Source organism: Mytilus trossulus, chromosome 13 (genome assembly GCF_036588685.1).
Source record: "Mytilus trossulus isolate FHL-02 chromosome 13, PNRI_Mtr1.1.1.hap1, whole genome shotgun sequence".
Lineage (NCBI taxonomy): Eukaryota > Metazoa > Mollusca > Bivalvia > Mytilida > Mytilidae > Mytilus > Mytilus trossulus.
This window is the reverse complement of record NC_086385.1, coordinates 52,535,076-52,607,164: the sequence shown is the minus strand read 5'-3', so window position 1 is coordinate 52,607,164 and position 72,089 is coordinate 52,535,076. Positions and strand designations below refer to the sequence as shown.

Sequence of the window (72,089 nt, the reverse complement as noted above, 5' to 3'; positions counted from 1 at the left end):
ACAGAAAACCAAAGAATAAACAACACGAACCCCAACAAAAACTAGAGGTGATCTCATGTGCTTCAGAAGGGTAAGCAGAACTTAGAGAAAATCGATTCGGAAAGTCCAAAATCACATTGCAAAATCAAATAACAAAACACATCAAAAACAAATGGAGACGAACTGTCATATTCCTGACTTGGTACAGACATTTTCAAATGTAGAAGATGGTGGAAATAATATATAAAAAGAAGATGTGTTATGATTGCCAAATGAGACAACTATCCACAAAAAAGACCAAAATGACACAGATATTAACAACTATAGGTCACCGTACGGCCTTCAACCTGGTTTTATAGCGCTAACCCTTCTAAGCGTTAATGATATTTTAATTAAAATTTGTGTTTAAGATTTAACATGAATATATACTTTTAATTTACTTGTTTTTGCGACCATAGGATATATCTACGTCAGTATATTTACAGATGAGTTATTTTTATTTCAGTTCAGATAGGTATTTTGATTAAAGAAAATGAAAATTACACAAGGTTTTTGTTGGATATTAATCAAGAACGCACACACCTGAAAAACTTCCACATTTTATATTGAAATCACCGATAGAGGGATTTCACCTTGAAATGATATCTTTGTACATAGTATTTCATATGATAATTACACAAGCATGGATTAATTTCAATACCTTAGCTCAGTTTCCTCATGCTGTTCATTATCAACTCTTTTCTCAAGTTTTAATTTGATTTTCATCAAGGTTTTATGAAATATCAAATGTTATTAAATGGTATTAAATAACTTTATCAAAGTCCAATCGTATGGTATGCTGATATCTGAAGGTGGTGCCTTTTGAATTTATAATTGGAGAGAAAATTATATGTTTCATTTCACAATTGTGAGAATGCAATATCGTTTGATATCAAGATGGTTTTTAAATTTCAATATATTGATAAACGAGCCTTCGTTGAGTTTTTTATTACTATTTGAATTAAAAATCAAAAGTTGATACATGTAGATAATAAAGCATGTATGAAAGTGTGGTCGTTTCATTTGTTTGCAAAGATATTTTCGCTATGTACATATGCACTTCCAAATGGTGAAGTTGAAATCATCTCTTCGTAAGTTTTACGGAAGCCATCCCGAATCGGTTGACTGTTACGGTTGTCATATATGGAGCAGGATATGCTTACCCTTCCGAAGCACCTAGTTTTGGTGGGGTTCGTGTTGCTTATTCTTTAGTTTTCGATGTTGTGTCATGTGTACTTTTGTTTGTCTGTTTGTCTTTTTCATTTTTAGCCATGACGTTGTCAGTTTATTTTTGATTTATGAGTATGAATGTCCCTCTGGTTTCTTGAAATTCTTGTTAAGTCACCACTTCAACTCAGAGTACATTTTGATCGTGTTCTTATTTCTTTGCTTATTTTTTAATGTATTTGTTTTAATATTACATTTTTACAATACCTGTGTAGTATTGTTTTGGTCAAACGACTATATATTGGTATACATACTAGAATGTAATATATTCCGTTAAAACATTTGTTTTATTTTGATTACGGCATTAATGTAAGTATGATACATTAAATAATCGCATCATTATCGATTTTAACATCAGCCCGATAAATGATTGTTCTATTGAAGTAAGAACATATTAACCGTTAGTTGCACTAGTCTTTTCATTTAGATTCTTGTATTTAAGGTAGAATAAAGTAGATATATATTTTTTAGACAAAATTTTCTTATAATTTGCTAAAATAAAGATTTGTCTATGCTTTTTTCAAAAATGTAATAGAAAGTATAGGTCACCAAGCTATGAGTCATTGAACATTGACTAAATTTGATTAGTTTGTTCATAAAAAAACACATTAAAATTGAGAATGGAAATGGGGAATGTGTCAAAGAGACAACAACCCGACCAAATAAAAAAACAACAGCAGAAGGTCACCAACAGGTCTTCAATGTAGCGATAAATTCCCGCACCCGGATGCGTCCCTCAGCTGGCCCCTAAACAAATATATACTAGTTCAGTGATAATGAATGTCACCGAACTTGTTTTCTTGCTACAAGTAAAAATTAAAAAAAATCCCTATTAGCCCAGTATAAAATTTGTACTGAAAGAGGTATCTTCCCTTACATGGTTCATTTGAAAACAATGATTTTAAAAAACAAAATATTTTGAAAAATTTTGCCACTGCACATGTTTCTGTTAATTTATGGCATGGAATTATAGGTCCTGTTGAATTAAGGGTTTTGATCGACTTAGTTGATATTCGGTAATTTTTCGCTCGTTTTGTGAAGCAGCCATTACAGATGATTCTTTTAGGATCAAACATATTTTCTCATTGATTTTGAGTAGCGTTCAACATTGATTAACATATGAATATACATTGTTTAATTTATCTGTTTTACTCTTAGAACTTTCACATCCATACCATTGATTTAAAGTAATTTTATTTGACAAATATTTTCAATTCTATAGATATCTTTCATCTAAACTCTTGATAGTGAGCTGTCATTGATTTTGGAAAGGGATAACTTGGTTGGCATATGTTATGGTTTAGACCGAACTCTAAAGACAATGTGCCAATTTTGCTTACAATTTTTTTTGTATCAAGTAATTGCAGAATGTTTCCATGTAAATACCATCAAAAAATAATATATAACACCAATTTAACTATTTGAAATCAACTATAAAAATCCATCGATATGTACATAAAAATATGACTGTTCATTTTTTCTCACTGTGTATTACTACCTTAATATATACAAATGTTGTATGGTTGCCAAAGAGACAACAAACCATAAACAAAATGATGTTAGAATCCCTTAGGCATCAGACGCCTTTCAATACGTATATATTATGTATATGTTCTATCAGGTTACTCTATCAAATAGTGTTTAGTTGCTTGTCATGCAATCTAATGACATGGCTAAGAAAAGTTATTTAATTATTGTATGACTAACATTATATCTTAGTTTATTTCACAAAATAATAACACATACATGCAATAGACATACATTTAGATTTGCCATGACAATGTCAATTCCCTATACAGCTTACGAGCTTAAATATTTATGTGGTATCATTATTTAGATGGCAACAGATACTAAACGCATTTCAAACATATGAGTCGAAACAAAACTGATAACATGTGATAACGTCATAGCCTTAAAAGACAAAAAAAATTCTACACACAAAAAAACGGTAAGATGCAAAATACAAATTGTTAAAATAGAGGAAAACAAAAAAAGTTAAATAACGTACTAACCGAATTTCATGGAAAATTCTAATCGGAAAGTCCTATAGCCAATGTCAATCTCAAAGGCTCAATCACATCAAATGAATTAGTACAAACATAACATAAATACTTCATCAAAGTTACTGCCAACAGTTAGATAACATTTAATACTTATGCTTTTACCTATTTGTCATAATATTTGTTCTGTAGAAATGCATAGCAAGGAAAACATAATGTTCCATGAACCCGATACCTCATAAAAACACCACACACACTTGTGTTAATTGGAAAAATATTAACTCTATTTAAACAGTAAGACAATCGTTTTATAAGGAAGGGAATACTAACAAAAGGAAATCATATATTAAATTTGGTATGGACGTTGCCGGGTAAAATCTTATTACCAGTACTTCTATTCTTGTATTTAGAAATAGTGACTTAAAATCATAAAAATTAATTTATATATTCATATTTCAAGCTGAAAATTGGTAGTTTTCTTGAAGGTTTTTTTCTCTGTAAGTTCTCTGAATAAAGAAAGGCTAAGTTGTTAACCATTGTTCAACAGTCTTTTGGATTGGTTTTCGTCTTGAAGAAGGTGGGAAAATTGAAGTTGCGGCAAAGATCTTAAATATGAATGAGTCAACATAGGAGTTAGAGAGTAGAGGACGGAAAACAAAGAACCCTCCATCCTACCCCGCACCGCCCCTCAATTCACAAGTTACCGTAAATGACGTTAACTTTGGGCTGTAATGGTTAGTGTTACTAGAATTTCACACATACTTTCCTGAGTGTCAAACATAGTTGAGGGGGTGGACTGGATCCATTATTCACACATGCCTATTGGTAATACTCCCTTTAAGAAAACTTCATATATTAGGCTTTACATTTTTCAAGTGAAGTTTAATCGAGAAAACCGCTGCGTACGCAAACAATTATTAAGGGTGCTTTTTTATGACAGCACCGGGTCGATGGATCTGCTGGTAGATTTGTAGAAACTTAAAAAGTTGTTATCACACTTCACAGAATACCGTTACTGACGTCAGCTCTGGACTGTTATTTCACGAAGTGTTACTAGCATTTCACATCAAATCTTTTTAAAATCACGTTGTAAGTCTGAAGATAAAATCACTCACTTTGTGATTTTTCAACGTGTGAGGTGGCACTAGATTAGGTGAATATGAATACATTAATACATTAAATATTAAGATAGGTGATTCATTGGAACGGACATTTTATTATTAATTTTGGAATTTCAGATATTTTTGCTTCTTGCATTACTGTAAATACATTAAGACACACCAGAATGAGCTGGTCAATTACCAGTTATACCGTAAATTCTAAATGTATTTTATCCAGAACCACAACATCATCAATAAAAAGTTTGACTTAATGACTTCAATATTTTGTTCCAAAACAGTTAAAAAATTTAAACACTGTTTACGAATACATGATTAAAAGAGAGACAAACTAACATAACGTTACCATTCCCCACAAATTCATAGTGCTTTAATGGCTTCGGAGAATGATATTTAAATGAGGGGATAGTATGCAACATTGTTAGTCTGTATCGGCTTATTTAATAAGTATCAGAATTGCTAAATTTAAAAAAAATCAACAATCACAGGTACCATGATTAAAATTGTGTACTCCAGACGAGCATTTCGTATCAAAAAGTCAAATTCAGTACGAATTTAAAGAGCATTGAGGACAAACAATTCCGAAAGGTTTTAAATAGACATAATTGTTAAATTAATGTAGGTTTTTAATTTGTTTTTTACCCAGTCCTCTTTGAATTTTTTATATCAAAATTGAAATATGTATATTTATATATAGATATAACACAGCATTTGCTGATTTATTCTGAACTTCAATTTTGTATTTTGTCAAATGGATATATATAAATGGAATAGTTAACAACTGTTTAATATTTTTTAGTTTGATCTGATATTTATCATATATCGAACGTGAAGATGTATTGTCTCAAAGATGTATCTATGATAGTTTGGAGGTATCAATTCATTTTGTAGCTTGTTACTTCGTACCTCTGCAATTTCGTATTAGAAATGACCATTTCAACGTTTATCATTATGCTCCAACGAAAAAAAACCATGTCATAACCATATGGGCAAAATGAAGCTATCATTTCGTACTTCATGAATTATACACATGATCACTGTTTCTTAATTTTTTTATATACAAGGTCTAAAAGACATAAATGTTTTTAAGATGATATTATTTTAAACATAAATAAAATGCAACCAGTCGTTGTGCGTTTGCAGGATTTATACTTATATAATGCCAGTCTCGATACGGAAATGGTATTCACACAAATCTTCCATGAACTACGAAATTATATATATATATCTATATCAATCTTCCATGAGGTACAAAATGCCATACTTATAAATTTCCCTTGAGGTACGAAAAGGCATAAACACACATCTTGATTGAGGTACGAAATAGCATACATATAAATCTTCCATTAGGAACGAAGCGACCAAAACATAAACTTCCATAATACGAAATGTTATATATATACAGTTTCAATGAGAAACGAATCATATGACATGATAATGTTCCACAATGGAAGAAATGGAATGTGCATAAGGTACGAAATAGTCAATGCACGGAATGGTCAGGGGCAACATAGTTTTTGACAGGGTACGTAACAAGTTAGAAATATTAGATTTGCTTGTTTGAATATGTTGATATTCCAGGTTTTATACCGTCAAATCACAGAAGGCCACATCCAAATGCATATGGAAAAAAGTAAATAAAAGCCCTTGAATTTGACAGTTTTCGGTAATACATCCCACATTTCAATCCGTTTTCAATCAATATTCTATAGAATATTTTGGAAACTTGAACTTTTATGTCTACCTGTGCGAATTTCAAACGCGCATTTTTAAACCAGTAATGAAACCTTCTATCATTATGGGTAGACTTTACATAGATAAATTCAGCCGTATAAGAAAAGCAAAATGAGAATGTTAAATTAATGTATGCCTTTTTGTGCTTCTTTGTTACATTTGTTGTTTATGTAGAGATATTAAGATGATAACACAATATTGACTGTTGTACCCCTATTTTTGACATTTTTACTCTTTGAGTATGTTTGTTTTGTTCATGCATCGTTGACAATTTAATGGAATTTGATGCGACTGTCATATAAGTGAGAGGTTTAGCTAGCTATAAAACCAGGTTCAATCCACCATTTTCTACATTAGAAAATGCCTGTACCAAGTCAGGAATATGACAGTTGATACCCATTCGTTTGATGTGTTTGGACTTTTGATTTTGCCTTTTGATTTTTGATTTTCCTTTTTGAATTTTCCTCGGAGTTCGGTATTTTTGTGTTTTTACTTTTTACATAGTCACCGAAACTTGCCCACATTTTGACTTGTTATCTTCCAATAATGCTGTTTTCTCATATGCAATGAACTTTTATGTGATATAGTACAGGACAGGATACATCTTTATTCATGCCAATTATTTATTTATTTGAAATAAAGGTAAATTCTGCACATTTGTTTGAAACGTGCATATTAGATAAAGACTAATAAAAATCAATGGTACACCTACCACTGTTCAATGTAAGGGATAATTCAAAACTTTGGATCCGCCTTTACATGACTGTTTGAAGAGGGTTTTTTTTTAATTTAGATTGGAGGTTTTTTTTCATTGTAAGGAAACTAATATTTCTATTCATTAAAAAAAGATAACAAAGATATACTCCCTTTTACTTCACGTATTGCAGTTTATTAATTTGTTATATATTTTTGTTCGAGTTACTTCGAAACTATCATCGATAGCAGTCGTAATAAAGGTCTTATTTAAAAGTCACCCAAACCCACACAAGCAGAAAGTATTGATTTATCGGGTAGTTTATTTAATGATATCGGCCTAAAGAAAATACTTCTGGCAATGTAATATATTAATGGGAAGATTTGGGAAATTGCATTCACATGAATCCTTTGATGAATTTTGAAATTATTAAAAAAGCTAAGGTTGAAATAGGTCTACGCAAAGCGTTTCTATAGAAGTAAAGACACTTAAGAAATGTGATTCGGACGCAGACATATGACGGTTAACACCTGTATGAAATATTCCAGGTGGAATGTACCCGGATAAAGTAGGAATATTGGTCTGAATTCCAACCAGTAAAAAGTGAAGAAAAAAGTCAGACAGTAGTAGGAATTCACATGGAAAATAGCCGAAAAATTTAAATCCTGGTACCTTTGATTACTATTGTAGCAATGTGTTTGAACACTTTTTTTAATTTTTCCCCCCTCCAACTTTTTAATTTTGACCTGGAACCTGCTTGCATGTAACACTACAAAGTGTGTGTTCTTAGCAAACAGGAATCCAGTGCAAGATAATTCCAGGTAGAAAGATTATCTGGTAGGAAATTGTAAATTGATTTTGGTAAGAATCTTGTTAAAGTAGTAGGAAAATAGATAATGAATTCAGATTTTCAAAACAGAAAATAATCCATACAGACTTTTAAGATTACACCTAGGTAGTCGGATTATGGTAGTAGGAATATCCAAAAATCCAGTCAGAATTGTGTTCATTTTCCATGTCCGCCTACTTTCTATATGGAAACTTTCCTACTTCATTCCTACTAATGTCTAGGCGGAATCCTACTACATATTTCGTACAGGTGAATGAACGTAAAAAAAATGTACCCGCGTTAAACCCTTTACCTTTCACATTGTTCAATGACCCATTTCATTTTCTTACGTTTGTGTTGTAATAATTTACACTATGTTAATCAACTCTGTAAACTACTAATAATTATTTTCTAATGAAACACCTATCCTTTCAAATGCAAATTTCAATAAACCATGTCAGAGCCAGTTACCTTTAATCAGGTTTTGTAGAACCACCTCATTGCTTGATGACCCATTGTATTTTATAATGTTTGTATTGCAATAATGTACACTATGTTAATTAAATGTTGTAAATAACTAAAAAATATTTTTTTAAATAAAACACCTATCCTATTAAAATGCAAATTGCAATAAACCGTATCAAAACCGGTTATTTCTTATTAGATAATAGTGTGACGTAATTCCTGTACGATGTAAGCACAGGTTACACATTTAGATATTAATAATTCGAGAAAAGATAAAATGTTAATTTATGATGACCTTAAGTTTACCTCAAGATATGGAAAATGAAAATGCAAGATCTTTATCAATTCAAAGAACTAACTTATGTTCAGAACCTTTCTTGTTATTACGTTGTACTTAATGGAATCAGATTGGACAGCTGCCATATATTTTTACCTTTTAATACAACTGTAGTGCATATCAACTTTCCGTTCTACGATATATTTTGTCAAAACACTTTATTGAAAAAGTTGCACAGCTTTGGCTGCCATACTGCCTATGAGACATAGCATTGTCTATGTTTACAAAATTGCAACTTGCATTTTGTGAACAAAATCGAACATTATCCAACTAGTGATGAACAAAAAAAAACTACAATGCTATTGTTAATTTTGGATGTAACATGTGTAATGCGTCTTCTCATTGGCTGACGTTGTTTTGTTTATCAACTCATAGACATGATCAAGGTCTTTTTCATGGTTTTCTCCGGTTTTTAATGAAATTTAGTGTTTAATTATAAGAAACGACTGAAATATTGTTTCTGTCTATTAAAATAACATAAAAAAATGTGGTGCACACTTTAAAATAACCCGCTTAGCACCACACTTTTATGCTATTGCTTCGCATTCATTGACAGAAAAAAATATTACAGTCATTCCTTAAATAGAATTTCATGATTTTTATCTTCTTTAAAAGCAGGCTTGAAAATAAATATTGAATTTTAATCAATTAATTAATTAATATTTTTTTCAGAAGATAGATTTAGTCATTTTCTTAAAACTAAAAATCTTGAATATGCCAGGCTTATATTTTTGTGCGACAGACGTTGGCCTCATATACTTATTAGTGATGTTGCAAAAGAAAACAATGATTGAACAGATTATCTAGATTGAATAAGGTAGGCTTAGGTCTATCAATTCACGTACGTATTTTCAAGTTCAAGATTATGACGTGTGTGATAGGCTTACTCGGTAATAGACTCACCTTTTAAAACTTCTTAATTTGAAATGTAGTAGTAAGTACAGTAATGTAAATTGGTTGTTTTGAGATAAATCAAGTTGATAAAAGAAAACCAATGATAGCGCAAGAGCCCAAAAAGTTGCAGGAACGTTACTTCTACAAAATAATCATCTCCTGTTACGCATTAATCACCTGACAATTGACTTCACTCTCAATTAATAGTTATCATAGGTATCATGTTTATAACTTAATACGACAAAACGTTTCGTCTACATAAGACTCACCAGAGACCCTCAGATCAAAATAGTTATAAAGCCAAACAAGTACAAAGTTGAATGTAAACGAATGCTAACATGACTGAACCTCTGATAATACAAACAGACTGAGGTAAATCAAAATATTGAGAAGTCCATAACTATTGACAAAAACAAATACCCAAACTGAATCAACTAACAAAAAGACCGGAAAACAACTGCTAAATTCTTGACTTGGAAAAGGTGTATTACAATATACAAACGTTAAGGGTAAAACCTAGTCACTATCCCTGAATGTTGTTTGTTTTCCTATTTTTGTTCCTTTTTGTGTATCTTTTATATACTGTTACTAGGTATGTTTATATTGATTTCTTATCACTTTGTGATGATATTAAATTGTTCAACTGATTTTAAAGAGTGATATCCCTGAGATGTTCTTTATCCTTTTTTTATTATAGAATTATCACATAAAAAAGTGATTGAACATATAGCAGAATGTATAGCTTTCAGTTGAATGTTTCCTTCACTTCAAATGTAATAATCAGCTGCTTAATGTTACGTGCATAAAGTCATTACACTGAATATAGGTAACCATATATCTAAGATACTGTTTGTCAATGTGTTAATTCTGTTTCATTAATTTGTGTCAAAAATATAATTTTTAAAAATTGCTAATCTTGTGTGGCATCACGTCTACTTTTTAAGCAATTTACAATTTTTTATTTGACTTTTTACAGACAAAGCAAAGCAAACCTCTGGCGTGCAAGTGTTAAACTGGGTGCCTTTACTGATTTTGGGACATTATGTGGCATTGTCTGTTTATTGCAGAACAGTTGCGGGGTTTATTCGCCAATTATTATTGCAACACATATTTCGTCCATTTCGCAAATGATATTTTTGATATACTATTTATGTTTGGCAAAATTAGATATAAAAGTAGAGATAGGATATATTAGTGTTTACTTTTGATCAGTATTTTTTATTGACTTCTCTTTGAGATAGTTTTTTTTTTTACTTTTTAACTGAGATTAATCGATCGTTTACTAGTACTCAAACTAAATGTAAATATCAATTGTGATAGAGGTCACCACAACATGTTCCAAAAAAAATTGTGATTTGTTTCAAGAATTACTTAGACATACTAATGATATTTATAAAAAATCTGTGTGTTTGATATTGTATTTAAAAAGATATAATTGTAAATGAATTCATAGGACATTTCCAGCGTCAGTCATGCATGCAATTTGTTTAAGGTGAATCAATCATCAAATATAACTTTGAATCGCTAATGATATTTTGAAATAAGTATGTGTGTGATTAAAAGAGGAACGAAAGATACCAGAAGGCAAGTCAAGTAATTTTAGGTGTGTAGATAGAGATGTGATATTTATTTATGAGACCATAGGATGTTTAATATAAAAACTGAAAGTAATCTTTATAACAGATGTCAATTTATAATGAAAGCCACTACCCTAAATCTCTCATTTTGATAACTCACCGATAGAGCCATTTACGCATTATCAAATTGGCATACAAGTAGATTAATTTCATGTTTGATTTTTTTACCATTGAAGTGCGCCAATAAGTCACCTCATCTATTTGCTAAAAACTCTCTTTCATTAAGGTTTTGTGATGATGAAAAAAGTAAAGTGTTTTAAATGTTCAGATTATTGAAGTATTTTACACTAATCATTGGAGATGGTGCCTTTCTCAATGATCTTTAACTTTATATCTGTTTGGCTTTCTCACTATTTTGATCTCCTCACGAGTCTTATGTAGACGAAACGCGTGTCTGGTGTATCAACTTAACAAGCCTGGTACATTTGATAAATATTGTATCTTTAAATAATAATTATAATTCACCGTTGAATGGTAATAACAATTGATTATATAATGGGACAAACCTAATTTTGATAAATTCATTTGGTTCAATGGAAAAAACTTTTTCGATTTTCAACGATTTATTTCTTCAAATTCAGTTTTCTGTGCTGACAATTATTTTTCTTCTACACTTTATACTGCTCAGATTGTAAAAACAACAATAGATTTATTCGAGCACATCTTTTATTTTATAAGGCTTGATATAATCTGACACTATTTAATTGCACTTCAACAATTTCTAAATGGTTCGTTTGTAACTTTTTTTTAGCATTTTAACATGAAAAACTCGATCAAATATGAAACTTTTTTTGGAACTAATGCAGTCGTTATAAAAGGTAAATTATTAACAATGCAAAAGAATTTAGTTGGGTATGGACTAGTAAAAGCTTGTTTGATCTGATCAGTTCTATAGGACTCTCTCCTTTTCGAAATGGCCTTGGATATGCGTATGTTTGTTATACTTGATTGAGTTAGGTTGGTAATTCAGACCAGTCAGAGTTTAATTTGAAGGTCATGTCTGAGTCAAGACTGGTCGAGCATTTGTCTGGACAATATACAAACTATATCAAGTACTCAAATACACTATTTAGGATTAATCGAGAACAATGTCGACTACAGTGAAGTGCATTTAAATAATACATAACAGAATGGAATTTTTTATAGGGGTAACTTTTAAAGAGCTATATCATCTAAAATCTTATCTTGAAACACTAATTTGTTTTTTAAATTAAAATCTTTGTCCGAGATCTAAAATTGATATTGAATGTTTATATACTTGTCTTTGAGACCATACTTCATTTATACGTCAGTTCATTGTTATAGATTTTGATTTTAAATTTCATTTCAGATAAATATTCTGAAAAAAAAAGGAAAAATATATAAGGATTTTGCTGCATTTTAATCAGGAACGCTCACACCTGAAAGACTTTCACATTTTAAATTGAATACACCGATAGAGTGATTTAACCTTTTAATGTCATACTTTTACATATTATTTAATATGATAACACACATGGATTAATAATATCTTAACTTAGTTTCCTCATGCTGTTTATCATCAACTCTTTTATCAAGTTTTAATTTGATTTTCATCAAGGTTTTATGAAATATCAAATGTTATTAAATGGTAATAACTTTATCAGAGTCCAATCGTACTGTATGCTGATATCTAAAGGTGGTGTCTTTTGAATTTTTAATTCAGATTGTCATCACACCTTGGAGAGATAATCATATGTTTCCTATCACACTTTGTGAGAATGCAATATCGCTTGATATCAAGTTGTTTTTAAATTTCAATATAATAATAAACGAGCCTTCGATGAGTTTATGATTACTTTTTTAAATTAAATAACAAGAGTTCTTATATATTTAAGCATGTATGAAAATGTAGTCGTGGCATAAGTGTGCAACAATATTTTCACTATGTACATGTGCATTTTATACTGTATGAAATGGATAAAACGGGAAAAAGCTGACAAAAAATCTTTGAACTCTTTTTTTAATTCAGTAATGAAGATAGGTGATATACGTATTGAACATTTTAAAGAACATTTTACTATTAACAATAACCACAATAAACCTATTTCTCGTATCAAACATAAACTAAAAGAACTAGCCAAGGAATTTGTTTTTGTCCCGGCCGATAAAGCTGCTAATAATATTATTATTGTTTGACGTAAATTTTACATTGAGGTTCTGAAAAAGGAAATCACCAATTCACCAACATTCCAACTGACTCCATTTTCAGAAAACGAAATCTGTAACAAACATAAACTTTTAGCCACCGCTTTACAAGCAGAGCCAAATACAATGAAAGTCCCAACTATGTATTGGCTTCCGAAGCTACACAAAACCCCTTACAAATATAGATTTATTTCGTCTTCAAGTCATTGTTCAACTACTAAATTGTCTATTCTTCTTACCAGCACATTTGGTTCAATTTAAAACCTTATAATAAATTGTTCAAAAAAGGCCTTCGAAAATAGTGGAATAAATTACTTTTGGAGTGTCAAGAACTCGTTGGAAGTACTTGATAAATTGCATGCTTATATTGGTGATTTTGAATCTGTTCAAAGTTTTGATTTTTCTACCCTGTATACCACATTGCCTCACATTCTCATTAAGAAAATAATTAAAACTAATTAAATTGGCATTCAAAAAATCAGAATGTGAATATATATGTTGAAACTCTTTTAGGTCATTTTTTAGTAGCAATAAACAAAAAAACTATGTTAATTGGACATGCTTTGATACTATATATGCCCTTGAATTTTTACTAGATAACTTTTTTGATTCTGTATATCGTCAGATTATCGGAATTCCAATGGGGACTAACTGTGCACCACTTATTGCAGACCTCTTTTTGTATTGTTATGAGTTACAATTTATGACAAAAATAAGCAAAGACCCATCAAAACAACATCTGATAAACAAATTTAATAATACTTTTAGATATTTGGATGATATTTTGGCACTCAATAATGACGACTTCAGTATGTATATTAATGAAATTTATCCTGCTGAACTTACTTTAAATAAAGCTAATACTTACAATGACCACTGCCCTTTCCTCGATCTTGATATCTGTATCACTAACGGAAAGCTGAATACTAAAATTTATGATAAAAGGGATTATTTTTCATTTCCTATCGTTAATTATCCGTTTTTAGATGGTGACGTTCCCTTGTCACCATCTTACGGTGTTTATATATCCGGATAAATTCTTGCTTGTTGTGTAATATAATGGAAAAGCTATGAACATTTGCAATTTATTATTAACATTATGTCTTAGATTTATTTCACAAGAACTCAAAATAGTTACACATAAATACAATAAACGTACATTTTGTATTTTGCCATGAAACTGTCCTTATTCGACCTACGAGCTTAAATATGACTGTGGTATCATTCTCTAGATGACGACAGATGCTAAACACATTTCAAACATATAAGTCATAACAAAATTGATAAAATGTGATTCCGTCATGACCTAAAATTAAGCAAATAAAAAAACACACACAAAAAAATACAAATTGAAAACTAAAAACTGAGGAAAACCAAAAAGAAATCAACATTAATACCGAATTTCGAGGGAAATTCTTAGCGGAAAGTCCCTTAGCTAATTACAATCTCAAAAGTTACATCACATCAAAGAATGGATATCTGTCACATTCCTGAATTAGTACAAACCTCACTTCAAGACTTCATCAAAGTTACTGACAACAGTGGTATTACATATAATGATAAGGCTTTTACCACTTCTTCATATTATCTACTGTAAAAATGTAGAGCATTGAACATATTATGTTGACTGAACCCGATACTTAAAATAACACGCACTTTTGCTAAATTGGAACATACTAACTACATTATGCAGTAAAAAAATCCTTTTATCAGAAAGGGAATACTAACAAAGTGAATAGATACAAATTTGTATGAACATTGCCGGGCAAAATATTATTATCAGTACTACTATTCTTGTATTTAGAAATAGTGACTCAAGTTGATAATTATTAATTTGTATATTTATATTTCAAGCTGAATATATCAAGTTTTATTAGAGGGTTTATTCCCTAAAAACAATCAAGTTGTCTGAATAAAGAAAAGCAGAAGTAGTTAACCATTGTTCAATAGTCTTTTGAACTGATTTTTGTCTTGAAAAAGGGGTAAAAAATTGAAATTGCGGCAGAAACTTGAATATGAATGAGTCAAAATAGGAGTTAGAGAGTAGAAAACGGGAAATAAGAGATCTTTCTTCACCCCTCAATTTTAATATTACCGTTACTGACGTAACCTTTGGGCTATAATTTCAAGTGTTATTAGCATTTCACACACTTTTCTGAGTGTCCAACACATTTGAGGGGGTGTATTATATCTCTTATTACCACTTATCTACTCTCTAACCCCTATTTCTACCCATTCTTTCATGATTTTTTTGTCGTTTCTCTGACTCCCTCTTCCTTTCCATAGAAAAAAAAAATAGTATAAAAAGGCGTTTGAACAGTAGTTAACTATTGTTGATTTTCATAAAAACTTGATTGCCTTAAGATGATACCTCTAAGAAAACTTCAATTATTAGAAGTTAAATTTTCCTGGTGAAGGTTAATCGAGAAAACCTGCGTACACAAAAAACTATTTGACGTGTTGTTTTTTATAACAACACTGGGTCGATGGATCTGCTGGTAGATTTGTACAAACTAAGAAATTGGTTATCGCACTTCACAAAATATCGTTACTGATGTAAGCTCTCGTCTGTTATTTCACGAAATATTACTAGCATTTCATATCTTTCAGAAAGTCATACACATTTGTGGGATAGATGTGTTCACTTATTTACACTGCTCACTAACTTCAATATCCATCTCTTTCTTCTCTATCAAATTATTTGCCGCTATTTTCACTTTACTCCCCAAACGACTGAGTGTGTACAGCATATTCCTATTTGAACTCCACTCTACTCTAAAATCCACCTTCACCATTCCCCCCACACCCAAACTTTTTTTCCTAAAAAAATACGAGATATGAATTGTATTAAGAGCAGAGTAAACAGATAGTTGAATTGGAAAACCAATAAAACAAATAATAAAAAACAGTCATCATTTCTTTAACATCAATTAAAATTCATCATGAGATATTTGAGAATATTACGGAATACAATAAAGTCTTGGTATCTTCCGACAATTTTTTTAAAAAGAGGATGAAACGTGCATATACATAACCAGGTTAAACACGTTCTTATCACACACTAGTGACGTGTTATAAAGTTTGTGTAGTAGGTTCAAACTTTTGAATAATAGATAAGTTGAAAAATGTATTGCCAAGATGCAGGTGAAGTTTGTATGATGCTGCCGAAGTGGGAGGAAATTGAAAATTTCAAAATTGAAATCGTCTTGTTTGGTACTAAGATGACTGTTGATCGCGTTGTAAGTCTAAAGATGAAATGATAAATTACTCGCTGGGTGATTTTTCACCGTGTGGGGTGGCACCATTGATAGAAGAATATGTTAGAATGAATACATTAAAACTCTGAACTATTAAGAAAGGTGATTTAGTTGAACGGACATTTTATCATTAATTTTTAAGTAGTGTTTCACACATCCCGGTGCGGGAATTTCTTGCTGCATTGACGACCTGTTGGTAACCTTCTGCTGTTTTCTGATCTATGGTCGGGTTGTTGTCTCTTTGACACATTCCCCATTTCCATTCTCAATTTTATTTATATTTCATTATTAACAAAGATTTGTAACTTGAGATATTTTTGCATGACTGCAAATACATTAAGATATATCAGAATGATCGCAGCAACTACCAGTTATACAGTAATACAGTTAATTATAAATATATTTCTTCCAGACCACGACATCATCAATACATAGTTTGACTTCAATATTTTGTCCAAAAACATTTAAAAAAATGAAATACTGTTTACGAAGACATGTTAATAAAACTAAGAATAAGACACACTATGGATATATATAAACGGCATAGTTAACAACTGTTTTACATTTTGTAGTTTGATCTGAGATTTTTCATATATCAAACAGACAGATCTATTGTATGAAATATGTCTCCATGATAGTTTCGAGGTAGCAAGTCATTTTGTCACTGCGTACCACCGCAATTTCGCATTAAAATGACCTTTTCGTACCCAAACATTTATCATTATGTACCAACGAAAACATTGTTCAATGACCCATTTCATTTTCTTACTTGTGTGTTTACACCATGTTAATCAAACTCTGTAAACTACTTACAATTATCTTTTAATGAAACACCTATCCTTTTAAAATGCAAATTTCAATAAACTATGTCAGAACCGGTTACTCTTAATCAGGTTACAATATTTGTGGAACCACCTCATTGTTTAAAGACCCACTGCGTTCGTGTTGTGATAATTAACACTATTTACGTAAATTGAACCCTGTCAAATGCAAGTAATTTTTTTAATAAAACACCTATATTTTTGAAATACAAATTGCAAAAAAACCGTGTCAAAATCAGTTTTTTTCTAATGAGTTAATAGTGTTTGGCGTAAGTCATATACAGTGATAGCACAGGTTACACTGTCCCTTTAATTTCTTTCTTCCCTCTTTTACACATTCATTTGAAATTAATAATTCGAGATGAAGAAAAATAAGGGAATTATGGTGACCGTAGGTACCTCAAGATATGTATTCTACAGCAAAAGGGAAATGCATCATCTTTATCAATTCAAAGAATTAACTTATGCTTGTGTATACTTTCTTCTTATTGGAATCGGATTATACATCTGCCTTTATTTTGACCTTTGAATAAAAAAAGGAGTGCATATCAACTTTCCGTTTAACCAGATATGTTTTAACGAAAATTTATTCTAAAAGTTGTACAGCTTTAGGCTGCAAAGAGTGCCTATGAAAAATTGAATTTGTCTATGTTAACAGAAATGAACATATTTAACTTGTGATAAATAAAAAAAACTACAGTGTATATTATTTATTTTTTAGTTAAATTTCATGATTTGCTTTCTTAAAAGCAGTCTGAAAAATTTATATCAAATTATAATCAATAATCAATTAATACTTTATAAAAAAAGATGGATTCGGTCCTTTTTTCAAACTAAAAACATTGAATATGTTTATGTAATATGCGTATGTTTGGCTGAAAACATTAAATATTTGTATGTAATATACGTATTTTGGACTAAAAATAATGAATATTTTTATGTAATATATGTATTTTTGAGACCATATGAAATTTTCACGTAAGTTTATTTTATAGATAAGTTTTTTTCATAATTTTAAAATTAAAAAAAAAAAATGAAATAACCCAAACATTTGGTTTTATAAAGAACGCTCACACCCGACACTTCTTTTTATTTCACATTTGATTTACCTGTTCATGTCATATTTGTACAGAATATTACATATATATGGTAATTAATCAAGCATTAAACTCATTTAAATGGTTTAACTCAGTTTCTTATGCTGTCTTTCGTCGAGTTTGTCTTAATTTTTCAACAAGTTGAAATATCAAATGCTTTTAAAGGATAACATGTTAGATGGTAATCACTTCATCAAAGTCTAAGCGTTATGAATCCTGATTTTGAATTTCCTTACTTTTGAATTTATAATTCAGAATGTTATCATATCTCGGAATGATAATGATAGTTAATTCAAAACCTTGACAAAGACAATATAAATAAAATTTGTATTGATTTTTTTTAAATTTTCGTTTATCTATTTTCTATTTTTGAAAGTCTGTTATCAGTCATGTAAGGTTGTTAATTTAGCGGTTTAGTTAACATTGCCATACAGCGCGAGGTTCGGTTAACCACAAAACCAGGTTCAAATATACTCATCAAAGATACCATCATATGTTATCTTGAAATGACATGTACCAAGTCATGAATATGGCAGTTGTTATCTAATAGTTCGTGTCTATGTATGTTGAATTTTCGTTTGATTTTATTTTGCACTCCTGTTGTTTTTGTTGTTTAGTTATTTCCTGTTATAGTTGATGTGTTGCCCTTGGTGTCAGTTTGTAACCCGGATTTGTTTTTTCTCAATGGACTTATGACATTTTAACAGCGGTACTGTATACTACAGTTGCCTTTATTTATGACTAAAATGTTGGATTTAAGTACTTTCCGTCGGGAAATTTCGGCAGTGGGATTTGTTGACAGTGATATATGTTTTAACAAATCAATCAACTTGATAAATTATATCTAGAGAGTCGATTTTTATAGATTTGGGTCTATTAAAAAAATTGTTTCTAATATATCAAATCAATTCATGGCTTTATATATGTCCATGTTTTATTACTTACTATGAATAATAGGTCGTTAAGTCATTTAATAAGGGAGCTAAATTATTGTTGAAATCAAATGAACAGAAATTAAGAATGAAATATGTTAAACGGGTAACTTAACAAGTACTAAATCATCTCAAATCGTACCTTGAAACGCTAATGATTTTTAAATTAAAATCTTTGTTTGAGATTTAATATGAATATAGCATTTTAATATACTTGTTTTTGTAACCTTTGGTCATTCATACGTCAGTTCATTTTATAGATAACTTTTATTTTTAACTTCATTTCAGATAAGTATCTTCAATTGAATGCACGGTTTTACAAATAATTCTATGTTTTATCAATTTTACAAAATGTATCTGGCTTTCTGTGTTGGTCGGTAAACAAATCAAATGTTATTACGCATATCTTTAAAATTAAAAAAAAAAAAAACCTGATATTATCCAGGAACGCTCAAACCGGAAAAACGTTCACATTTTATATTGAATTTACCGAAAGAGGGATTTCACCTTTTAATGTCATACTTGTACATAGTATTTCAAATGTTAATTAAACAAGCATGGATTAGTTATATCCTTACTCAGTTTCCTCATGCTGTTTATTATCAATTCTCAAGTTTTAATTTGATATTCATGAAGGTTTTATGAAATATCAGATGTTATTAAATGGCAATAACTTTATCAAAGTCCAATCGTACTGTGTGCTGATCTCTAGAGGTGGTGCTTTTTGAATTTGTAATTCAGATTTTCATCATACCTTGGTGAGATAATTATTAGTTTTCTATCACACTTATGGGAATGCAATATCGCTTTATATCAAGTTTTGTTTTAAATTTCAATAAAATGATATATGAGCCTTTGTTGAGTTTTTTATTACTGTTTGAATTAAAAAACAAAAGTGATTTGATATATAAACTCTGTTTTTTACAAATTCATTATCTTGATTTTAGCATAATTTTGCGACATGTTATAACTGGGAAGTCGATTTTTATAGATTTGCTTCAAGGAAAAATTTGGTGTTTCATAGAATTTGTTTTTATATCAAATCAATGCATGGTTTTATGTATAATTCTATGCTTTATTAATTTTAAAAAATGTGTCTTGCTTACTGTAAAGAATTTGTCAGTAAATCAATCTGACTAGAGAACGGAATCACCAGAACAGGGATACCTTTGAATAGAGGATGTGAACTGTTACAACGGTAACTTAATCAGTACTAAAAAGTAAAATCACATAAATAATGAACTTAGAGGAAAAACAATTCGGAAAGTTCATAATCACATGGCAAAATCAAATAACAAAACGCATAAAATACAAATGGACAATTTCTGTCATATTCCTGACTTGGTACAGGCATTTTCAAATGTAGAAAATGGTGGAAATAATATATACAAAAGAAGATGTGTTTTGATTGCCAAATGAGACAACTATCCACAAAAAAAGACCAAAATGACACAGATATTAACAACTATTGGTCACCGTACGGCCTTCAACCTGGTTTTATAGTGCTAACCCTTCTAAGCGTTAATGATATTTTAATTGTGTTTAAGATTAAACATTTATATATAATTTTAATTTACTTGTTTTTGGGACCATAGGATATATCTACGTCAGTATAATTACAGATGAGATATTTTTATTTCATTTCAGATAGGTATTTTGATTAAAGAAAATGAAAATTACACAAGGTTTTTGCTGGATATTAATCAGGAACGTACACACCTGAAAAACTTCCACATTTTATATTGAAATCACCGATAGAGGGATTTCACCTTTTAATGCTATACTTGTACATAGTATTTCATATGATAATTACACAAGGATGGATTAATTTCAATACCTTTGCTCAGTTTCCTCATGCCGTTCATTATCAACTCTTTTCACAAGTTTTAATTTGATTTTCATCAAGGTTTTATGAAATATCAAATGTTATTAAATGTTATTAAATAACATAATCAAAGTCCAATCGTACGGTATGCTGATATCTGAAGATGGTGCCATTTGAATTTATAATTGGAGAGAAAATTATATGTTTCATTTCACAATTGTGAGAATGCAATATCGTTTGATATCAAGATGGTTTTTAAATTTAAATATATTGATAAACGAGCCTTCGTTGAGTTTTTTATTTAAGAATTGAATGCTTCTTTTTGTAAATTTATTGGGTGGTAAAAGCGTTGACCGAAGTACATTTTGTATGAAGCGCGGAAGCGCTTCATTCTAAAAATGTACGCACGGTCAACGCTTTTACAACCCTATAAAGTTTCAAAAAGAAGTATTCAATACTTATAATTACATTTTTTTAGCTAAAATCATGAAAAGACGATTTTTATCCAGTTTAATTTAATTCACCTGTGCACTTTTTTGTGGGACCTCGTGTCATCATGCATGTTAAATGTTATTGTCTGATGCAATTGTTTACGGAATAACATGTTAGCCAATCAGAATAACGTATTATAATGAAACTTACATCTAATGTAATTATTACTATTTGAATTAAAAATCAAAAGTTGATACATGTATATAATAAAGCATGTATAAAAGTGTGGTCGTTTCATTTGTTTACAAAGATATTTTAGCTATGTACATATGCACTTCCAAATGGTGAAGTTGAAATCATCTCTTCGTAAGTTTTACGGAAGCCATCCCGAATCGGTTGTCTGTTACGGGTGTCATATATGGAGCAGGATATGCTAACCCTTTCGAAGCACCTAGTTTTGGTGGGGTTCGTGTTGCTTATTCTTTAGTTTTCGATGTTGTGTCATGTGTACGATTGTTTGTCTATTTGTCTTTTTTTTATTTTTAGCCATGGCTTTGTCAGTTTATTTTCGATTTATGAGTATGAATGTCCCTATGGTTTCTTGAAATTCTTGTTAAGTCACCACTTCAACTCAGAGTACATTCTGACCGTGTCCTTGTTTCTTTGCTTATTTTTAATGTATTTGTTTTTATATTACATTTTTACAATGACTGTGTAGTATTGTTTTAGTCAAACGACTATATATTGTTATACATACTAGAATGTAATATATTCCGTTAAAAATATTCGTTTTATTTTGATTACGGCATTGATGTAAGTATGATACATTAAATAATCGCATCATTATCGATTTTAACATCATCACGGTGAATGATTGTTCTATTGAAGTAAGAACATATTAACCGTTAGTTGCACTAGTCTTTTCGTTAAGATTCTTGTATTTAAGGTAGATCATAAGTAGATATTTATTTTTTAGACATAATTTTCTTATAATTTGCCAAAGTAAAGATTTGTCTATGCTTTTTTCAAAAATGAAATAGAAAGTATAGGTCAGCAAGCTATGAGTCATTGAACATTGACTACATTTTATTAGTTTGTTCATGAAAAAACACATTAGTGTGCATAAAAAAAATAATCTCTGAGATAGAATTTTGTGAAGATAGGGTTTATATTATGTTTTTAAGAAAACAAAACGAAAATATAGTGTCACCGAACTTGTTTTCTTGCTACAAGTAAAAATAAAAAAAAATGCCCTATAAGCCCAGTATAAATTGTGTACTGAAAAAGTTATCTTCCTTTACATGGTTCATTTGAAAACAATGATTTTAAAAACCAAAATATTTGATATTTGAAAATCTGTTTTAAATAAAAAAATAAATTACCAAGGTATCTTTATATAAATAAACAGTTAAACGATTAAATTAAAAATCTGTTTCCAAATTTGTAGATTTAATCAAATAACTAGACCGATTTTGTACTATGATTGTACAATCCAAGTTGGAGGTACATTGTATACAATGAATCTACCCTAAACTTCTGTATTTTATGCAATGATCTTGACTGCACATGTTTCTATTAATTTATGGCATGGAATTATAGGTCCTGTTGAATTAAGGGTTTTGATCGACTTAGTTGATATTCGGTAATCTTTCGTTTGTTTTGTGAAGCAGCCATTACTGATGATTCTTTTGGGATCAAACATATTTTCTCATTGATTTTGAGTAGCGTTCAACATTGATTAACATATGCATATACATTGTTTAATTTATCTGTTTTACTCTTAGAACTTTCACATCCATACCATTGATTTAAAGTAATTTTATTTGACAAATATTTTCAATTCTATAGATATCTTTCATCTGAACTCTTGATAGAGAGCTGTCATTGATTTTGGAAAAGGGATAACTTGGTTGGCATATGTTATGTTTTAGATCAAACTCTTGAGACAATGTGCCAATTTTGTTTACATTTTTTTTGTATCAAGTAATTGCAGAATGTTTCCATGTAAATACCATCAAAAAATAATATATAACACCAATTTAACTATTTGAAATCAACTATAAACTATAGAAGACGAAGTTAAGACCATCATAAATAAATTGCAATGTAAATCATGCGAACTTGACATTTTGCCTACGAAAGTACTTAAATCGTTCCTTAGTGAATTGTTGCCTGTTATCACAAAGTTAGTTAACTTGTCTCTTAGTCAAGGCGTCTTCCCATTAAGATGGAAGCAAGCGGTAGTCAGTCCTCTGCTGAGAAAGGCTGGTCTTGAACTAATTTACTCAAATTATAGACCAGTAAGCAACTTGTCTTTCCTGTCTAAATTAATTGAAAAATGTGCGCTATATAGACTGAATGAACACGTGAAAGATCATGATCTCCTTCCTACAAACCAATCTGCGTATCGTCAATTCCATTCGTGCGAATCGGCCCTTCTACGACTCGTTAATGACATACTCGATGGGATGGAGCATCAAGAAGTCACTGCTATGATCGCCGTTGATTTAAGTGCAGCATTCGATACTGTAGATCATAGTATTTTGATAAATGTACTCGAATATCAGTACGGTGTAAATGGAACCGCACTTAAATGGATCGATTCCTATTTGAGACCTCGAAGCTGTCGTGTAAATGTCAGCTCTACAACATCATCAGAGCGACAACTTGAGTGTAGCGTACCACAGGGAAGTTGCTTAGGTCCCTGGCTTTATTTAGTCTACGTCGGAACCCTATTCGACATTATTCCACCATCTATTACTGTGTACGGATTTGCCGACGACCATACTGCTTATAAACGTTTCGTGCCAACATTAACGAATGAGATGGATGCAATTCGTGACTTACAGGACTGCGCTGTTCTTATAAACACCTGGATGAACAGTAACAAACTAAAAATGAACAATGCGAAAACAGAGTTTATTCTCTTTGGCAGTCGACAACAACTCTCTAAATGTCAGACAAAAGAAATAATCATTTGTGGAGATGTTATAAAATCAAAAACATGTATACGGTACTAAGGAGCTTTTCTGGATGAGACTCTAAACTTCAAAGACCATATTACTAAAAAATGTAAGACAGCAATGATGAACTACTACAAAATAAAGTGCATAAGATCCTATCTATCGAAAGAAGCAACTGAAACTTTGGTCTTATCTTAGATTATTGCAATGTTATACTTTTTGGAGTTTCACAAACTGATTTATATAAATTGCAACGTATACAGAATAGGTGTGCCAAACTTGTGTTAAACCGTTCTAAGTATGACAGTGCCAAGCAGGCATTGTTTGACTTACACTGGCTTCCGATCAAAGCCAGAATTACATTTAAAATCTTAACATATATGTACAACTGTAATGTAGGTAATGCACCGTCACATTTGATCAATTTATTAAATCCTCAAGTGTCGAAACGTTCATTAAGGTCGTCAGAGTCATCTATTGGTTGTTATGCAGTCCCATATAACAAAAAGAAAACTTTTTCAGATAGAAGCTTTAGTACTATTGGGCCAAAATTGTGGAATGAACTAGGTACAAATGTAAGAAACTCTGAATCTTTGGATATTTTTAAATGTCGGTTGAAAACATTGTATTTCCAAAATTATTTTGAACTTTTCTGACTTTTTTCTTGTGTATCACAGTATAAATTTTCAATTTTTGGTATTGTACATACATATTGTATTTTTGTTTAGTATTTTTGTATTTTATATGTCATTTATGTACAACGCCATTGAATACATATTGTATATGTAGAAATAGGCGTTTAATTAAGTTTTCATGTTTCATGTTTCATAAACAAGATGATGTGTCCATCGATATGTACATAAAAATATGACTGTTCTTTTTTTCTCACTGTGTAGTACTACCTTAATATATACAAATGTTGTATGGTTGCCAAAGAGACAACAAACCATAAACAAAATGATGTTAGAATCCCCAAGGCATCAGACGCCTTTCAATACGTATATATTATGTATATGTTCTATCAGGTTACTCTATCAAATAGTTTTAGTTGCTTGTCATGCAATCTAATGACATGGCTAAGAAAAGTTATTTTATTATTGTAAGACTAACATTATATCTTAGATTATTTCACAAATAATAACACATACATGCAATAGACATACATTTAGATTTGCCATGACAATGTCAATTCCCTATACAGCTTACGAGTTTAAATATTTATGTGGTATCATTATTTAGATGACAACAGATACTAAACGCATTTCAAACATATGAGTCGAAACAAAACTGATAACATGTGATTACGTCATGGCCTTAAAAGACAAAAGAAAAATCCACACACAAAAAAACGGTTAGATGAAAAATACAAATTGTTAAAATAGAGGAAAACAAAAAAAGTAAAATAACGTACTAACCGAATTTCATGGAAAATTCTAAACGGAAAGTCCTATAACCAATTTCAATCTCAAAGGCTCAATCACATCAAATTAATTAGTACACACCCAACATAAATACTTCATCAAAGTTACTGACAACAGTAAGATAACATTTAATACTTATGCTTTTACCTATTTGTCATAATATTTGTTTGTAGAAATGCATAGCAAGGAAAACATTATGTTTCATGAACCCGATACCTCATAAAAACACCACACGAACTTGTGTTTATTGGAAAATATTAACTCTATTTAAACAGTAAGACACTCGTTTTATAAGGAAGGAAAGGAAATCATATATTAAATTTGGTATGGACGTTGCCGGGTAAAATCTTATAACCAGTACTACTATTATTGTATTTAGAAATAGTGACTTAAAATCATAAAAAAATATTGATATATTCATATTTCAAGCTGAAAATTTGTAGTTTTCTTGAAGGTTTTTTTCTCTGTAAGTTTTCTGAATAAAGAAAGACTAAGTAGTTAACCATTGTTCAACAGTCTTTTGGATTGGTTTTCGTGTTGAAGAAGGGGGAAAAATTGAAGTTGCGGCAAAGATCTTAAATATGAATGAGTCAACATAGGAGTTAGAGAGTAGAGGACGGGAAACAAAGAACCCTCTATCCACCCCCACCCCTAATTCACAAGTTACCGTAAATGACGTAAACTTTGGGCTGTCATGGGAAGTGTTACTAGAAGTTCACACAAACTTTCCTGAGTGTCAAACATATTTGAGGGGGTGGACTGGATCCATTATTCCCACATCCCTATTGGTGATTACCTAAAGGAAATATTCCCTTTAAGAAAACTTCATATATTAGGCTTTAAATTTTTCAAGTGAAGTTTAATCGAGAAAACCGCTGCGTACGCAAACAATTATTTAGGGTGATTTTATGACAGCAGCGGGTCGATGGATCTGCTGGTAGATTTGTAGAAACTAAAAAAGTTGTAATCACACTTCACAGAATACCATTACTGACGTCAGCTCTGGACTGTTATTTCACGAAGTGTTACTAGCATTTCACATCATTTTTTTTCAAAATCACGTTGTAAGTCTGAAGATGAAATCACTCACTGTGTGCATTTTTAACGTGTGAGGTGGCACTGGATTAGGTGAATATGAATACATTAATACTCTGAAATATTAAGATAGGTGATTCAGTGGAACGGACATTTTATTATTAATTTTGGAATTTCAGATGTGTTTGCTTCTTGCATTACTGAAAATACATTAAGACACACCAGAATGAGCTGGTCAATTACCAGTTATACCGTAAATTCTAAATGTATTTTTTTCCAGAACTACAGCATCATCAATAAAAAGTTTGACTTAATGACTTCCATATTTTGTCCCAAAACAATTTTTTTTTTTTTTACGAATACATGATTAAAAGAGAGACAAACTAACATAACGTTACCATTCCCCACAAATGCATAGTGCTTTAATGGCTTCGGAGAATGATATTTAAATGAGGGGATAGTATGCAACATTGTTAGTCTGTATCGGCGTATTTAATAAGTATCAGAATTGTTAAATTTCAAAAAAATCAACAATCATAGGTACCATGATTGAAATTGTGTACTCCAGACGAGCATTTCGTATCAAAAAGTCAAATTCAGTACGAAGTTAAAGAGCATTGAGGACAAACAATTCCGAAAGGTTTTAAATAGACATAATTGTTAAATTAATGTAGGTCTTCTTTGAATTTCTTATATAAAAATTGAAATATGTATATTTATACATAGATATAACACTGTATCTGCTGATTTATTCTGATAATTAATTTTGTATTTTGTCAAATGGATATATATAAATGGAATAGTGTTAACAACTGTTTAATATTTTTTAGTTTGATCTGATATTTATCATATATCGAACGTGAAGACTGAAGATTTTTTTAGCTTGTTACTTCGTTCCTCTGCAATTTCGTATTAAAAATGACCACTTCGTACCCAACATTTATCATTATGCCTCAACATAAATAAAATGCAACCAGTCGTTGTGCGTTTGCAGGATCTATTCTTATATAATGCCAGTCTCGATACGGAAATGGCACTCACACAAATCTTCCATGTACTACGCAATTATATATATATCTATATCAATCTTCCATGAGGTACAAAAAGCCATACTTATAAATTTCCAGTGAGGTACGAAAAGGCATAAATACACATCTTAATTGAGGTACGAAATGGCATACATATAAATTTTCCATTAGGAACGAAACGGCAAAAAAATAAACTTCCATAATACGAAATGTTAAATATATACAGTTTCAAGGAGATACAATTTATATGACATGATAATGTTCCACAATGTTAGAAATGGAATGGGCATGTAATTTTTTGCACGAGGTACGAAATAGTCAATGCACGGAATGGTCGACAGCATGGCCGCATCCAAATGCATATGAAAATAAGTAAATAAAAGCTCTTGAATTTGACAGTTTTCGGTAATACATCCCATATTTGAATCCGTAAAGCATTTCTTGGTCATAAACATATATTTTGGTATTCCAAAGCACCACTATTTCTGTATTTTGTGTTTTTATAGAATAGTTTGGAAACTTGAAGTTACATAGTCATCGAAACTTGCCCACATTTTGACTTGTTATCTTCCAATAATGCTGTTTTCTCATATGCAATGAACTGTTATGTGAAATAGTACAGGACAGGATACATCTTTATTCATGCCAATTATTTATTTATTTGAAATAAAACTAAATTCTGCACATTTGTTTGAAACGTGCATATTAGATAAAGACTATTAGAAATCAATGGTACACCTGCCACTGTTCCGTGTAAGAGATAATTCAAAGCTTTAGATCCGCCTTGGCATGACTGTTTGAAGAGATTTTTTTTAATTTAGATGGGATTTTTTTTTCATTGTATGGAAACTAATATTTCTATTCATTAAAAAAAAGATAACAAAGATATACTCCCTTTTACTTAACGTATTGCAGTTTATTAATTTGTTATATATTTTTGTTCGAGTTACTTCGAAACTATCAACGCTAGCAGTCGTAATAAAGGTCTTATTTAAAAGTCACCCAAACCCACACAAGCAGAAAGTATTGATTTATCGGGTAGCTTCGTTAATGATATTGGCCTAAAGAAAATACTTCTGGCAATATGTATATTAATGGGAAGATTTGGGAAATTGCATTCGCATAATTCCTTTGAGGAATTTTGAAATTATTAAAAAAACTAAGGTTGAAATAGGTCTACGCAAAGCGTTTCTATAGAAGTAAAGACACTTTAGAAATGCGATTCGGACGCAGATATATGACGGTTAACACATGTATGAAATATTCCAGGTGGAATGTACACGGATAAAGTAGGAATATTGGTCTGAATTCCAACCAGAAAAAAGTGATATTCCAGACAGACAGTAGTAGGAATTCACAAGGAAAATAGCCGAAAAATTCAAATCCTGGTACCTTTGATTACTATTGCAGCAATGTGTTTCAACACTTCTTTTCATTTTGTTTCCCTCCAACTTTTGAAATTTGAACTGGAACCTGCTTGCATGTAACACTGCAAAGTGTGTGTTCTTAGCAAACAGGAATCCAGTGAAAGATAATTCCAGGTAGACGATTATCTGGTATGAATCTTTAAATTGATTTTGGTAAGAATCTTGTTAAAGTAGTAGGAAAATAGATAATGAATTCCGATTTTCAAAACAGAAAATAAGCCATACAGACTTTTAAGATTACACCTAGGTAGTCGGATTTTGGTAGTAAGAATATACAAAAAACTCAGTCAGAATTGTGTTCATTTTCCATGTCTGCCTACATTCTATATAGAACTGCGTTAAACCCTTTACCCTTCACATTGTTCAATGACCCATTTCATTTTCTTACGTTTGTGTTGTATTTACATACACTATGTTAATCAAACCCTGTAAACTACTAATAATTATTTTTTAATGAAACACCTATCCTTTTAAAATGCAAATTTCAATAAACCATGTCAGAACCAATTACCCTTAATCAGGTTTTGTAGAACCACCTCATTGCTTGATGACTCGTTGTATTATATTACGTTCGTGTTGTAATAATTAACACTAAGTAAATTGAACCCTGCAAATGCAAGTAATGATTTTTTAATGAAACACATATACTATTAAAATACAAATTCCAAAAAACCGTGTCAGAACCAGTTTTTCTCTAATAAGTTAGAAGTGTTTGACGTAATTCATGTATGGTGTTAGCACAGGTTACACTGTCCCTTTGGTATCTTTGGTCCCTCTTTTACACACTAAGAAAGTAAAAATTCGAAATGAATAAAAATTATGGTGACCGTAGGTTTACCTCAAAATATGTATACTACAGCAAAAGGAAAAATGCATCATCTTTACCAATTCAAAAAATTATGCTTGTTTATACTTTCGTCTAATTGGAATCTGATTGGACATCGACCTATATATTTTCTTTGATTCAATATTTGATTGAAGGTGTTTTACACTTTTTAGTGCACTTTTTTGGGCTATTTTGTGGTTGTGAAATTTTATTGACTGAGGAAATCTGAGTGCCCAAAGGCAACCTTCGAATTTCGATAGGAAACTGACAATTCTAGTCAATTAAAATTTGCGTCGAGTGCACCTGCATTGGCGGGGTCGATCTCACAGTCTCGGTGTTGACTGGCTAGTGATTACAGTAATTCACCTGGCTAGAGATTACAGTAATCCACCTTGCTAGTGATTACAGTAATCCACCTGGCCGCTAAGTACAGTAATCCACCTGGCCACCAAGGACAGTTATATTTTGTTACTATTTAGTTTGTCGTAAAACACAATATCATACATACTGACCTATATTAAAACCATCTTAAGTGACATATGCCATTAACTATGCAGAATAAAATTGTTAAAAGAAATAGATAAAATCTAGAACATTAGGTCCAATTCACCATTTTCAAAATAAGAAAATGCATGTACCAAGTCAGGATGTGGCAAGTTTATTCATTAGCTTGATGTGTGTGAGTTGTTGATTTGATTTTGTCATTTGTATGGGGTCATTCTGTTTTGAATAAACGTCTGCGTTCAGTATGTTTGCGATTTTACTTTTTAGTAGTTGAATGTAAAGGCAAACAAACTAAAAGCTGAAAATGGGTTGTACTTTTCACACTAAGTTTTGCTCATTTTAGTTACAATAAATTGTTTTTATTATACTATTACATCTTATTTTAGTTTTACTTTACATGCTTTTATTTCAAATAAGTATTGTATAATAACTAGACTGACCTTAAGCAACTTAAACACACTGGTCTCCCACGGATATATTTAATTGCTTTTTTATTTCTAATATTAACCTGAGGCCTTCACTTTTAAACATCAAGCATGTCAAGTGTCATTAGCATTATGTCATAATATATAAATTATAAAAAAAAAATGGTAAGGGTTTAATTTGCTTTGCTGCTGATTTGATTAGAGCGACACCGGAAAACCTAGTATACACCAAACGTACCAAGTCAGAGGGTGTAAATTTGGTGAGTTGCAATTACAACAAAGAACCGAATTAACATAAAAAAATAAAATCAAAGAACAAACTTAAATAATATTGCACATTGGTATTTCAAATCCTCAAACGTTAACAAGCATGCTAAACTCATTGAAGGGAATTGTTAATGACCAACTACTCAATTGATGTATGCAAGTTGTTATTATGGCGATATGATATCGTTTCATTTTGCACACTTCTAAGGGTCAACATTACGAGGGCTCGCGGGTCTAAATCATTTTTTTTTTAAATATAGGATTTCGCTATTTTGTTCTATGAATAAACTTTTTCCTATACTTAAAGATAAAAAATGAAAATGTGGGGTCACCGTTCATTTGAGCTCACCATCCGCCTTTGAAAGAAGCATGCATTTTTTAAGTACTTTTTTCTGTTGAACTTATCACTAGTAGCCCGATTTCAGTCTGAAACGGTCATTTTGGTCTGATCACATCTTGATTGACTGAATTTACCGCTAGAGAAATTCGTCAAGATATTTAAGATCGGTAAGTCGCCGTTCAGATCGATAGCCTCATCAGGTAAATCAGTTCGTTAAGGCGTGTCAAGACGGAAAAGACTGAATCGTCTAGCGGGTTGTTTGGACCCGTTAAGACCATGTCAGACCAAAACAGACCATGGATACAAAGTTACGTCAAGATGTTGTCAGACCGTGTCCAGTCGTGTTCAGATTTTAATCATTTGGACACAAAACGAGTGAAACTTTTCCATTGTTTATCAGGGGTTGCTCCCCTTTTAAAAATAAAATAAAAATTTGAAAGAAGACGGTTTATGTTAACTGAAAGTCTACCACGTCCCTTTAATCATGTTAATTAAATAAAATAAGTATTCAATTTGAATTCTTACTTCATCCTATTTAACATGTTTTGTATATTTTAAAAAGTAGCTCAAAGTCATAAGTTGCTGAACAAACCGCCGCGAATTAACTAAAAAAAATTCTACAGATTGCCGAAATAACATGTATTCATTGAATGTAAGCACCTGAACCTTTATATTAAAGGTTTACAAGTGATTAGAATACATGTTTTTGCAATTACAGACTGTCGTAAGTGGTGAAAATTTTGTCATGTTAACGCAATATATCATTTTTACACCCTTATTAAATAATTACGGATGTCGGCCGTGAACACTTGAAAACGCGTGATCTTAATAATTTTGTTTAATTAAATGTAAGATGTAACATTTTTTGATATTGTAAATGAATGCATTATCATTTAACTTTTAATGTTGGCTATATTAATTGCATTTGAGTAAATTTGAGGCAGGGAAAAAATATATATATATAACTAGAATCTATGTCTTTTCTCGTTTTCCGTTTACTGTAATGCCATTGTCCGTTCATTTTTGCCAGACTCATGCGTTTGACTTTCCATCTTTATTTTTTAATTAGTCTATAATTCGAGAGCCTTTTATAAAAAAATATTACATACCAGAAGACTTCGTTAAAAGATAAAGTTTGAATATTATAGCAGAAAAAGGCCAGTGTACCTGAAGTACATTTAAAGACCAGGTTATATATATTACATGCATACAGCATAGTAAAGCTGGTTTAATTTGAATTACTATATCTATTAGGGACATTTTCCGACGATAATTAATCAAATCTGACAAGTTTGATTAACAACGGAAAATACGCCCGTAAACGATTTAACGTTACCGTACCCTCTTTACTTGTCGCATGTCGGCATCTTCAAATGGCAAATTTATTTTACACAAAATCGTTGACATGGTAGATGGACACTACAGCACTATATAAGCTGAGCTGGAAATTACAATTGGTGAGTAGAAATGAATAATATTTTAAAACATGCCTATCAGAAATGAGAATAATCATTGATCCGGCGAAGAGTTTGAAGGAAAAATGTTTACATTTGTTACATTTGTGCATACAGGTATGAATCGACGTTCTAATACACACCATTCTTTCACAGTAACTTGTTCAAAGGCAAAGTAAGAATTTGGGCTTGTAAACTAATTGTTCCTGTGATTGGACCCCCCCCCTTTTTGGAAGATCAATGCATGATTTGAAAAAGGTACATATAAACTATGGATTAAATCCCCCCTTTTAAAAAGGGCTGGATACACACCTGTTTATTGCCTAAACCATTGTGTGTATTCACAATGGTTTGGTTGTGGGGGAGGCCTATCACCAGACCTAACCCCCTGATGGAGTAACCCTACATATTCATAGGTATTGTATGTTTAATAATGTATTGATAACTGTCACGTCCTAAAATTTGCATGAAATATTTGTCACTGGATTTTTTATAACTCATAACCAACCAATCTTCACATGTATGTTACAATGATGATGTACCTACTTATACAGCCACTGGTCATTTGCTGGTGGGTGATGTACAATAATTATAATTTATCACATATTTGTAATGAATACCTTCAAGGCTTGGGTTTTCATATGCAATAACCTCAAAATTGCCTGGGGCAAAAAAAAGAGTGTATTGATATTGTGCCCTGATTCCAAATGATGTGACAGCATTGCGTCCTTAACGACAATTTTTTACACTTTTGTGATAAGAAATTTAAGATAATTTTCCAGGCATGTTTCATTAAATTGCAGGCGCGGATCCAGAGGGGCTTTTTGAGGATCAATGCATGTGAATGGGGACATGTAATTGGAACCCCCCTTTGTCCTGGTTTTCAAAATGGCTGGACCCGCCCCTGAATTGTTATCAATGATTTAAATGTTTTGCTCTAAATTTTGTAGAACTTAAATATATACATATATTATAACATGTTATAATCTATACATACCATAATTGCTTTGTCATGTATGTAGTATTGTTCTACAAATTCTATTTTGAAATAAAAAAAGTATTATTAAAAGAAATTGTTGAATTATTATTACTACACATATGACAAATCAAATACATGTAGTCACTGTAAATTCAGAAATTATTGCTTGCATTTATTATTGCGAATTTGTCATTTTAGACTTAAATGCGATTTTAATTTTTACGATTTTGTGAAAAATCCTGTTTAATTCATATAAAATATCACAAAACGCGCGTTTAAACTATTGCGTTTACAACTCAGTCGCATTTTTCGCAATAATAAAAAACTCACATTAATTTCTGAATTATAAAATAGTATTAATGCTATTGACTTATTTAATCTTATACATGTTATAGATAGTGGCATGTTATACATGTTATAAATACTTAATTCTTAATGTATATATTTTTGTAGATAAGATATCACATTGATTTGAGCATGATTCCCAGCAAGATTATGAAGGGGCATATATATCATATATACATAGGAAATATATAGTGTCACCAAATTACTCTCATACGGTACCTCATTTGTACCTGTAGCTGTAAATTGTGAAATGGTGGATTCATTCATAATTTTGAGTTACTTATTGCAATTGGAAATAAGGTTGATAAAGCTAACAGCATTATGCCATGATGTTGATGGGATGTTCTGATTGGACAAAAAGGGAATTGTGACTTGAACAAAAAGCAAACTTACAATTCATAGGAAAAAAAGTAGGAAATTGGAATAATGAAAATTCATAGATTCAGTGATTACCTTACAATCATCATGATCATTGTCAATATTACAAGTGCATGATCATGATCATATATATCTGAATTCACCTTGGATAATTATTCATTTAAAATAAGAATTTGGATATAATAAGAATTTCTTTGCTGGCGTTGCTACTGTTGGCTTCAAGTACCACCAGGGAGTGTTAAACCTTTTTGACCTTTCATGAGGATCTGGCACGGTCCGTCACTATTGGTTAGTGTCATATATGCATGATGATGGAAGTTTCACCAACCTAGACAAGCTTTACAGCCCTGGGACAGTTGTTGGTTGGACTTAGAGTCAAATGACAGCTTGCTGTATACATTTGTAGTTCAAATATCGTAGTCTACATGTATTTTGACAATCTTCTAAATTACTGTTTATTCTGAAACTGGCATTTTATACTTGTACATGTAGTAGTCGAACATATTAAACAATACATGTACTTCAAAGTATCATTTTATTTTGTCTCGCCTTACATGAAAGTTATGAAAGTTGGTTGTATATATGCAAGAAATATGTATTACAGTCTTGGGGTGATGATGTAAGCTATTTTTTTATAGAGCTTTATATTTATAAAAGCTAAAAGAGCTGGATGTGTGGTTCAGTGACTAAGTGTAAAATATACTGTTACATTATATTACATGAAATTGGATACATTGTATTGTATATGAGTACCTTGCAAGGGATACTTGTCTATCAGGTTAGGTTGACCTGACCTTAATTTTATTTCATGGATAATTTTAGTGATTTAGGTTATTTCAGTTTAATACAATGTTAACATGGTTAAGTTTGTTTCTCAGATGCTTCGTAATAAAATTAGAGACTGGAAATTGGGAATGTGCCAACAAGACAACAACCCGACTACAGAGCAAACAACAGAAGAAGGTCATCAATGTTTGATTTTTTTCTAAGAAGCTGTAAGCTACATTGTACATGTTGGAAACAAACATAATTTTTATTTTTGCCTAAGGAGATATGGTATCAGGGGTGAATCCAGCCATTTAAAAAGGGGGTTCCTAACCCAGGACAAAAGGGGTGGTTCCAACTATATGTCCCCATTCCATGATCGTCCTAAAAAGGGGGGTTCCAACCCCCGAACCCTCCCCCTGGATCCACCACTGGTTATGAATTTTGATGAGACGACTTTCATAACTTAAACTATAAACCATAAACCATGTAGACCAAGTGATTTTCTTTTTAGTCACTATATAATAGGGACTGTACACCCTTCAGCAATGACCAAAAACTTAAACTTCATAATGAGCACCCTATAAATGGCTCTGCTTGGAAAGAGCTAGGCATCTAACAGAGTTAATGTACAAAATTCAGACGAGAAACCCAACTGTGATGACAACTTGATTTATACTAGTATACATGAGCTACAAACAAACAAATATGTGATAAACAGCAATCAACAAAAACACTACAGACAAAAAATTAAGGGGAGACTATTAAAATATAAAAAAGAAGATGTGGTATGATTGCCAATGAGACAACTCTCCACAAAAGACCAAAATGACACAAACATTAACAATTATAGGTCACCGTACAGCTTTCAACAATGAGCAAAGCCCATACTGCCTAGTCAGCTATAAAAGGCCCCGATAAGACAAAGTAAAACGATTCAAACGAGAAAACTGACGGCCTTATTTATAACAAAAACAAATATGTAACACATAAACAAACGACAACCACCGAATAACAGGCTCCTGAATTGGGTTTATTTACTGTAATTTAAAGTAAATAAAATTAACTAATGTCTTGTATAAGTATTACCCCTGACGTTCCGTGAAAATTGTTTTCAAAAATCTAATTTGTCCATAATTCTTGTATGTAATAAACTTATTTAAATAAATTCAGACCTTCCCTTGTCTGATCACCAGCATGGCTAAAGGTATTACTTCCAGGTGTATTGGCAGGTGACACCTCCAGGTGTTCAAGCGATTTCCTGTCGGACTTGCAAGTTGATGCATCATTTCACTTCTGTCAGTGTACACGACCGAAAACTTGAATCTTTCCATTTTTAACTTTCAGGTGCATAGGTAATCATTTGATAATATACATCTCTGTCCTGCGTGTCCGATAGTGATACACTAGTCATTACTGTTTATAAATAACATTTCTGGTGTAAAGAATATTATTCATAAAAATTTAAATAATTCCAAAAAAGAGATTTGATAAAATAAAAATGTACTTACACATTTTTTCCAATGGTAAATTTGGGGAAATATAAGTACTCGTTGTCAAAAGTGAAGGACAGTTTGAAACATACAAGAAAAATTGATTTAAAAAAAATATACGCACTTAACGACCATTCTTTTATACGCCTTGATAGTTACGGAACTATAGATAGTTGCAATTTAAAATTATATACATTTTTACATTGAACATAAGAAAGAATAAAATTGAGAATGGAAATGGGGAATGTATCGAAGAGACATCAACCCGACCATAGAAAAAACAACAGCAGAAGGTCACCAACAGGTCTTCAATGTAACGAGAAATTTCCGCTCCTGGAGGTGTCCTTTAGCTGGCCCCTAAACAAATATATACAAGTTCAGTGATAATGAACACCATACTAATTTCCAAATTGTACACAAGAAACTAAAATTTAATAATACAAGACTAACAAAGACCAGAGGCTTCTGACTTGGGACAGGCGCAAAAAATGCGGCGGGGTTAAACATGTTTATGAGATCTCAAACCTCCTCCTATACCTCTAGCCAATGTAGAAAAGTAAACGCACAACAATACGTACATTTAAAATTCAAAACAAGAAAAGTCCGAGTCTGATGTCAGAAGATGTAACCAAAGAAAATAAGCAAAATGGCAATTATACATAAATAAACATGCATTTTGCACCCTCCCTTTTTGGGAAAAAAATGTGTTGCTTATATAGGGAATCACTGAACCGTGACTGGAGCGGGCCCCCTCTTAGGTCAGTCAGTGGGCCCCCACTTACGAAAATTCCTGGATCCGCCACTCAGTATGTTATCATGGGATGTCGATGGACTATTGTATACTAAAAGAAGAAGAAGAGAACCAATTTGAATTAAAAACAGGTTGATATTTAACCTACTCTGGTTCGTCGAAGTAATGGACAAAGTAAAATCACAGATTTCTATTTAAATAAAATTGTTCTCGAACAAAGGAAGGAATTCGTCATCACAATTGTTGGGTATAATGTATTATAATGTGAACATCGTTCTGAAGTACCAGGGGCGGATTCAGGAACTCGATGTCTGGGGGGGGGGGGGGGGGGGGGGGGGGGGGGGGGGGCACCATGAACTTTTTTTTTTATATATATATTATAATAAAAAGAAGGCGTTATTTCTGTACTGATGTTTGTTCTTCTTGTTGCTCTTTTCCCCCGGACTCTCGACATATGAACTACATGTGTGAGAGTGGGTTCTGGAATCTTACATTTTGTGGGGGAACTAGTCGAGGACAATGCCTTGGGTTGTATTTGTCATTGCCGCTGTTAAGGCAAGCCGCCGGCCGTTGTTGGCAATGTAGAGGTAGGCCGGGATCGACTGACACCTATAAGTTTCAAAATTCAAACTTTTTTTTAATAAAATAAATAAAAACAAAAATAATACAAAACAGTTACGAACAACAATAAAGTAAAACAAATTTATGTTCTTCTTCGCTGTACTCATACGAACATAAAAATTGTCTTAATAATATATAAATAAAACAAAAAGCAATTTGGGATGAGAAATTGTACTGATCAGTTTAATAAATAATAGCAATAAATTGTGACAACTCTGGTCATGCAAATCGTGGTCTCTGGATCTCCGAATATTGGAAGGAAATCTACAAGTATAAAAATGTTAAATCAGAAAAAGAGATAACTGCAATTACATATCATCAATGCAAAATATACGTGTCGATCTGATCAGTAAGTTTTTCTCGACAAGAGAAAAGGCGCGAAATCCAGATATATATGTGTGAAAACCGAATTACTGCGGGTATAAGCGTATGCGAATATTTATACGCCAAATTAAGAAATGAATTTATGTTCTTCTTCGCTGTACTCATACGAACATAAAAATTGTCTTAATAATATATAAATAAAACAAAAAGCAATTTGGGATGAGAAATTGTACTGATCAGTTTCGACAAAAACAAAGGAAGGAAGGATGTTCTAATCACATAATTATAATCCCAAATTTTGAGAAATTTTAAGTCTATTTTCTAATTTTTCTTTTATGTAACCATCTTTAGCCTTGTCTGTCTTCCATCTACCGTGAGCTTTCAAAAGCCTGTCGGGAACAGAATTACTAGCAGCTGCTGTAGCGCCCCCGCTCCTTAGACTATGTAAGCCAAATAAAGAACTATTCAGGCCTACTTCAGAAATCGCGTTTAAAATAATTTCCCTAGTTCGAGTGTAAGAGAGAGGCCTATTCGTGCAAGCTAATTTATGCTTATCAATAGATTTGAAGTATGAAAGAGCTCTGAAGATGTAATCTTCACTCCCAACTGGCAAACTTGCAACACGAAAATATTTCTGTAGCATGGCAACTGGACATAGGTCTGTACCAGTTCTAGAGATCAAAATAGTGTTACCCTGTCGATATCTATCAGTCTTACTTTTTTGAATGTTTATTTGTAGATGAGAATCGTTGAACTTTAAATCAGAAGATCGGATGTGTGCCAACTCATCGTATCTTAAAAACCCGGAAAACCCTAACAACATCATAGCACAGATTCTCAACCCTGGCAAATTGTCATTTTTGTCGAATTTTGCAATAATACTCTTCAAAATCGTAGGGGTGATGGGTTCTTTCCTTTTCAAAGGTTTAGATAACAATCTTATACCACCTTCTAATACCATGTCTAGTAATTTGTCATTTAATATACTGTCATATAAATTCAGATCATGTTCCCACTTAATTGAATAGTATGCTGCGTTTAAAACGGCAGTGGAAACTCCAGATTGTATCAAATAGTTAAGATAAAGAGCAACTGTACACACAGTGGTAGGCAAAAACGGTAGATTGTACTTTAAGCACCAGTATTTGAATCTTTTGAAATATCCTTTATATTTCTTCAAAGTATTTTCGCTTTTTGAAGCAGTTACTACTGAACATAAAGAAACTGTTAGAGCTTTCAAGTCAGGATTAGAAAAATGCCTTAAGGATTCCCAATGTGAATGTTTGAATCTAAACTGAAAAATAAATTTAAATGAAATTAATTTGATTTAAAAAATCGTATAGCGAAGCACTATATGTAAAAGAATTTATTCGAAATACTCTCAATTTTAATTTACAAGTATACTAACGGATTAAATGTGTTAAGATAAATTAGAAAAACCTTTTAATTAAATGGAATTTTGAGATTACCAAAATGGAATTATCTCCATTGTAAAATTCTACAATGCATGATAAAATACCTTGACGTCCGAAGGGGACATAACTCATGCGTGCTAAAGGCCCAAGCGGGACTTATCTCGAACACAATAATGCTCAAACGAGACTTTGGTGTATGCGTGCTAGATGCCCAATCGGGACTTATCTCTCCAAAATAAAACAATACAATGCCCAAAACGGGACTTATGTTAATGTGATAGAGGGCCCAAACGGGACTTATCTCTTCATTAATGAATAAATAAAGAATAAATCAATATAATGCCCAAGACGGGACTCATATATGCACACGAGAGAGCCCAATCGAGACTTATCTCTGATATAGGATAAAATATAATAAATAAACCTTAGTTATGCCCAAACGGGACTTTGGTAAGTGCAACCGACGGTATAAACGATTCCATATCTTATAAAATGCGTATTTAATGCATAACTCCAATTTAAATATGCTAAACAAGTGCGTGTCGCAAAATAATTTTTATATAACTACTATGCCAAAACAGGATTTATCTGAAACTACTATTATAACACCGACAAAAAATAAAAATAAAACTAATAAAAAATAAATAAATAGTTAAATGTATATTGAGTGATATACTAACGGATTTAACTACAATCAATCTTTAATACGAGAACGTTGAAAGTTAATGGAGAATGAATGAAAATGCTGTTTTTATCCGAACCTTGACCAAAAAATCCAGATGGTTTAACGTACTCTACAAAATCCTTTACAAAAGATTTGTATTGGTTGTTCGATGATGACCACAATATAGGCCAAAAACATGACGAGGTCCATTTCGGAACAACGATAGTACCCTTTCCTTTACAAATTAACATATGATTTAATGCTCTACCTACAAGGTGAACAGGGGGAACTAACCAACAGTTATAAGTATTCCACGAAAACCCGAAAGCATCAACACCACTAGTATCTGGACACCAATACGCCGAAAAGAAAATCGGTAATTTGTGATTGTTATAGTCGGCAAAAACATCACAATCGAATGGACCCCATAAAGAATTAAAATACTTGAAATACACATCATTCACATACCAGTCATTAAAGTCAAACAGTTTACTGTAAAAATCTGCAGTAGTGTTAAGCTCACGGGGAACCCATTCTACTTCAAGGGATATGCAATTGCGAATACATAGATTAAAAATTTTTAAAGCGATTTCTTGTAATTCTGATCTCATGCTCCCAGCCTGCACAATTTTAACTACATTTTGATTGTCCGTATAAATTTTTACCAAACGATTTTGAAAGTCAGGCAATAAGGAAAATAGGGTTATAAATACTGCAGATAATTCTCTGAATGTAGAGCTTTTCTTTGCCTCGTCGCGGGTCCACATTTTATGTACAATTTTATTTGAGGTTTCAACAGCAAACCCCGCACAGGCGAAACCGCTTGCATCAGTAAAGACAATTCTATCTGGCAAAAATGAAACGGGTAAGAGAGATTTCCTGGGAAGTGATGTGCAGTTATTCTTCCAAAAATTTAATTCAAAAATTGCTTCGTCGGTTAACTGAATGTGAAAATCCCAATAATCGCTAGCGGCGATAAGAATGAGCATATTCCTAGACATTATTCTGCAAATGTTTCCAAAACTGGGAATAAAAGAAATAATCTTGCCAGTAACTCGTGCTAATTGTCTAGCAGTTATATTATTGATATTGCTAAAAATATCGTCTATAGTAGATTTAAAACGCTCAATCTTTTCTTCAGGTAACTCTAAATTGAAAGTATCCATATGCCAACGGAACCCAAGCCAAGTTAAAACTTTTGTGGGGTCCCAAATACTTTTTTCATGATTCAGGAAAAAACCTGCTGACAATAAATCATGCTTTACGACCTCAGAAAGCTTCACACAATCCTCAAAAGAGGACTCAATCCCCCAGCCGTCATCTAAATATATGATCATACGATAACCTTGTGATCTCCAGTGCTTAACTAGTGGCCTCAACACTTTAGAAAACACGTGACCAGCTGTAGACAAACCAAACGGTAAACATCTAAAAACAAAATAACGGGGTCCGGTTGGGAAAACCCAACAAAAACCTAAAAACTTTTGATGATCTTCGTGTATATTAATGTGATGATAACCACTCTTTAAATCAAATTTTATTAGAAATCCTGGATTTGATACAAATTGCAAAGCCTCAGTAACACCTTCGTATTTAAATTTTCTTTTTTCGTTAAACTTATTAACGTGCCTCAAGTCCAAAATCAGTCTCTTTTTACCTGAGTCGTTAACTGACACCGATAACGGATTAATGATAAAAGGAATGTGATCTTTCACCTCACGAATCACACCTGTTGACAATAATTTTATAATTGACGACTCAACAAAAGATGTGTGTTTTATAGCTGAACTGTTGTTCTTTAAAAAAGCTGACGGTGGCAATTTGTAAAAGGGTATTAGGTATCCAAATTCGACAACATTAAGAACAAAACTATTAGCATTTAAAGTATATTTCCAAAAATCTAAATTTCTCCGTAAATTATCTACTCTAAATGAGCTAGCTGAGGAGCACTCAAATTCAAAATCTTGATCGTGACTTATAAAAGGAGATAAATTGTACTTAACTGTTTCATCACTTTGCTCCTGAAGAACCACTGGTCTCGGCTGGTTGGAACCTACGTCTCTTTGGGCAGTGATAGGCCCAGTGACCCTCGCCATTGCAGTAGTAACACCTGTCTGTTGGTTGTGAACTGGTGAAGTACTCATTCTGGCTGTAGATACCGGTACGAGGTCCTGTGCGGGTTTGTGATCCTTGGGCAGCCGGGTATTTGTAGTTCCTAGATACTTCTCTTGTAGATGCTGATGAAGTTTTACGAAAAGGCTCATCTTGAGGAACTTGAAGACTCTCTGGTTCTGGAATATAAGGAGCAGGACGGGTGCTTACTTTGTTACGTCTCTTAGCTTTGGCCCGGTAGTCGGCTTGTCTTAACTTTGTTGCGTCGTCGGTCCCCTCTGTAATAGGGTCGTCTATATATTCGTCCACTACGTCCCACCCGTACTTGTCGGCTATTCGAAGAAGCTTGTTTCTTTCCTTTAGGGCCTTTATGCTCTTTTCTAGGTACTGAATGGCTAAAGCCGGGGAATCTTTCTCTATGAATTTTAGGGTCTTTTCAAGTTCTGTTAAACGTTCTCCGTTAAAACTGAATTGCTTTTCATTACCGTCGTACCCGAATTTAGGAGTCTGTTTTACCGGAGGCACACTTTCAACTTCTTTAGCACCAATTCTCGTGTCAATCTCCTTAAATAGCTCTTCTTTGTGCTTTTTCAATGTCAAATCAAGGCTCTGGGTAAACAGCGATAAGGCATCCTCAGGTGAAAATCGAGTAGACCCTTCACGTTCTTCACTGCGTTGAATTCGTATAGGCGATTCCGGTTCAGGTTCACTCATATTACCAAGGTCAGTATACGTGTCGATCTGATCAGTAAGTTTTTCTCGACAAGAGAAAAGGCGCGAAATCCAGATATATATGTGTGAAAACCGAATTACTGCGGGTATAAGCGTATGCGAATATTTATACGCCAAATTAAGAAATGAATATCTTCAATTATTTCTCTAACAGAAAACAATAAATATTTTGAATAAACTTCATTTATGATTACTATGTATTATCTTTATTTTAGTTAAAAATTATTTAAAAATAATTAACTTTAAATCTTAATACTTTTAAATTCATGACTTACCTATAAGTTTCAAAGTTCAAACTTTGACGTCTCAAAGCAGAATCTCTACTTATATAGTAATCATTTAATTGATGTTATGCTTTCCTTGTCGCTATTTATTTAGAAAATACCTATTATGGTTACTGTCCGAAATAAGGTCAAATGTTGCATACGTTACTGTTTCATATATAATAGAGAGGTCAACTTGACTTTAGTGATACTAAACAATCTTTAAATGACCGGAGAACTGTTTGCATTATCTAACGATATACATATTGATTAAGATAATCAATACCTTTCTTATTTAAATAAAATTTAATTAATAAATGTAACGTCAGCTATGTCCAATATTTATGTAAAATATCTGTCACAATACATATATATACATATGCGAGTGTGAGTGGGTGCTAAGTTTGTTTTGTTTGTTTGTTTTTTGTTGTTTTTTGTTGTTGTTGTTGTGTTGTTTTTTGTTGTTGTTGTTATTTTTATTTATTTTTTTTTTGGGGGGGGGGGTCCAGATCATCGTTTCTGTATTTCAATATGTGATCATCGTTTCTGTATTTCGATATGTTTAAAGTTTTTTTACTTTTTCACTTTACTGCAAATTGATCTTTATTATATTCGACCTAAACATACATCGAATAATTGCCACTGGACGTTTAACAACCATGCAACAATCAAACAATATTTTCTTTATTTATTATCACCTCTATATTATTTTATCTATATTTTTTGGCCTCGCTTCCAAACTTACTTTTTTGCACATTATTCTAATATCTGCAAAACACCTTCATTTCTTCATAAATGGTGACCTTTTGCATAGCCTCATACATGTACATGGTAATTGAAACAAGAACAATAAAAACAAAAATAACTGCATGCTTCGGCTTTTAGAGAAATGCATAAGTCCTAGATTCTGTGACAAACTAAATTTGAACGAAAATCAAATAGCATTTTATTAATGATTATTTAATAGGAAATGTCAATTTATTTTTCCTGGACGGGGGAAAGCATTAGGCGAAAGGGGAGGGAAAGTAGAAGATTTCCCTTGAAAATAAGAGGGGAATGAACTATGACATTCCGTTTAAAAAACATATTTTCTAAGTTATCAAAAAATAAATAGTTTAATTTGTTGCTGAATAAATTCACAAAAAGAAAGTTTGGGAAAAAACGTACATTTACAGGAAATGTTTGTACCTATTCTTCAAATACACAGATCAGAAGTTTCACCTGGTAATCGATCTTAATCGGTATTGTATTATACACCAATACAAATCCGACTATTCCAATCAACATGTAAATGTATTTTGCATAAAAGCTTTTGCATAGAGACATTACACACAGGTGTCAATATTTACACACCCACCGATAAGTTGTCATAACTCACGCATGGGGACGCTGGTATTAATTAGTCTAATCAAGCTGTGACAATTTCCGCACTAGATATAACTCGAATAATTCTGCCCCCTCTAGCGGCCTATAGCCTATCGATGTTAATGTAGCAATCGGAGATTAGACGGAGATCAGCGGAATATAACGACTGACATAATTCGGGTTACACTAGATAAGAAGTTTTAGTAGCAATAAATTATGTTAGAAAAACAAATTGTTGACCTGAACTGGAGGGGGGGGGGGCACATACGTGTCCCCTGTGCCCCCCGGTAAATCCGCCACTGAGTACTGTATGCCAAAATATCTGTTCCGACATGCATGTTACCAAGAGATGTGAATATTTTCTTGGAAAAGTATTCAGTAACACAGTTTCAAATTAATATCGGGATTTATTTTTCTTTCTTTGTATTTTCAGTAACAGCAAAAAGAATAACTTGACTACTTGTCCGCTAAATTGGGGTGTTCTTGCCAGATAAAAGACTTATAGTTATCAAGGATTTGTATAGTTAGTCTAACTATACAAATCCTTGTAGTTATATAATTCGAAAAACTTTTTTTTCTTTTTTTTTTCATCACTAGATAGCCGAAATTTATTGGGAAACTTGTATTTCGGGCATATTCTTTGCTTCTTAACTCGAATTAAAGAGTTTATAAACTTTTTGAAATGTTGAATACGCAACCAAATCTCAAAGTATTATATATGTTTCTGGTAAAGGCGTTTGATTTGGTATTAGTTTGAGGTAGGCGTGTTTTCGGAAACATTCCTTCAATAAACTGACCTATTTGACATACATGTGTGCGCTGATGCGTGTACACTGGCTATTGTAACGGCACGTGTTACTGTCTCACATCGAAATCTGTCGAGCGTGACCAATGTTTATTGTAGAAATTTTTGTCATGTGGTCAAATTATTTTTTAAAGGCTAAAACTTAAATTTGCATTTTGAAAGATTATTTTCGGAAGTGGTCCCTATATACTATTCTAAGTGTTAGAGAAAAAACAAGACTTTAAAGGAAAGATACATATCAACGGAGAATATAACCTGAGAAAACTATACTAGTCTACTAGCATAAAAGTCAAAGATATAACACATGTATTATATGGCTCTGATATTAACTTTGACGTGTTCTGGAAAAAAAATATATGGGTGCGATTATTTGAATTACCTGATAAAGGCATCTCGATCACTTTTGACAAAATATAATTGCACGAATTTTTAATCGATCGCTGACCTTTAATTCTAGAAGTGACTTGTGACTGTTATAAACATGCAGAGACAATTCTATGCATTATGGTTTAAGTTTACAATGAACACACTATAGTTATACATTTTCCTCTTAAATATAAAATAGACAATCACCTTTCGGACATACTTGCTTTTTCTTTCTATTCGTAATATTATCATTCGTTCATTTAGAGACATAAATTACAAGTTATATATGTCTCTGGTTTATTATATTTGAACACTTCAAAAATGCTTTAAAATACTATGAGCCTGTATTGGGGTCCCAACCGAGCACACCAAAAAGGGGCGAGTTCCAACTATATGTCCCCATTCAAATGCATTGATCGTCTTAAAAGTTTATGATTCGACGGTTTCCTCCAACAATATGGTTTGATAAATTTCTTTCGAAGTTCATTATACTTTTCACATACTAAAATAAAATGATATTCATCTTCAATTACTTGTTTATCACACATATTACAAAATCTCGGATATGTCTCAATATTATAAAATCGACAAGTTTCTATACTAGTATTCAAACAGTGAGCAGATATATGCGGTATTTACAAATAAATAGTTTTATGCATATAATTTACAGCATGATCTAAATAAAATTGTTGGGGTCAAATACATCTATGCAACATACATTTAGGCGAGTCTTCAAAAAATAGTACATTTCACTATTAAAGCTACCGTTTAATCTATCTTTGAATTCAAATTAAAACAAATTCACATTTTTTACACCCAGCTGGAACCGTATTTTTAAAGCGTTGTCATCCGTATCAATGAATTGTTTAATAAAATTGAAGTGCATGAGTATTATTAACGTCTAGGATAAGTGTGAGATTTCTCTGTTGATGGGAATAAACAAAATTTAGATGAATTTGTATTATTTAAATTAACGAAAAGGCAAGCTAGTGTGTGTTTGAAATGATATTGTTGAAATGGATTTATAGCATGAAAAATGTGTGTAACCGATTTTACGTTGACTTGGACTGCGAATTTGAAAATAATATATTTGTGAAATCACATTCTACAAGATGACATATTTTGTAAGTACGTTATACTCTATAACCTTTTATTCTAATTATAGTATCTTTGAAATGCATTTTATAGCTGACTATGCGGTATGGGCTTTGCTCATTGTTGACGGCCGTACGGTGACATATAGTTGTTAATGTCTGTGTAATTTTGGTTTCTTGTGGACAGTTGTCTCATTCGCAATCATACCACATATTCTCTTTTATATTTATATAGCTATTACTTGCAACTGCCATGTGTACATGTTCCAGACTCATGCCGCTGAAAGAGGTCTCCTTTCAAGTTTGAAAATAGGTGGAGAGGTCGGGAAAACTATCAGAAATATACTAGTATATGATAAAAAAAAATACGTAAAGTTCCCACTACTCTTGGAAAACTGTCTTGCTATTCCCGAGTGTGTGTTAATCAAAGAATTTTCTTTCTATTGACACAATGGTATATAAACTCATCATATATTTTCGCGCGGAAGACGTGCGTTTCGTCTAATAAAAAAAAAGACTCATAAGTCACGGCGCCCGAATCAAAAATTCAAAGGAGGCCAAATAAAGTACGAAGTTGAAGAGCATTTAGTACCAACATACCTAAAAGTTTTCCCAATAGACTAGTTCAGGGAAAGCTTTTTCGCGACCTAGAACTCTGAGTGGGTCAAGCAATAACTAAATAGATAAAAAAAATAACGAATACAAGATACATAATTGTAGATAAAACAAAACTAGCTGTATGGCATTATAAGTAATAACACGGGCCATGCTTGTAAGAACTGTACGTGTGATAGTGGTTAGCTCGTATAATAAGTCAACGTTCGGTATAGTCAGGGACAATTTTACACCAGGTACGGTGAAATCGAAGACATCCAAAACCTCATCTTCGTTAGCTAAGGGTCACGATCAACGCCCGCTCTCCAGAGTGGATCGTAACCTTTGGCTAGCGAAGATGCCAAAACCTTTGATTTTAAAAACATGGAACTATTTTGTTGTTAAACAGCCAATTATTGTACAACTAAATAATATTTTTGACTCATTGGCACGCATACCACATATGCAATGCACATCTTCTTATATCTATCTTTACGATTACGTCGCTTTTGTATACCATAGTCCATATTTAGCAAACGACAGTGTGAATATTTTGTGTATGATTGACAAATGATTCGATGCCATACTTATCAGCCTTTGGTAGTTGTTAGTGTATAATACAGGCTTAAATCTTTGAAGCATTTCTTGGTACACTAAGAAGAAAGTTTTAGCACTAATGGCTCTCACTGAAACGACGTTTTAAGGCCCCAGGGAACATGGATATAAGAGAATATTAGTATATAATTCAAATATATGGTATCAATAGCTATAGTAATTGTGAAATTTAATGACTTTTAAATCAGCGTGTGCCACTCGGCACGTGACCAACGGCTTAATGCAAATTCCCAATCATCACAATAAAAAGGGTGAAACAGCTTGTATGATTGGAGCTTTCAAACTAAATGGTAGACCCAACCCCCAACATAGAAGGGTTCAAATTTTGAGTTGGAGCCGTTAGACTGCTCTATAATTTGATATAATTTGTATCGAAAGCAGTATAGTACACTGCAATGTGAGTATTTGTTAGATCACGCGCGATTTTATCATTTTAAGGAAATGCTTTACGAAATAACTAAGAACAGTTTATTTGTACTCGTAATAAAAAGGAGAAAAGATTGGGCTGCCTCTCTTCAATTTTGTCCAGTTACCAAAGTAAAATCAAATTTAACTTCTTCGACAATGTACATTGTGATATATTGTATATGTCAACACTTACACTTGTTCTTTTATTTGTGTGTCTATTTAATGACCATTTTAATTCAAAACTTGGACTTGCATCCTTCATTCTCTACACAATTTTATAGATAAAGATTGGTTAAAAAATGTAATAAGCAAAGACAGTTAGACCAGTTTCTTCAGAATTGAAATTCATGAATTCAAAATTCGCCAAAAGCTATTAACTACAAAATTTTTAAGAAAAACTGGGAATTTGAGGAATATTTTAACATTTTGAACTTAAAAGACGCCGTTGTTCTTTGCCGATTTCGAACGACCAATAACAAATTTCCTATTGAAACAAGAAGATGGCAAAATGTACTGAGAGAAAACCGTGTTTGTCATCTATGTAAAAAAAATGACAAATTGGTGACGAATTTCAAAGGGCACACATTTATATTTCGTCTGACAGCACGTATACACCGCAGTTATCGTAAATTATATAAACATATAAAAAAAAAAATAGCATTATTTTTTAAAGACAAAACAGAGAAAAGAACTGATAAGTGCGGGTAATCCATGCGCCTTGCCTGCTTTATGTTTCGATATTTTAGAAATTAATTATTCTTTTATCTATTTTAACACGTGAAAAATACACCGGTGAGTTCCATATATGTCTTTAACTTACAGCTGGTCCTGAAAATGCATGAAATATTTGCCAGGGACTTTAAACAACCAACAATCAATCACACTACAACTTATAGTATATATAGTAGTGAAATACAAAATGTATATTACAATGATACAATTAGCAAAATAAATAGAATACAAATACACACTACTTTATTTAACTGACACAATATAAAGGAATACTCTCTAAACTATATAAGTAGAGAAGCGAAAAGTTTCTTTTGAATACTTAACAAACGGCTTCCGAACAGTTCATGTTTTTTGCTCAATTTAAAAACTTGAAAACATAAGCATGTATATTAAAAACTGACGACCAGACATCACTAATACGTGTATACACAAATTCATTAATTCTTTATTAACGTTTAGCCCTACGGCACCTTTCTATTAAGAATGATGATGAGAGTAATTGTAATATATAATAGGCATGTACTTTCTTACGTTACGGATCATTGATGTTGTTACCTTTTGACCCGGTTGATTACTAGCACGTGCCATCGAACCCGACCATTTTAACTAAAATAGATTTTGTCTGAATTAACGCCATATGTATATATATACTAAGTACAATACTAAGTACAATATACCTATCATATGGATTAGAAAATAAATATAATAAGGATACATTGTTTGAATGAAAATTTCTATACGGTGATACTTTAACACCATCCCGACAGAGACTGAATGAATGCAGTATGATGATCAGGTTTCGGGATCCGAGAAGTCTTTTTTCGAATTTCCGGATGTCGGGAATATTTTTTTCCAACTTAAATAGAGTAAATCGCACTAAAAAAAATAAACATGCAAACAAAAAGCAACAGCTTCAATGGTTAACTAGGAAATATATCAACAGAAAACGAGTTAAAGCAAATGTCATACATAAAACAAAAATATGCATGTGTTAATTTGCATCCGCTGCATTTCTGTGGATCCTTAACTTTTTTAGGTTACGTTTAGGATTTTCCGTTACTAATCTTCAAATACGAAAAATATTTTCACCGGTCTTCACAACATTTTAAGGTTTATGGCATACATTCTGGTGTGTATACAATTAACATACGTCCTTGCATTTAATTACCAATATATATTTATATAAACTAACATTTATTAAAAAAAGAAACAACATATATAGACGAATAATTTATTAGTTCCTCGACAAAACAAGAAAAGAAATAAAATATCAACAGAATTTTTTATTTTTTTTAATTAATCAAAATATACTTCAAACAAATCCTAATATTAAAAAACATATATACATATTAATCTAAAATGCATTATCGAGTAGAAGGGGCGCAACTCGTGTTATCAAACCGGTATACTGAACGGATCTAAACAGGGTCTGAACATTTTGAACGTAATTTTGTATCCATGGTCTGTTTTGGTCTGACACGGTCTTAACGGGTCTAAACAACCCGCTAGACGATTCAGTCTTTTCCGTCTTGACATGTCTTAACGAACTGATTTATCTGATGAGGCTATCGATCTGGACGGCGACTTAACGATCTTAAATATCTTGACGAATTTTTCTAGCAGTAAATTCAGTCAATCAAGATGTGATCAGACCAAAATGACCGTTTCAGACTGAAATCGTGCTACTAGTGTATATGCTTATAGGAGAAAAAAAGTAAAATTCGAAATTAAAAAAAGAACTTAATTATAGAAATCGCTTAAATTTAACAATAGTGTAGTTTAAGTACAATTTTTTTGGAAAAAAATAATATAAAGTATAAGTCACCGATTAGTTAAAACCGTTATTTCCGTTTTCATGGAAACAAATGGCATTTTTTCACCACAGGGAGATAATTTGGTGATTTTTTCAACGATATACATATTCCAAAAGTCATCTTGGAGCAATACGAATTACTTTTTTGGTTGATTTTTGTACCATATCATAAAGGAAAACTTATAGTGTAATAAATACAATATGTAACGAAAACCAAATTATTTTTCATTTTTCCCGATTTTTTTGTACCCTCGAGCCTCTATAAATGATCTCAGTCGTAAATTTAGACAGCCAATACCAAAGAGATATATAATGACAATCAGTTATATGAGAACAGTCTTAAAATAAAGGGGAAAGTGCTCAAGTGATATTCAAACTTAAAATTCGAACACACCGAAAACACAAAAGCAAAAATAAAACCGGTAAGCAAACGTACAAAACGCAAAATAGAAAAGTTAAGGCTGTACAACAAGAACTTCACAACAAAACCAGGGGATAATGTAACGCAATTGTAGCGACTGAGAAGTGAATTGATTCTGCTCAACATGTAACAACCGCAATGTTATAATTTATTGATAAGTTTTTTAAAGTAATTAAACTCCCGAAAATATATCATATGTCTTGACTCTCGATTAACCCCAAGAGATCTCCTTATCTGATAATGATTTGAGATGTAAATTGGACATTTTATGCACTAGTCTAGAAGGAATAATAAAATATGTAAATGAAATAAATGATAGAAAATAAACACGATTAACGATACTCTACGCAAGATTCTTATCTAAAACATAGAACAATATTAGTTGTGAAACCAGTTTTTCTATAGAAAAAAAAATATATCTACATACATTCAAAACATCATGAACATAGGTGTAACAAAATAAATAAAGAAACTAAGAAACGATCGTTTTTAAGTAAACCAAGTTGTACAAGATCCTACACTTAAACTATTTTTGTTGCGTAGGTGCTTGAAAGTTTTGTCTGGCGTTGATAAAGCAAAGGTCATATACTCAGATCTGTATTTGGTGATATTTTTGCGTCATTCGAAATGTAAATTGTTAAATGTCTAAAATATAACTACACTTAAAGAAAAGCAACAGTAAAATACTGCTTTTCAAAAGTCATCAATCGATTCAGAGGAAACAAATTCCGGGTAACAAACTAAAATAGAAGAAACACACATCAAATAGAATAGGGTAGCAACGGATCAATATGAACCCTGAAGTGCAACAAAAAATACACCAACATACATAGAAACGGACTAATATATAACAATGACCATAAATGGGAAATGAACTTTAATTTTAATGATTATTTTCTTTCGAGAAGCATGCTTTAGCTTTAAGTTGATGTTTGTTTTGAAGTATTGTTTAGTTTTTATAATTCTATACTTTATATATTTTAACTATTATAGAATGACATATAAGTTAGATAACATTATTTCAAAACATCAAACGCATCTTCCAAAAAGTAAAACGTATAGCAAAGCATAACAGAGACGTTGTGTCCTGAATTTTCTATATGTATATGGAAAATTGCTAAATCATGAATAATTATGTAATTATATAATGTTATGACAAATAAAGGCGACATTAGTTTTACGATCTTTAAATCCCATTTATCGATCTAGGAGAAACAAATCAAGGTAGAGAACAAACATGATGGAATCGCATAACTCCATATTTAGAGAGACCAGTAAGTTAAATTGGGCAAACGTCTCCTACTATTCAAGCACTCCAATGGGAATCACACTCAACTTTTTAAATTGCAATTCAGGAGTTCTTTTAGGAACTCATTTGTTCTAATAACATACACAATTCATCAGTTTTCTTTTAAGGATTGGCAAAGGTGTTTAAAAACTTCGAATATAAATCCCTATTCAATATCATGCATTAACACATCAACTTCATAGTATTCATATTTTTCAAATTTCTACTGACTACAGGGGTGATTCTGTAGCATCACGAAAAGGCATATTAGACCGGAATCGACCGAATTCCAACTAAATTTGAATGAATGTTCAATAACAGACAAAATTGATAGTTAATTGATAGCGGTGCTTCCGTGAACTTTAAATTTTCATTGAAATTGACCCCTTGGTTGAAGCTTGCTCAGCATCACATGCAGAAACTATTTAACTCTTAATAGACAACGGTACAAATTTAAAATCCAGAGACAAAATATGGTTTGATTGTAATAGAGAAATGTCAAATGCTTTCAAGTTATATAATTATTGCCTAATAAATAGACTGACATTAACGAATAAAAAAAAACATGTCTCAAACTGATGTTTTAATTGCTTTTTTTATCTACCATTTAAATTGAGGCCTTCACATTTCAACATCAAGCGTCATTAGCACTTTTTCTGTTATATATATAGTTCGAAAAAGTTAAATTTGCTTGGAGCTATTTTTATGCTTGCGCCAATTGTGAGTTTAAGTAGACAAATGTGAAACTAACATACCAAGTTAGAAGCGGTACTTTTGATAAGTTTTTATTAATAACTAAGAACCAAATGAGAATATATCTACTAAGAAAAAACAAACAAAGATACGTTATCAAATTATACCGTGCATATGGTTTTACCTATCCTTGAACATGCGAAATACAATTAAGACCAGTAGAAAAACTTAATTAAAGAAAAACTACTCAAATTATAGTTGAGTTATGATATTTCTGAATATATATATTCTATAAGGAACAACATTGAATAATTCTTTCGTGAAACATAGACAAATGATACCAAATTGACATCTTATGAGAGTCGATTCCATTCGTAAAATATGGCTTGAAGATACAAAATTGATATTCTATGAAAGTCAACATTCAAATGATTCCAATTGTAAACTATGGCCAGGAGATACAAATTTGATATTCTTTGAAAGCCAACATTAAAATGATTTCATTCGTAAAATAATGACAGGATATACAAAATTGATAGTTCTATAAGGGCAACATTACAATGGTTCAATTCGTTAACTCTTGACAGGATATACAAAATTGATATTCTATAGGTAACATAATATTGTGGTGAATAATGAATTCGGGAGAAGTCAGACGTAACAGAGGGACGAAAGATACCAGAGAGAGAGTCCAACTCAATGATTGACTGCAAAGGTTGGGATAGTACACTATTTTAATATAAATTTAACGTTTTTAAACTCTAACAAGTTTAGGGCATATAAAAAATGTGTAAATATGCCACAAAGTCCTTTATTTTGACCTTTGTTCACGAAACTTCATAACAAAGTGTCATAATTAAAGATCCAAAGACATTTTCTATTAGAAATTACTTGTCTATATTTACAGAAATGCAACCTATAAGGGGCAACATTAAAATGATTCGATTAGTAACTAAATAGTCGAAAGTTCCAATCTGATATCATATGACGATCTGCAATATGGTAACAAATCCAAAGTAAGGGGAACGGGATTGATAGTTATGCAAACTCAAAGGTCGAACACGCTGACAACACAATAGCAAAAACAAGTTTAACGTAGAAAAGTTGAGCCTGCGCAACACAGACTCTACCAAAGAAGATAATGATTTTAACAGGTGTGTCGACTAAGAATGTGCTGAATATGATTAACATGTTACAAAAGAGGGACGAAATATACCAAAGGGACAGTCAAACTCATTAATCGAAAATAAGCCGTCATGTTTACGCAAGTAAAATATATTGATAAGTTGGTAAAAGTTATTCAGAATCACGCCATAAAAATCATAAGATATCTCAAAATCTGATTGGTTGTTGACTCTCAATGTTCAAAATAGTTTTTATAAGAATTCTTCGACTGTTTTATAAATTGTTTATCTTATTGGGCCTGTTATAGCTGACTATGCGGTATGGGCTTTGCTCATTGTTGAAGGCCGTACGGTGACCTATATTTGTGTCATTTTGGTCTTTTGTGGATAGTTGTCTCATTGGAAATCATACCACATCTTCTTGTTTATATTCTCAACTCATTATAAGATATCCCAAAATCTGCAAATCATTGGTGATTTCAATTCAACACGCGAAACAATCTGCTAGAGAAGCTGCAGTTGTTCGTAAATTTTTCGGAAAGATACAAATGAAATATATAAATTTAAAAATACCAAAGAAAACGATACCCTCAACAATAATATTACCTAATACATATAAAGTACCATCAACGAGTTATTCAACGAATGTATTTTTTTTTCAAAAGAAATAGTGATAGACAAAACACTTTTCATTGTACCCTGAAAACATAAAAATATCAAAATAAAAAAGAAACGTTGTTTATTTTTGGAAACTAATTGTCCTTTAAAGATCCTTAATTTAAACTCTACCAAGTAATCTTTGTGCTTAATGTTTCCAAATGCTGCTAATTTTTTATTGTTGATTTAAAATTTGATGTATTTGATTTACGTAGGTGTTTCAAGGTTTTGTCTGTCGTTAATAAAGCAAAGGTCGTACGCAAATCTGTAGTAAGTGATATATTCACGTCATTCGAAATTTAAGTACATACATTAACATGATCATGATAAATACATTTATGTCTTGTAATGTCGTTCATTTTACATTTTTATATTAACGATGTGATGGATACAAGACGAACATGAGGGTAGTTGCAATAACTCTATAATCCCTAACGCTCGTCGTTTCATTTTCACCATCATTCAAATACGTGGAATGTATACTTGTTTATCTAAAGCACAGCAAACATTTAATCAGTAAAAGTTCTATAGTTAACTTAAAAAAACTCGAGTCATTACATTTCTCACAAGATTGTGTTTGTTTTAAATGTACGTGTCAAACATTCACATGATATGGTGCATTTATATTGTGTTGGCATTGTTCTATTTGTTTGTAAGTCATTTGTTTCGTATTTCTATGATGTACATGATGTATGCGTACGCAGTTTGTGATTGTAAGATCCAAACAAGTGTCATTTAATGTGATACCTAACACTTTCACTAAACTTAATTTGACTCGTTTGATTTTCATCAAATTTTGATAAAGTATTTACTTTGACCCTTTAACAAAAATATAAAATTTTCAAAAATGTTGAACCAACCGTTTTTATCAGAAAACATTACACTGGCTATATAGCATAAAATTGAAAATGGACATGGGGAATGTGTCAAAGAGACAGCAACCCGACCATAGAAATAACAACAGCAGAAGGTCACTGACAGGTCTTCAATGTAACGAGAAATTCCCACACACAGAGGCGTCCTTCAGCTGGTAGTTTGACAAAAAACAATTTTGATCATTGCGAAGCTTAATAGTCCCTTAACACCACAACGTAATTCAAACGTTTAGCTGATTTTACAGAGTTATCTCCTTGTAGAGTTAGGTACCACCTTAATCAATTATTTTGGCAATGTGTAGGTACTATTAACAACTTGCATACAGCTTCACTGCTTAGCTAGCTGTATAATCAGTTTTAATCCATATTCGTCGCAAAATGCATGTACAAAGTCAGAAAGATGGTAATAATATTTCACTTCCTTCCGTTTGTTTATAAACATGAAGGTAATACAAAAACAGGTCAAAATGCAAAGTAAGCAGCAAAACAATAGCTGAATAGAAATAAGATAACATGTGTCTACAGAGATGCCAATAATTTCACTGCTTTACATATACAATTTTAAAATAAACAGTTATACTTAGTAGAATGTATCAGATACTGAATCTTTTTTGAGTCATACTAATTAAACACCTGTTGATGACTAAACAAAGTACTACCTCCTGGTATTTTCAATATTTCAATTGATTTCTTTGTTTCTCTTTTTAACTTGAGTTCTTTTATTTTAAACACAATTACTGTATCAAAAGCACTGTCTGCAATATCCTGGTCTAATATATACACTTTTTTATTTTTGAATTAAACTTGCATTCGTGAAAACAATTGATAAAATAATGTGACACAGGCATTTACTTATATCATGTTTATGGGACAATTTTTTCTCACATAAAAAAAAAAGTCATTTTCGTTAATCATGTTTACTTTTGGAATATATGTTGTATACATTTCAACAATATACCAAAGTGATATTTTTATAACGGTGAATATTAAAATTATTTTATTTGTAAAACATAGACAGCAACAATCGATTTTATTTGTGAATTATAGTTTACCCTTCCGGAACACATGATATCACCCGAAGATTTTAGTGGGTTTTGTGTTGCTAAGTCTTTCTACTGTGTATCTTGTGCACTATTGTTTGTTTGTTTGTTTTTGTTTTTCTCTTTTAGCCATCTCGTTGTTAGTTTATTTTCGATCTTTCGAGTTTGAATGTCCCTCTGGTATCTTTTGTCCTTCTTCTATTGGTGGCAAATGCAAATATCTATTGCATATGCTGATAATTGTGAAAAATCGATGCGGCAAGACGAAAAAGGGGATTTGTATTTGGCTCATCACTTACATCAAGGCATCTTAAAATTTGAAAATTTTCGAAATGCAAATGGCATCACCATTAAACTAATTAAGTGTAAAATTTTATGATGAACAGTTTTTCCTAATAAAAATTAAAGACAATACTCTTATCCGGGACAACAAAACAAATTCTGGAAATATAAAAACAACAAAAAACAACACTTTGGGCGCTTCACTACTTGATTTTTGTACAAGTCATCAATATGAAAATCAAATAAAAACAAAACAAAATACTGTGAAACTGATAGAATCACATAACATTATAATTTGGAGACAGAGTACTTTGGCATCATACATGAGGAAAAAACTTAAATAAGAATTAGATACCCTTGATCAAGAAATTTCCACTAAGGGTATCATGTGAATAAAGATCGTATAAATAAAACATAAAATATAACTGCACACAAAACATTTGCGGAATAACAAGTTAAAAATAAAAATAAAAAAACTTTAATTAAAACACAACTAAGTAAACTTAAAATTTAAAATTGTCGCGAACCATATGTTTATGTTTAAAAAAAAATCGAATTAATTTCTTTACTTTTGCAAATGTTTTGCGTAGGTTTTGTGTTGTTCAAAAGTACATATACAATCCTTGATTTTTTTAGTACTTCCAGGTTTGGGCAGACGTAAATACAGAATAGATGGCACGGCAATATATAGTTGGTGATATACTCACGTCATTCGGAATTTTAGTAAACATATAGATTACTTCAAATAGATCATTTCACATCAAATAACTACTTTTATACAGTATATTAACTTCACGTTTACTGAATGGGATACGTTCATGTGTAAAGTGAATGTCTTCGTGTATTATTCCCTGGTTTCCTAACAGCATGCATTGTTTTGCACGGGTCTACTATTAGAAAATAAGTTTCGTTAGTATACTACAAGCTGTTAAAACTTTGCAACAAAATAGATATATGGGTAATTAACATACGGCACATAAAGCAAACTCTTGAAATATAAACAAAAATGTCGAATCGAAAATTTGAAAAAGAAACCATGCTTATTTCTAGTTCAAACATCCTTCCATTTTGTCATAAGAAGTAATCATTAAGAAAATATCAATTGCATTCGTTAATACAAATCTTTATCATGTATATATTACACAGTGTTGTATTTATATGTTGTGTTTACGTTTATATGTCCTTGTTTAATTCTAAGAAAAGAAAACACTTTCCTTAACCAAACCTAATCGTACCTTGCGTACATTACAAAAAAAACATACTTGTCTCGACCATTTTATAGGTTTTTAATGGAGAAAGTGTTCAAATTCAAAATTGTAAATACAGAATCTGACCAAGATATTGACGTTTAATAATTTCATGCATCCGAAGGGCTTATCTAGATTTACCTATCAGGAACGCTCAAAGTCAAACATTGGAAATCGAAGGATGCATAAGTAACGAAACTGATGAAGAGCTATATGTCAAACATACCTAAAATAAATAGCCAAATTCATCTAAAGTCAAGTTTGCCTTAGGGAGTTAATACTTTCTTTTTGTTTATAATTGCAAAATTTATAAACGGACTATTTGAGAAAAGTTTCTTAAATCATGTCAGTACCGACATACTGACTGTTGAGCTGATTGTCTACTATCAGAGGTATCGACGCAGTCATGTGAAAAAATAAAAAAAAATATTGTGCTGATATTTCGTTTACAATGACAAGGCTTTGTGATGACATCTTTATACAATGTTCTCTGGACTGGTCTTTAATAATGTATTACTAACAACGAAGGTAAACACTATAATAATATCGGCTGACCTTTCTTGTCTGTGGAAATAACTTTCGTATGTGTTTACATTCTCATTTTATCTTAACCGGTTTGATGTTGTTAAAACTAATGTTTATGTTTGTTTTGTTGAATATCAATTAGATTTTTGTATATAACATATTTGGTGTTGTTGATTTGCCACAAATTATCTTTCCTAGTTTTTTTACCGTATACTTGAGGTCCTCCCATACCTACCTATCGCAGGAAAGACAAATGTGGTTTGTCCATGTTACAAATTTCAAACTGTCAATGTTAATAATGATGTTATTTTGCTTCTCACATTTGACATCAAAATAAACCACGTGTTTATAGGTTAAAGTAAATTATAAAATTTATAAGAATAATAAAAATAATTCCGAATTTAGAGGCACTTCCAAATGAAAGTCCTTTAATATCAAATTGCAAAATCAAAAAGCTATCACACAGGCATTCCAACATTTTTATGAAGAAAATGGTAAATGAAACCTGTGTTTATAGCTAGTGAAACCTATACCTTGTATGAGGTCGCATTACATTTCATTATATTGACTACGGTGTGAACACAAAACAAACAAACATAATAAAAAAATGACAAAACTAGGGACACGGAAGTCAACATTGTATAGTATACTTACAACAAAGAAAGATACGTGTGTCAACACAGTCTCCGTCATCATAAACATATATTATCATTTGTTTGTCTGAGCTGATGTCTGTCTCTCTGTGTGAACTTGCTGTACTGCCTTTATTTGTGTTTGTAAAACTAAAATGATAGAAAACAGATTATTTTGAGTTGAAAATTAGTTCACATGCCCTCGTTGCATATTCAAAGAGAAAGAACAATGACACCTTTCAAATTGAATTATATTAACAAGTTAACACATGTAGCCTTTAAAGATTATTCGAATGTTACAAAATCTCAACATTATTCAGACACCTTAGCGATAAAGTCCGTAATAATTCTTCAAATTTCATATTGCAGCTGCTTCTCGGTTGACAATCTTCCTAAACATTGTCAGAAATACAACCATGACAGCTCAACCGTATGCTAAAATATGTTCCTCTGTTATTGTTCGTCCCTCTTTTATATGTCTTTGTTTATTTTGTTTTGCTGTTTTGCACGAAAGAAGTTTAAATCAAGTGATCAAAAAACAATTCTTATCATACGTTCTTCTAAAGAAAACGTTGTATGTATTGTTTTCAAATAGGTAATACTTGATTAATTGAGTGTTCAGATACACTTTCAATGAGCTACACGACGAATTATACACTGGTTGTGGGATTCGAATATTCTTTTTATGAGTATGTCCTCATTTCCTATTCCCCCTACTACTTTTGATATAGTTGAGACGTTTATTATTTTTATAGTTTTTTTTGGCATATGCTATTAAACGCGATAACACATTGTTCTTGCTAAAACGACACCTAATATGTTCCTTAGTTATTTGCAAGTAAGCTTGTTTTTCATGTTTTTGTTTCTGACTCTGCCGTGATGTCAGTCAATTTCTGGTTAAAAAGCTTTCTGACAATTAAGTATAGTTTATAGCTTTTTACAGACAAATAACAACTTTTGAATAGTTTGAGCAAAGACAGCAGAAATATTAAATACGTACCAGTTCAAATAAATTTTGTTTACGGGCTGGATTCACCCAAATTCACTAGTCGAGAAATTAACTGAAACACTTGAATTAATAAAGAGCTGCTCAAATAATAATTGTTAATAAGTGATACACATTATGATAACATACAACATTTTTTATGATGCATCGTAATTTTACGGGAGTCTGATGAATAAGTGTTAACATCATTGCAAATTCCCAGGTAATGTCAATAACATAATAGAGCTCAAATGTCACTCTTACATAACATATAAATACTTCAGTGAAAAAAGTCACTTTGAATGAAATTTTATTAACATGATCAAGCAAGTATATGAACATCCTGATATACTAGTAATTACCAGAACAAAAAGGGAAAAAACGCCATAGCCACTTCATGTAAATACAAAGAATGAAAAACCTAGGAAGGAAGGGAATATTATTAATATGGGGACGGAGTCCCCAATTACGGTAGAAAAATTAAAAAAAAAAAAAAAAATCGGGAAAATTACCCGAATTTTTCATTGTACTAATGAACTCAAAATCGTTAACTTTTTTTTATGTCATGTTTTGAAATCCCGGACCGCGCAGAAATCTACAATATACTTCCTTTTTCCGGTCTCGTTATGAATCTTTGAGTAAAATATATATTTATCAGTCTAGTATAAAAAGGAGGGAACGCAATACCAATTTCATTTTTTAAAACAATTCTTTGATATGAAAAAACATTACCTGATGAAAGCGTTTCTTTGTTACCATTGCATATGACGTCATAATTTAAATAACGTCACAACTAAAATCCCTAACAACAGAACCAAAATCGGAAACGTTACGGTATTTCCGTTTTATTTTTTTAACAAATATTAAAGTTACAAAAAATAATGCATACAGACTTCGTCCCCATTTACAGGTTATGCCTGCCTCATATTAGGTTTAACAATATGCACTCACAATATAATTGATTGATTTGTATTTACTAAAATGAAACAAAAGTATAAACAATAATTCAAATAGTCTTTCTTCTGTATCTCGATTTACCAATGTTTCAGTCTTAAGTTCTTTTTAATGAATAAGTCTGACGCTTTTCTGTTCTAATGTTATAATAGTTTGTTGCAAAGTCCAGATTCCCTCGATACGTATGTGACCAGTTTAATTATGCATGATGTAGACTCCTTTATTTCAAATTTTGTATGAAATTTTCATAACAGTGACAAACGTTACCGTGTGAATTGACTTCCTACCGAAATCATATTTTGTTGAAAGTATTAGTGCTCACAGTACACAGCTCGATTTGTATGAAATATCCATAACAGTAACAAACTGTCCGTGGTTAATTTGTTTGAAACTTATAACGTGCTAAGACCACATTTTATTGTTGACTGCATTTGTCTCAGTTTTGTTGCAGCGTCTTGAATTTTTACATTTCATTGTTCTGTTTTCCTTATTTGATCTGTAGTGTTCTAACAGTTCGATAATTTTACGACTTTCTCGCATGAATCCATAGTGAAATACAGTCAAGCCACGATGATCTCTGGATTTTAAATCTGCTCCGTTGTCGAGTAAAAGTTTAACAATTTCTCCATTTGATGCCAAACAAGCTTCCATTAGAGGTGTCAGTCCTGATGAGAATTTAAAATTTACGGAAACTCCACCATCAATTAACAGTTTTATTAATTTTGTTTTGTTTGATAACAATGCTTCGTAAAATCTCAAACGGACTTCGCTTTTTTCTTCTATTGTCGCTTTTTTCATGATGATATAGATCTTTATAGCGCTGTTGACAGAATGTGAAATATGCTCAGATAATTGAGTTTTAAGCTTTTCATGAGATCTAAGTGTTAATTAAGGTTGTTAAGCATTCTGTTATGCAACACGTATTTTATCCAATGATTTACGGGAGAACGGCTAACTTGTTAGAAAAGGGTGTTCTAAATTGAAATATCAAGAAATGAACGAACTGCGTAGGCTTTTGTCAAAATTATCCAGAGATACATAACTAATATAAAAAAGAAGATGCGGTCTGATTGCCAATGAGACAACTACCCAGAAAAGACTAAACCACTAAACATATAATAGTTATAGGTAACCGTACAGCCTTCGACGATAATCAATGCCCGGAACGCATAGTAAACTATCAGAGGCCATACATTCACGAATATAAAACGATTAAAACAAAAAAAAACTGGCCCTTTGCATATAAAAAATGTGAACGAAAAACAAATATGTAACACAGAAATAACGAAATCCATTTAATTACAGTTCCTGACTCGGAAAAGGCACATATAAACAAAATTAAACATGTTAGCGTAAATCCTTTAGTACCAGGAACAATGGTGTTACAGTACAACATAAATACAATAAAGAAAAGTCAGTATAAAAAGGCTGAAACTCTTCATATAGATAAAAATAGTTATACATATAACAAAACACGTGGACGTTTTTAACACTTTTATGTTTGTCACAGATGAATTCATTGCAGCTATTAATACAAGCTTTGTCTTCTAATTACTGAACTCAATAAGTCATTCACCTAACGATATCAGTTTGTTGAGTTTTACAAATGTAGCATTATAGTTGCAGGTAGGTTCAAGAGTGTGCACACAATCCTAGAATACCGCCGCACTGGTCTAGATAAATGCGTTCAAAACAATGCTAACATTAAACCAAATACAATGAAAGTTCAAATTAGGAAACCTTAGCAATAATTGTTGTCGGTTTTAATATCATTTGGGGTCAAATGTCATTATATATAGTTGACCTAAATATTTCTTTGATATCAAATGCAGCCTGTCTTAAACATGTTTAAATACAAAATGAAAAAGCAAGAACAATTATAGAAGGACAAAGTTTGTTCATGTTTGAATGCCAACTAGTTATAATATATATCATTTTTATAATTACCACTTACAGTCTTAATATCATCATTATCAACATCATTATCAAATATCAAAATTCGATGTTTTGCATTTAATTATGAAAATTGAGTCTCAAAAACATTTATGTCAAACAATGCTCCTCAACTTCGTACTTTATTTGGCTTTTTTCAACTTTTGTGGATTCGAGCGTCACTTATGAGTCTTTTGTAGACGAGATAGACGTCTGGCGTATACATAAAATTTAGTCCTGGTATCTGTGATGAGTTTATTATGTATGTGTTTTTTGTTTTTTTGTTGTTGCTAGAAAAAATAGTGAAATGTGTTGGCACAAACAACCAAACAGTTAAGATGATCATGCATATGTATTATCGAATACTTTTTCGTACCAAAGTTATCTCCCCAAACACTTTTTTTTCTATCATTTCTTCTCGTTTGCAATTGTAAAGACTGTGACATGTTATTGATTTAAGTGTATTTGTTTCATAAATAGTCTTTTACAACTGTGAATTAACAGCTGTGACACATTATAGTTTCAGAATTGTTAACACGGTAAACTATGAATAATGTTTTCAATTGCTGAAAATAGTTATCAAAACAAACCAGTTATTAAATAAAAAAAAGGTTTAAACCCTAGCTTGTTAATAATATATTTACAAATAACAAAGATGTTTGACATAGTTTGATATACAAACTAATCAAGGGAAACACACATCTCCCAAAGCAAGCATGCCGTACGCCTGCGAAAACCAATTACATACACAGAAACATGTCACAGCTTTGGATCTACTTGATTGTGCACTATCTGAACTTGAAAATTGAAAATGTATTAAAAAAACCTAAACATACTATTTAGCTACCACTTTGTCTATAAAGCGAGTTTCAAACACACTGTGTAATTCAAAAAAGTATATACGAAGAAGTATGGGAATTGTCGAAATATAGTAGTAAACAAGAACGCATTTCTACGAATACAACCCGTTTTAAAGCTTTTCATCAGCCTTAACATTCAAAATTCTATAGTAAAATATAATACAGTGGGAGGTTTGGCTAGCCATAAACAAAAATCAAACCCATCACTTATTTATAACATGTCCTGTTCCTATTTCAAAATATGGTTGTAGTCCATTTCTATGTGTGCTGTAATGTTGTTATTTGTATGTTACAATTAATAGATATAGGAAGATGTGGTGTGAGTGTTAATAGTCTATTTTTTTGTTTCTTTAATTTCGTTCCATAGTTGATGTTTTTCTCGTCGGATTTTGTTTATGACCCATATTTGTTTTCGTTTAATCGATTGACTACTATTGCACAGCGGTTATACTCCTGAATGCCTTAATTCATAGATAATATTCTAAACATGCAGAACACATTTTTTCCCCATTTAACAGTGATAAAATAAATTTGCACTATAGCTAGTATTTTGCAAATAAGATATCGTTCTTCAGCTGACACACAGTTTGTTTTTAAGAAAAACAAGTACATCAAATAAGGCTGCAAACATTAAGACTACGAACGACACAAATCAAACCACTTCTGTTGACTTTGTACCATTCGGGATCTTGAACTTGCCACAACCAACCCCAATATTCTGGCAAAACAAATGTTTAATATTTAACCTCATTGAGGTAATGGTTAAATATGTCAAACTGATAATGCTTCAAGAAGATTGGCGATCATTACTGCTCAAAACATCAGTTGCAGTTTTGATCAACAGTTATATAACGTAATGTAATAGAGCAGGAAACATAATTTACATTACGTACATTTAGTCAATCGCATGTATCATTAATTCGCATTTTTCAAATTGAATTATTTTTGAAGAGCAAATTTAAAGTAAGTTCTTAACAGTATGATTTATTTTTACAAGGGTACATGTATCACCAGCCCAGTAGTCAGCACTTTGGTCTTGACATGGATATCAATTATATGGTTATTTTATAAATTTGCCTGTAAACAAAACTTTGACTTTTTTTTCAAAACTAAGGATTTTCTTATTCCAGGAGTAGATTACCGTAGCTGTATTTGGTATAACTTTTTGGAACTTTGGATCCTCCATGCTCTTCATCTTTCTGCTTATTTGGTTTTATACCAATTTTGATCTGAGCGTCACATATGAGTTTTAGGTAGACGAAAAGCGCGTCTTGCGTATTCGTAGTACATTTAAATCCTGGTACCTTGATAATTAATTGTACCCTAAGGATTCATCCTTGATCGTCCATGGTGCAGTTCATCTAGGATAAAAAAAATCAAAATACAACTTTTTAACAATTTTTTTATGTCAAATAACAACATTTTCGGTAACAGACTTTGCTTGATTATAAAACGTTTTGGACAATCCATTACGACTTAACCTCGCTTTATCTTGTAAAAAGCGAAGATTGCTGTTGAAAAATATACAATACCTCAGAACAAGTATCTCTAATATCTAATACAAGTCAGAAGCACGACTCATAGTAACAACATACATGAGAGCAAAACCATAACCTACGATAGCCAAACACCCTGCCTTCTGTATCAAGTCATTTACAACAAAATCGTCAAAGCAGTTTTAATTCAATATATTTTAATGAAAAACGAATGATTTGTTAACAACATTATATTATAAAAAAAAATTGCCCTGATATCTTGCGCTTACATGTTTTAAATACATTTAATTATGAATTATCATTGATATTGTAATATTTATGAATTAACCGTTTCCGAAATTTAGACTATTTTGATATACTAAGGCTTTTCTACCTCAGGCATAGGTTACCTTAGCTGTATTTGGTAACACTTTTGGAAATTTTGGATCTCAATGCTCTTCAACTTCGTACTTTATTTGGCTTTTTTAAAACTTTTTGAGAATAGAGCATCACTGATGAGTCTTTTGTAGCCGAAACACGCATCTGGCGTATAAATAAAATTTAGTCCTTGTATCTATGATAAGTTTATTCATTATCACACACAAATTTCAAAAATAAGTAGAAGTAGAACAAATTTACAGGATTGTTTATGCAATTTGTTAACCGAATTTCTGTAAATGTCAATTTCATGCAATATAACATGTATAAAATGTGGGGAAAATCATCAAACTGTGCATCACTATAGGTTCAAACTATCAGCTGAATATTGCGGCATATGAAAAAATTACACGTTAAAAATGTTATTGTGATATATAAGATATTGATATTTACTGGAATTCGGTTACCCAATTGCGATAATATTATTTTTTAAATACGTTAAGACAGTTGTGTAACTTTTGTACTGTAAAATAAAAATTAAAGAAAAAAACTATAATTTGAGCAACAAAAAAGCACGTGAAAAAGCACCTGAAATCATCCCCAGTTTATGGTGGGGTTCGTGTTGCTTAGTCTTTAAATTTCAATGTTGTGCCATGTGTACTTTTATTTGTCTGTTTGTCGTTTTCAGTTTTTCAGCCACGGCGTTGTCAGTTATTTTCGATCTATTATTTTAACTGTTCCTTTGCTATCTTTTGCCAATCTCCTTATCATTTTTATTGAGCATCACATTGAATTGTCTGATGAGTAGTAAGAATCATGTCAAACTTGGTTTACTGTAAGTTCCAACGTTTCCACAAAATAAACCGCATTGTTAGTTTGTACTTTTATATTATTTTACAATTTATAATTGAATTCTTATAGCAACAATATTAGATAAATTCGAAGGTATATGAAAATCATCCTTAACAGAACATGTTAATCTAATATGGACACGTTAGTAGAATAAGTTCACGAACAAGGTTTTTTTAGCGTCATAAAAGTGTCAATTATTTTGTATTTGACCTTTTAAGGCAATTAAAAGCGCGGAATTAGGTCACTATATACGCTGAACAGTCCATCCCACTCTAAAATACAGAAGAATATTTGTATATCATAAATTCTGAGGCAAATAATCTCCAATTATACTATGAAAATGACTGTTGCCTTTTTCAAAACATGTATGATACGATAATAAACTGTTTTAGAAGGTTATGCTGTTTTGTAATTATGTTTAAACTAGTTTAATAAATAAAGGCAACAGTAGTATACCGCTGTTCAAAACGCATAAATCCATGGACAAAAAACAAAATCGGGGTAACAAACTAAAACCGAGGGAAACGCATTAAATATAAGAGGAGAACAACGACACAACACCGAAACGGACCAAGCAACAGACAAAACACCACGAGAATAACAAATATAACATCAAAACCAAATATATGAATTAGGGATAGACAAGTACCGTGCCACGTCTTATCTCAAAAATAAGAGAAAACACAAACGACTCAACGTTAAAATGAAACACACACACAGAAACGAACAATATTATAACAATGGCCATCTTCCTGACTTGGTACAGGACACATTTAAAGGGGAATAAAAGTGGTGGGTGTCAAAGGTCAAAGATCAAAGATGTGTAATGAAAGACCTTTTTTTTATGAAAAAGGAAAAAGACAAAGATTGAAATCAAGGCAAACAAAACAGACCATGGAACAATAAAAAAAAACCGATAAACTCTAGATTAAACTTGTTCGATGCCACAGCTGTTGGATGTTTCGTCCCCGAGGATTTTACCAGCCCAGTACGAAGTGTTGACTACATGAATATCAATAATGTGGTCATTTTTATATATTTCCTATTGATAAAACTTTGATTTTTTCGAAAAACTAAAGATTTTCTTATCCCAGGCATATATTACCTTAGCTGTATTTGGCACAACTTTTTGGAATTTTGGATCATCAATGCTCATCAATTTTGTACTTGTTTGGCTTTTTAAATATTTTTACATGAACGTCACTGATGAATCTTATGTAGACGAAACTCGCGTTTGGTATACTAAATTATAATCCTGGTACAATGTAATAACTAATTAGAGGCTATGGAAGCTTTTTGTTGTTCAAGTCTCTCTCATCAATTCTGAATATGAAAAGCAAGTAAGAAATTAAAACAAATTCCATATCACAACTATTAGGAGACAGGGTACTTCGACAGCTTACATGTGAGGAAACAGAATGACATTTTTTTGTAAATACCCTTGAAGAAGTAATTTAAACCATGAATATTATAGAATAAAGTTAAAAGCAATACATAACACTTGTGTAACAAGTATAAGTACAAATATAACAAATGAAAAAAAAACAAAAAAAACCACAGGAACGGAAGGTCCTTAATTATAACTCATATGAATAATCTCTAACTGAAATGTCGCTACCAATGTACAAATGTACTATTGTTTATAAAAAAGTAATTTCAAATTTATTTCCTTGTTTTGCGTAGTGTTTTTGCTATTTTAAAGTACAAACATACACAATTATTGAAACTATTAGTTTTGCAAGGTTTGGCAGACGTTAATACAGCAAAGATCGTACGGCAATACATAGTTGATAATTTATTCATGTCATTCGAAATCCTATTAAATATACAGATTGTTTCAAATCGAAAATATCACTTAAATCTTCTTTTTTCATTCAGTAAATTACCGTAACGTTTAATAATTGAAATACGCACACATGTATATGAATATTGTTCATGTATTGTTTTCCAGGTATTTATTGTTTACACGGGTTTACAATTAGAAAGGAAGAAACGTTAGTTTCTTCTAGAATCTGTATCAAAACATTGCAACGACATGTATTAGTATATTGAAAGTTAAGATAGAGCACATGACACAATGTCGTGAGATAAAGTAAGTCGAATCGAAAATTTTGGAAACAAACAATGATTTTTTGTTGAAACGTCCTTTCTTTTTGTCATCAGAAGCAATCCTTAAGAATAACAAAATAATTGCATTTAATCATATTTTGATTATTTAAGCGATTATGTTTGTTTTGTTCACTCATCGTTGCAAAACTAACGGAATTTGATGAGACTGTCGTAAAAGTTGGAGGTTAAGCGCTATTAAACCAGGTTCAAACCACCATTTTCTAAATTTGAAAATGAATCAGGAACATGACAGTTGTTTTCCATTCGTTTGAAGTGTTTTATCCTTTAATTTGGCCATTTTTTATAGACTTTCCGTTTTGAAATTTCGTCGGAGTTCAGTATTTTTTTTATTTTACTTTTTATGAATACAAATCTTTCTATTACACAGTGTTGTGTATATATGTTGTGTATTGTGTTGATATGTTCTTGTTTAATTCAGAAGAAAATGAAACACATTCCGAAACTCAACTTGGTCGTACGAAATATATAATACAAAATACTTATCTTGACAATGTTATTTTGTTTAACGGAGATATCGTGCAAATTCAAAATTGTCAATACAGCATCCTACCAAGGAATAGACAGGAATTTACTTGTGGGGTTTTGTTTTGCAATGACAATGCTTTACGATAACAGGAAAGCATTCGATTTCATACTCTGATCTGGTCAAATGTTATATATGCTAACTTACTAAGACGATAATATAACAAGGTTAATAGTATACTTTATCGTGATGATTGTTAAACAGATAAAATAGGGAAACTTGACTTTAAGTGATGCTCTCCAGTCATTGTTATTTATTCGAAATTTTGACCACATTGATGTAATAAACATGTTAAACTGTTCAACTGGTCATGGTTGGGAACATAAACAATTAGCTGAAGAAAACAACAGGTGTAAAAGTACTATGTGATAACAAAAAAATACTTTCAATCCTGTAATAGATATAAGAAGATGCGGTATGAATGCCAATGAGACAACTAGTCGCTAAAGTCACAACTTATTAAAGTTAACCATTATAGGTCAAAGTCGACGGTCCACTTCAAGGAAAATTACGAGTTTAAAATCATGCAAACGGGGCAATCATCGGTTTAATCTATATAAAAACGAGATTTTATCAAAATTTAGTATACTTCAATGGGATCAATATTTTCATACAAATTTCATTGTGATTGTCATACTAAATTTTTAATTGTTAGAAAATATATCAAAGTAATCTGTAATATATATTTTCCTTTATAAAGTTGTATATACTCACAAAAATCAGAATTGAATATGAATTAAAACATCTTATATTTAATCAGATATATTTTTGTATAATTTCAATCGTATAAAAAACTTAGGTTAGACATGCATCATAGCAATTACAAAATACTATCTAAAACTTTGAGCATTACAGCTGTTAGACTATTGTAAATAATGTCATTAAATCTTTGAGGATTTTTATTATGTATTACATATCACCCTCCACTTGACTATGTTTGCAATTTGTTCAAGATTCTAACCAATTGAATAGTTTGGATTTATAAAGCAAATTGCAATTTGGATACATGTTGGAGGAAAGTGGAGAGAACAATACATATCAGAGTTTATTTAGTTCAGTTTAGGAGTTTTGTGTTTCTCTGTTTCCAAAAACTAAATTTCATAAGACTGTGAAAAAAATTATTTCATAATAAGAAAAAAAGGAGCTAAAAAAGCAGAGAGAAAGGTGAAAGGTTTATATTCTTGTTTTCGAAATGTAAGCCATTGCAAAATTGGCTGAAATGATTCTCTCTAACTTGTGTACACCTGTATCGTTTGACATGCTTGAACCGATTCCTTTATTTATCTTAAATATACAATATTAAAACTGTATTAAATACATCACGACAACTCCAATGTTAATACGCTATCAGTTGTACCCTGTTAACATAGTGACAATCGTTATTTTTGTAGTAATTCAATCGTATTAAA

General features: G+C 31.5%; 1 protein-coding gene across 1 annotated transcript; it reads right to left on the bottom strand.

The window, feature by feature from the left end:
* Positions 1–38,690: 38,690 nt before the first annotated feature.
* LOC134695185 (uncharacterized) lies at positions 38,691–43,428 on the bottom strand. The gene is made up of 2 exons (XM_063556395.1): positions 42,912–43,428; positions 38,691–38,769 (listed from the first exon to the last, which is right to left on the bottom strand). Exons 1-2 carry the CDS (start codon positions 43,170–43,172, stop codon positions 38,725–38,727), a joined length of 306 nt encoding a protein of 101 aa, XP_063412465.1. The 5' UTR covers positions 43,173–43,428; the 3' UTR covers positions 38,691–38,724.
* Positions 43,429–72,089: the final 28,661 nt, after the last annotated feature.

Bases quoted from the DNA above. Each gene is read 5' to 3' on its own strand.
- LOC134695185 (XM_063556395.1), bottom strand. From the start codon at position 43,172: ATGAGCCTTTTCGTAAAACTTCATCAGCATCTACAAGAGAAGTATCTA. The intron at 38,770-42,911 runs GTTAAGTACAAT...TTATACTTGTAG, and splicing joins AGGAGCAAAGTGATGAAACA to ATTTCCTTCCAATATTCGGA.